Source organism: Cryptomeria japonica, unplaced genomic scaffold, assembly GCF_030272615.1.
Source record: "Cryptomeria japonica unplaced genomic scaffold, Sugi_1.0 HiC_scaffold_12, whole genome shotgun sequence".
Classification (NCBI taxonomy): Eukaryota; Viridiplantae; Streptophyta; class Pinopsida; order Cupressales; family Cupressaceae; genus Cryptomeria; species Cryptomeria japonica.
The window spans coordinates 1,691,057-1,763,145 of record NW_026728834.1 but is presented as its reverse complement, the minus strand read 5'-3'; the positions used below and the strand labels follow the sequence as shown (position 1 = coordinate 1,763,145).

The 72,089-nt window shown below is 34.2% G+C and overlaps 1 protein-coding gene across 1 annotated transcript; it reads left to right on the top strand.

Moving 5' to 3' along the window:
• Nucleotides 1–34,773: 34,773 nt before the first annotated feature.
• On the top strand, nt 34,774–60,070 carry LOC131860459 (BURP domain-containing protein 5-like). Its single transcript, XM_059214861.1, has 2 exons — nt 34,774–34,983; nt 59,108–60,070. The coding sequence occupies exons 1-2, from the start codon at nt 34,774–34,776 to the stop codon at nt 60,068–60,070; spliced, it is 1,173 nt and encodes a 390-aa protein (XP_059070844.1).
• The last annotated feature ends 12,019 nt before the right edge of the window (nt 60,071–72,089 follow it).

Genomic DNA, 72,089 nt, shown 5'->3' with positions numbered 1-72,089 from the left:
TACATCTGATGGATTGCTAGATCCTATGCATATTGACCTATGTGGACCTACAAATGTTAGAAGTGTGTAGGGTGATAGATACTTTATGCTACTAATTGATTATTATTCTAGAATGATGTGGGTTGTCTTTTTGAAGGAAAATCAAAAGAATTTGATAAATTTAAGATATTCAAAGATAAAGTGGAAAATGAGTCTAGATTGAAATTGAAGTGCCCGAGATCTGATAGAGGTGGAGAATTCTATTTCGGTGAATTCAATTAATTCTGTGAAATGCATGGAATTGAAAGATAGATATCTTCTCCTAGGACTCCATAGTAGAATGGGATTGTTGAGAGGAAGAATCATACTACTTTGGATGCTGCAAGAACCATGTTGATTAAAGCAAATGTTCTAAACATATACTCGAGAGAATATATTGGCACTGCAGTTTATATACTCAACAATGTTCATATCAAAGGTGATACTGGTAAGACCCCTTATGAGCTTTGGTTTGTCATATTCCTACTATGAAATATTTCAAAGTTTTTGGTAGAAAATGTTATATTAAGAAAGATGAGGATCTTGGAAAGTTTGATGCTAGAAATGAAGGTATCTTTTTGGGATATTCCACAAAGAGTAAAGCTTACCGGTGCTATAACAAGAGTTCGAGAAAGATAGTTGAGAGTGCAAATGTGATGGTGGATGGGAACCTTTGGAAGGATATCAAAGCTTATGATAATGGTCAAAATGTTGTTTAACTCCTATTCAGCTTGAAGATCCTAATAATAATGATCTAGTAGAAACTGTTAATCTAGATGTTGTTGCTATTGGTGATGATGTGTAGGAACCTGAGGATCATAACAAATAGAAGAATTTGAGGTATATTAGACTAAATCAATTTGAGAATTAGATTATTGGTGATAAGAATAAAGGTGTGATGACTAGAAGAAGGTTAGCTGCAGAAGAAGTATGCCTGATTTCTAAAGTTGAACCTAAAGATGTTGTTTAGCCTGTAAAGATGAAAAATGGATAAGATCCATGGAAGAAGAGTTGGATCAATTTGAAAAGAACAATGCTTGGCAACGTGTTCTTAGACTTAAGGATTGTTGGTATTATGGATGTGTTGCATTAGTTTTGTCATTGATGTCAACATTTATCCTTTCGGAGATCTTTGGTTATGTTGAACCAGCACATTTTGTTTACCAGCATGTTCAGTGACTTATGCATAGTCACTGGTATATTGTTCACCGACAGGTTATATGGTTCACCGACATGGTTGATGACATGTTATCATCTAGAGATCACTTGATTATGTCAAAGGCATGGTTTGGATACTTGGTTTTGGTATTTTGGTTATTGGTCTAATCGGGTTGACATATTTACTGTTACCAACAAATTGGTCTAGGTTATGGACCGGTATGCATTATCTATTCCAGATCAACATAACACATTATGGAGATGATTTTTTGATTGGATATTATTGTAAATATATTAAGTTGACATTATGTATTGCATCTTGACTTATTTGTAATTGATTTTATTGTAATATTATTAATGAGATGACCTACACATTTGGTCTTAGGTTTTGTATATATGTAAGATCTCAATTGATGAGATAAAGGATATATGGTATGTAAGGTTATGGTATTGTAACATGGTATGTGCGAATATTGAAGATCATATGAGCAGACCATAGAGAAGATTCAAGGAATGTTTGAAGGTGATTATCAAGGCTTAATCGGTACTGAATCTAGCATTGTAGATGCTATTTTGAGTAGTACATTATTCTAGGATTTAACCATCCTACTGTAGTCATTGCGACTCCCATTTGAGCAATGTTCTCTAGGCGGTTGGCCTTTCTACATGTGCAAACCCCATTTGTATACGGATTCTTTTAGGAGTAGTATCATATGATTCTAGGTAAGGTTCCCACTATGGGTTTTCCCCTTACAGGGTTTCCACATTAAAATATCTATGTTATGTGTTGTGGATGTTGTTTCTCTCTTTGTTTCATGCATTGTCACCGATATTGATATTAAATTTTAATCTATTAACCCACATTAAGTTTGGTTTACCAGTATTAAGTATCAAGTTTGATTAAGTTATATTTGGGTTGAAATTAATAGACAACTGATTCACCGCCCCTCTCAATTTCCTTCTGGGTCCTAACAATTGGTATCAGAGCTAAATCCTCTTTTTGTGGAAGCCTAATAGCTTGAGGAGATCCTATGGCAACAAACATTTTTAGGAAGGAAAGTCTGAAACTTGATGGAACTAACTATATTATATGGAAGATCAGAATGGAGACACATCTGAATTGCATTGGAAGAGACATACAGGAAGTTACAAAGAATGGTTATGTTGGTCCTACACTGAATCAACCTAATCCACCAACATTGGGTAAAGATCAAGAAAATGATTGCAAAGCAAGAGAAGCACTTTTGAGGGCATTATCAGATCAATAAATCATGGGATTATCAAACTGATCCACTGCTAAATCTATTTGGGATAAATTGGAGAGACTGAATGAAGGAGATATCACTGTCAAAATTGTAAAACTAAAATGTTTCCAGGCCAGGTATGAAAATTTGAAAATGGAAGAAGATGAAAGAATTTCTGCTTTTATGGAAAGAGATAATGAAATAGTTTTAGGAATATAATATTGTGGAGCATCCTTAAGTGAAGATGAAATTGTTTCTAAAGTTTTAAGAGTATTGCCATTGACATACAAAATGAAAGTAACTGCTATTAATGAGTTGAGAATAATGCCTAATACATCAATATCTAGAGATACCTTGGTTGGAAAACTTTTAGCATTTGAGCTTGAGGAATTTGGTCTTGTTGCTACAATTAAGATAGATTTAGCCTTCAAAGCATCATCATCTACAACATCATCATCATCATCAAAAAAATATGATTGGAAAGCACTTTATGCAAGAGATCTTGATGATATCAGAAGGGAAAATGAAGAACTGGAAGAACTTGAAGCACTATTTGCAAGGAAAATGCCTAAAGGTCCAGTTGGAAGTAAGTATGAAGGTAAAACACCATTTTAATGTTTCAATTGCAATAAAGTTGGTCATATGGCATCTAGATGTCCTGACAGACATGCAAGATTGAGGGAGGAAGCAAAAAGAACATATAATCCTAACCCTGAATATCATAGATATAGATTTAAGAAGAATACAGATAAATCTTGTTACTATGCTGATGAAGGAGTTATTGTTGATTCTGATGAAGAACTGATAGATAATGGATGGGATTTTGTTGCAATAAAAGAAGATCAACTAGCACCTACTATTCCACCAGTAGGGTAGGCCCTAACAACTAAAATTCAAGAAAAGGATGAATGGATCATAGATTCTCAATGTTCACATCATATGACTAGTGATAAAAGTAAATTCTTATCTTTTTAGGAATATAGTGGAGGTCTAGTAAGATTTGGCAATGATAAATTTTGTTTGATCAAAGGAAAAGGCACTATATCTTTGGATGGTAAGCACAATACTGACAATGTTTATTATGTTGAAGTTTTGAAGCATAATCTTTTGAGTGTTGGTCAATTAGTTAAAAAAGGATTTCAGTTACAGTTCAAGAATGGTAAATGCAAAATCATGAACAAAACTAGATTGGTTAAGTAGTATCTTTCATTTGAACAACAATGATAAGACATGCTTGATTGCACATATTGATGAAATTTGGTTATGGCATAAGAGACTTTGTCATGTAAATTTTGATTGCATTGTAAAGATCAGTTCAACTAAGGCAGTAAGGGATTTACCTAAGATTGTGAAACCTCATAATCCGGTATGTAAAGAATGTCAAATGAGAAAGCAAGTTAGAATAACTTTTAAGAGTATTTCTAAGAAATCCAATTATGTTCTTGATTTAATCCATACTAACTTGTGTGGTCCGAAAAGAACAAGAAGTCTATAGGGAGATAGATACTTTATGCTAATTATTGATGATTATTCTAGAATGTGTTGGGTTACTTTTCTCAGGGAGAAATCAAAAGCTTTTGGAAAATTCAAACTATTCAAGGCAATGGTAGAGAATGAAACCGGTAAGAAAATCAAATGTTTGAGATCAGATCAAGGAGGTGAATTTATATCTAAGGAATTTAATACATTTTGTGAAGTGAATGGAATCAAAAGACAACTATCAATGCCCTGGACACCTCAATAGAATGGAATTGTGGAAAGGAAAAACATAACTATTCTAGAAGCAGCTAGATGCATGATATTGGAAGCAAATCTACCTCATGTGTATTGGAGAGAAGCAGTGAATACAACAGTTTACACTTTTAACAGAGTTCACATCAACGGTGAAACCGATAAGATCCCTTATGAACTATGCTTTGGAAATAATCCTACTCTTAAATACTTCAAATTTTTTTGAAGCAAATGCTATAGTAGGAGAGATGAGTATATTGGTAAATTTTAACCTAGAAGTGATGAAGGATTATTTCTTGGTTATTCATCTAAGAGAAAAGCATATAGATGTTTTAACAAAAGATTGGAAAAAATCATTGAGAGTGCAAATGTGAAGATAGATGAACAATTTAGAAGAAATTCAAGGTCTATAGATTCTTAACCGACAGTTGAGCTGATCATAAATGAACCTATACATAGTGCACCAGTATAGAGTGTGGATCTAGTCACACCAGCATCATCAGAGAATTCCACAATGACTGAAGAACAACAACATGTGAATAGACAACTGATTCAAACTGCCCAAAGGTATGCTAGATTAGTTGAGGAAGAGCAACCCAAATCCACAATCCCTTGCTTCTCTACACTTAGCCCAAATTCCTAAAACCAAATCTATCTTTTTTTAAAAAAATTCTTGTCTCCAAAAATGGAGAGTGGGTGATTTCCTATAAAATCTCCCATTCTTGCCTAAAAAAACCTCAGTGAGAGTTCTCACAGGTTTCTAAAACTAAAAAAGGAAAAGTCAAAAAAAAGATCAAAAGGGATCTCTCATCAAAAAGGAAAGTTAACAACTTAGATGATGCTTCTAATTTTTTTTCAATTTTCGCTCAACTTAGGAAACCCACTTTTTAGGGTGTCTAAATGGTCACATGGGAGTTGAAACATGCCTAAAATTACTCCTAACCCTTAGGTATACCTTATGGGCTTTAGGAAACACTCTTAAATTACCCCTAGGTGTCCATTAAACCCCTTTTAAACCCCTCTGAAGTTAATTTTCGGGTCAAACTTAAGTTGACCACCCCAAATATTCTCTTCCCAAGGCAATTATGGAATCACATTAAATTAATTGAAAAAGCTATGGTTAAACAACTCCCTCCAAGAAACAATTAAAAAAAAAAAACCAAAACATAAATCAACGCATGTGTCAAGTGACACAATAAAAATACTTTTACAAAATTATGCATGAAATCTTGTCTCTTGTTGGATTTACACAAATAAATAAATTCAATCTAACACACATGCAACATCCACTTTTACAAATAAAATACTATACAAACGGGGTGTTGTCTCTCCAAATAGACAAACCTTGGTTTTACGTATGTACATAGGTCTAGGTTTGGTTCTCCATAATATTTCCATGGTCACATGGATAATTTTCCCTGCGCATGTCAATTACACATTAGTACTTCCAAATAACTTCATATAACATTTAAACACATGAATAAGAATACACGTCAAACACTCTGCATACCATATACATTTAAACAAAACAATACATCTTACATCCAAATAAATCTACATATGCAGTTATCATAATCCTCGTAATTTTAAATCCATACATAAAACATACATCCTATTTCTATCATCATAGTGAAGTCCTGCAAATCCAATAATGACATATATCACCTCAAAGTAATCCTATTATGGAATCATATACAGTTCTATATCATAATGCATATAAATGAAGCATCAACATACATCAATGTTATCCAAATCCTGGAATCTTATAAGTTCTAAATGCGTAATGCATAAAAATGTACACCTCAAGGTGAAATGATTCTGTAACTTGTTTCAATTACTTTTCTCACCAATCTATCTATCTAACATAGCCCATCCTATTGAATTATAGCATTTATTAGTAGGGTCAAACATGGTCAACTAAGTTAGTCAAAGCTTGGTTAGGGAGGGCCTTACAAAATAATACTAAAACTCATGCACTAAAGGGGGGAAATTAATTTTTGAATTTTGAAATCTAAGTTGAATAATGCAAAGTTCTAGAAAGAAATGATGCAATCTCCTAAGAGATTGAAAATGAAAATTATCCACAACAAATTGAATTTTAAAATTAGTGCCTAATGAATATAACCTCTTAATTTGAAAAGTGAAATTTGAAAGGAGGGAAAATTTAAATTTAAAAATAAGGGTTGTCAAAAACTAACCTCTTAATTTTGAAATTTTGGAATTAATTTTAAAATTAGGGTGTATGTAATTAACCACTTAATTTTAAAATTTAAATTGAAAATTGAAATGTTAAATTTAGATTTGATTTCGACCTTAGGGTGACCTAAAATCAATAAAATTTCACAAATATCTAGATTTGAACAATAAAATATAGTCAAAATAGGCTCCTGAAATTTTGAGAAAAAGTTCGGGACCAGGTAGCCCCCTCTTGATTTGACCAAATTTTTGCCAAATTTTCGGGGAAGCTAGATATTGTGATTTTAATGCGAATTCTAGAAGGATATGGAAATTGGAGTTGTCTAGATATGCAAAATCAAGCCTTGAAGGTCCAAATAGGACATACTTAGGATATGTAATGAGATGATTTGTTGAAGGAAGGAAGCAGAAAAGGGCACGCTTAAGGTTAAGGGCCAACTTTTATGAGCTTTATATTTAATAAAATTGATTAAATGCTTAAATTAAAATTGAAAATTGCACAAGATTAATTTAAATTAAAAAATGAGGGTTTGTTGCATAAACCGCTTAATTTTAAAAATTTAAATTTTGATAATTTGAATGTTGTAAGGTGGGAATGTGAATTTTGAATTTGAAGAAATAACCCAAATCTGAAAATTAATTCAACATCAACACAATCCACAAGTTCAATTTTAAAATTAAAAACTAGGGTTTTTTTATTTAACCACTTAATTTTTGAAATTTTGTTGAAAATTGAACATTTAAATAAAAAATTGAATTGTAAAAATTAGAGTTCTTAGATCTGAAACAATTAATCCAATTTAGACAAATCACAAGATCAAATTTGAATCTAAAAATTAGGGTTTTTTTTTGTGAATTTAACCTTTAAATTTTTTAAAATCGCAAGAAAATTAAACTTGTAATTGAAAATTTGAATTGTAAAATGCATAACACTCAGATTTTAATATGAAAATCAAAAGTAAGGATAATTCACGTCATGTTCACCAAAATGTAAAGTGGAAAATTTTGAGCTTAGCAAATTCACCACATGGAATGGAGAAATTGCTAAGTCAATTTTCACTTGGAGGACATTACATTAAAAAGAGGGGAAAATCCACTAGATTCGATCACTAATTTGAGAAGGACTAAATACTAAGTAGCTTGGTTGAATGTGGAATGTGTTTGATGCTCTTTTGTAAGTTGACTAGTTGAATTAAGATTGAATGCAAGGAATGAAGCCAAATATGAGGAAACAATGAGTTGTAAAGTCAAGATTTTTTTGTGCACCTAAATCTGAGAAGTATGAGATGATTCAAAGCTACTCTGTGAAAACTGTAAAAAGTAGCAAGGATTGTGTGCAGGGACCAGGGTGCCCCCTCTTGGTCCTCCAAGATTTTTGATCGCTGAAAAGGGTTTTTCCATCTCTATGTCTAAAGTTTATCTCAAGAGTTACAACTGTGTACCTATTTTTTTACACACAAAAGAAAAGGGAAATGCGTTGGGAATAGGGGCTTGCCTTTAGGTCAAACCCTAGTTTTGGAATTAACTAGGTGGTTGAAATAATGAAGTTGAAATGACTAAAAGTAGAAATCCTCCTCTTTGAAGGGATGTTGAATTGACTAAACATGAAATGATTATAGCTCCTTGTGAAGTTTTTCTTGTCTCCACATGAAATTAGGACTTCATGAATTATAATGATGATCTCCTCTTCAATGCTTGAAATATTGACTCTATTATTGCTCCAAAGATTGAAGGAAGACTGAAAATGCTTAATTTCTCTTGAATGCTTGAATGCTTGATCTCTTTGATGCTTCAAGACCTCTTGTGGATGCATGATATCTTGTTAGGATTCCCACAAATACTGAGAGGGGAGGGGGGGTGAATCAGTATCTAACCGGTAATAAGATTTTCTTAACTTAAAACATGTAGAGCATATTAATATTGTGTACCAGTAAACAGAAAGTAATGCAATAAATAGAAATAAAAACAACCACATGAAAAACAAACCATAACACAATATTTTAACAAGGAAACCCGGTGTGGGAAAAACCTCGGTGGGATTTGTGACCCACAATATTCACTTATTGGCCAATAAGAGAATATTACTGCTACAAGAGGGACCTGCACATGCAGGAAGGCCAAGTGCCTAGAGCTCATTGCTCAATTACAAAATGGGAAGTCTCGCTGACTTACAAAATGGATTATATAAATCCAATGTCTTGTACTGCTTCAAAATAGCATCTATAATGTCAGATCTAGTACCGGTTTCTGCTCTGCTTCTTACATAAACCCTTAACCTATAATTCACATAATAGGTTAGCCTTATTTCGCCTAATTACATTCCTCTATCTATTACCAAACGTTCTACAATGATCTCTTATATATATGAGTCATTTTACAATGTTGCCAAGTTAGCTTAAAATGATTTTACAATAATAAACAAAATATATTACAACAAAAATCCTGTCAGCTTCTGTGGCGGTATGCTTGCTTTTACTGTTGGTGCCGATGGTCTGTGTGTCGGTGTAGATTCTAACTTTGTTGGTGCCGATGGATTGCCTTGCTGATGACATAGTATTGTAAGGTTTCCATCAATGACAAAACCTTTAATCATCTACAATGTCTCATTGGAGTGTACATTTTCCAACAATCTCTCCCTTTGGCATTGATAGCAACACTCATGAGAAAATTCAAAAAAGTAAAGTCCAAAGATATGTTACCAAAAATGTGTGAACCAAAAAAGTGTGAACCCCCCTGAGCAGATGAGTCTTTAGCTGATTATTTTCTCATACCACTACTCCCCCTTTGGCATCAATGACAAAGGTTGTCAAAGTGTCAATAGAGTATGGTTTCTTGTCTCAAACTTGTAACCAGGTGGTTACAATTTGAAAAAGATCCGCCAAAACCAAATTTAGGCTTTCAAGAAACTTTTTACTGTCCTTTATTGTTGCCTTTGTTCTTTGAACTGTACCGGTGAGGTGTTGCATTTTCTCTGCCAGTGTTTTCTATACTTGAACTAATGCATCAGATATTTCTTTCCTTAAACATGTGAGGTAGTCCAACTTTGGACTTAATCTCCATTTCAGATCCTTAGCCTTACTTTTTAATTTCTCTTTTTCTCTTTCTAGATTTAGTAACTCTTCCTCAAAACCTGTTATCTTTTGCTCAAAAATTGATAATGAATCAGATGAATTAATAAAATTGTCACCTAGCTTATTAGTTTCCTCCTATATCTTAATCATTTTCTTGTCTATATCAACTATCAAAAAGTTTGTCTTACAAATGTCTCTGTACAAAGTTTTGAACTCCTTAAGTTTGCTACACAGTTCCGGTACAAGTGTGTCAAAATGCCTTGTACACTTCTTTATTTGTTCCTCAAGGAATTTTTGTTTTTGTTTTTCTAACCTCTCTTTGAATGCTTCTTCCTTTATTTGCTCAACTGTCACTGAGTTGTCAATAATATATTTAGACAAAGTGTTGAGTTGACTCAAATAATCCTTATTATCTACATTGCATTTTGGAGATATCATCTTCAAAATTAGAATTGTGTCATCTATAGCTTTATATGCCTATGAACTACAATCTGTTATTTTCTTTATAGAATCTAAAAGAACTTCAGTTACATTTGTTGATTTAAATCCTATAGTTGAAGGGTCAACATTCTAAATTCCGCCAGTGAGAGTAATATCCTTGCTTGTAGTGACCTCTAGTAGGTTAGTCTATGTTTCCATTTCTTTAAGAAAAGGTTTTTGTTGTTCTCCTATTGTTGGTGGCACTATTTCCACATGAACCTGTTGCTCTATGTTACCATCTGTTTGTTTTCCTTGTGTGTTATCTATTTCATTATTTACCAGTGGCTCACTAGCCATATCTGTCTTACTGGTTGTGTCCTTGTCCATCATAATGTTGACTTTCTAAGTATCAACATCAATTGTGTATAGTACCTTAGAATTAGGATTTGTATCCTCTTGTGATACATCCATACTCTCATTAGCCGGTTGATTTTCAGTTGTTGTTATCGGTGGAGTAACCAGAGGCGGTGGGGATAAGTTATCTCTTATTTTGATGATTGGAGGTCCACCAACCTTTCCTTTTCCCTTATCCTTGTCTTTCTGATATACCTTGATTGGTTTAGGGTTTCTATACTCTTCTTGTTTTTCCTTCTCAACAAGGAATATATCCCATGCATTTTCAGTTTCTTCTGCAACGTCATTTACTCTTCCAACCATTAGTGCAATATTCCTGTGTGTAGTAGAGAATACTAACCGGTTAGCCTCTGTAATTAGATCATCTATTTCTTTCAGAGAGTTAACTGGGTAGACAACAAGTAGTTTCTCAATCTTTATTTTCTTGTCAAGCTCTATAACAGCTTGCCTTCTAGCTTCAAGTCTCTTAAATAGTTCTACTGGTACTTCATCTATAATTTGCACCAAAAATTTCTTGTAGATATCCAAGTGTAGAATTACACTATTTTCAACTTTCTCCTTTTCATAAACTGATAATGTATCATATAGTTTGTTAATTTTCATAAGTTGTCCTTCCTCTATTATTTCATCCAAAAGTTTGTCAATTGGAACAATATTTTGTTGAGTCCTTTTCTTTGGTGTCAACTTTTTCTTCTTAGGAGTAGACTTCTTGACCGAGGGCCTCACTGCCTATTGTTTTTGCTTGGTTCTTCTAGGTGAAGGTTCCTTTTTCCTTACAACTCTTTTAAATGCTACAGGCATATCACTCTCTGAAGAAATAGCTACCGGTGAAAGGTGAGTTTCAGGCTGCGGTGCTTCTAACTCATCTTCAGTGATGTTGGTTTGTTTCAGTACATCTTCTTTTATAGCCTTAGCCTACCTTGAACCTCTCCTCACTATTGCTTCTACTTTCTTCACTCTCTTCTTGGATTGAATTTGTTTTTCAATTGTTTCAGCACTACTAAATACCTCTTCCTTAGGTTCATTGGGTGCTTCCAGAAGGGCTTTAGCATATGTTTCCATTAGGTGATCATCTGTCTCATAACCCATTTCAGTAACCCAAATTGTTCTTGGGGTAACTGCTTCCATCCACATCTCATCCTTCTTGATGACAAAACATATCTTATCCTTGTATTTATTTACAATTTCCTGTGACAGTCTGACTCTGTTTTTCATATGGGCCTTCAATGCTAGAAAATACTCATTGATATTCTTCTCTTTGTGTTCACCCATATTGTTCAATAAGTCAGATAACTATTTCCCTACCAGTATGTCAAATCCAAGGTTCTTATTACCTATACCGGGCACCTGTTTTGTTATATGTAGTATTAAACATACAAGTAAATTACCAAATCTGAATGTGCCTTTCTTATACTTCTTGATCTTTACCAGATTGTCAATAATTTCATCCTTTAACCATTCACATACATCAATTTTCACATTATCTTTAACCATATCATGAGCACTTTTTATGCATAAGCTAGAAACTGAGTTAAGTTTGTTTGCATGAGTTGTTTTGTAACCTAGAATCATGCTAATGAATCTCACATTTGTGTCAGTTACATCATTCACCCTTAGAGACCTTTTGTCAGATGTTGCACCTATTAGGTTCATTACTAGGTCATTTGAGACCTTTTTTGTCTTGTCTAGTCTGTTACCAATGGAAGGTAACCCTGTTACAACTTTCACAGCTTCCTTGGTAATTTTATGAACCAAATCTAGCCAAAAGAATGCGTCATGTACCCTGCTCAATACTATCCTAATAACTACCTTAGGGAAATCCAGAATGCTGAGGATTTCAGTGAATCCTAGGGTTTCAATAATTTTGTGTTCAGGTTTCACATTACCAGAATCATCACATATGATAGTCTTGTACATGTTCTTGATTTCCTCATCACCTAACTCTTCTATGTGGCAATGGATGTACATTCTAGGATCTTCTGCAAAAACAATTCCTTTGGGGATTTGGGAAAATGCACCAACATTATCATCCTTTTTAGCTATCTTGAGAACTAGCTGAAATATGGGCCTAGGGCATTTGATTACCTCGACTACAGTAGGGTTTACTATGAATTTAGGTATAGAAGAGGATGCCATGATTATAAATACCTTTTTCTATCTTTGGAAAGATTGATTGCTGAAATGCTTTGCCTCTTTGCTCGAAATGCCTTAGCTCTGGAAATTTTGCACTCTTCGAATGTTTGAATGCTCGGTGAAGTGAAATGGAGCCAAAAACACTAATTTATAATGTCAATCTGCCAACTACCACATTTAATGCTTGTCAGTTAAGTAATCACTTAACATATCTACTGGTATAGAAGTAATTTCAACTTCTTACCATCAACCAAGGGAATAATAGCATATTTCTCATTTGATTGCTAAACCCTCAAAAGAATTTTCTTCAATTAGATGAAGAGACTCCTGCCGGTGGAGTGCTACTCTGCTTTGCCGGTGGAGTGTTGCTTGGTTCTACCGGTGGAGGAGTATTCCCAACACCATTTAGGTCTGACTTTCTAATCCATTGTTTTGAGAATTCTTGCTTAACTTCTTCAACTTTTTCTTTTCCTTTCAAACTAGAACCTTTGTTGTCTGTCGATGGTGCCTTACTTCTGTAGAATTTTGTAATATGTCCAATCTTGTTAAAAGCATAACAAGTCACATTATTTTTTTGAATAGACTTCCCATAACCTATGTTGGTTTGTGTTCTACATTGATTAGATAAGTGTCCAAATCTTCCACAAACATAACATCTTACATTCATTTCAAAATTTTTAGAGTTATGACCAATTTTGTTGCATTTTGAACATTGATCGGTGGGTGCATTGGTATTCTGATTTGCTCTAGATCTACATTGATTTTGTCTATGACCATACTTGTTATAGTTAAAGTATTTGCCATTGAATTTATAAGCAGTAGGTTGTCTTACCGATTTGCCATGATCCTGTGTGTTTGCAGTACCGAAGCTTTCTCCAACTTCAAAGCCAATTCCACAAGTGTCACCTTTAGGTTTTTGATTCTTCAGCAAGTTACCAAGTTCTTCTGAGCTTTTCTTGAATTTCTCTTTATGTAGATTTGTAGTATCTAGTTCTCTTTCTAAGACTTCTTTTTGCCTAATCAGATCATTTGAGTCATTCTATGTGTGCATCAGATCTATCTTCAACATATCATTTTCATTACTAAGTCTTGCATTTTCATTTGTAGCATCATTTAGTCTTCTAGTCAAGTCTTCTTCATTCTTCTTTCTATCTTCAATTTCTTTACAAAATCTCATAGTCATATCCTACATCTCATTCTTTGTTGTCATGTTTTCTTGTTTCAACTTATTCATCAGATCACTAAGAGTTTCTTTTTCATCATTCTCATTTTGCATCTTTTCACAAAGTTCTCTTCTCTTGTTTCTTTAAATAGTAAGATTTTCTTGAAGTGCTTAAATAATATCCTGAGCTGCTTTTAGGTCATCTTCAAGTTTGATATTTTTCAATTTTTCTCCATCATAGTCTGAGAGAGCTGCTTCAAGTTGCTTCATCAAGTTTTCCATCTCTACCGGTGTCAAGATCTTCCTCAAGCTGTTAGTCTTCTAAAAATAGAGGACCAAGCTCTGATACCAATTGTTAGGATTCCCACAGATATTGAGAGGGGGGCTGAATCAGTATCTAACCAGTAATAAGATTTTCTTAACTTAAAACTGTCATGCTCTGTGTGGTGTACTTGTACCTGCAAACATAATGCACTCAATAAATCATTACAAGCAATGGTTAGTAAATTGAAACAATGAAAGACAAAACCATAGCTAATCGACTTATTGCCTCCTAGTAAATGCGAGTATGAAAAATGCTCTCAAATTTTGCTATGCAAATTCCAGTGACTTGACTACACTTAGATGGAGGATTTGAATGCTGAAAATGCATGATCTAGCAAGAATAGCATGATTAAGCTATATGAGTTCATGATTGATCTAGAAAATGAACTAGAATGAAGATGCAATTAAGCTAAAATGAGCATGATAACATTGCTAAAACTGATAAACTAGAAGCTAGATGCCTATAATAACAGTGCTTAAGCTACGAATGAGATGGGATCCATATTGCTCAAAATGAGGTCTATTTATAGGATTTTCCAAGGCTAGGGGTGAGTTGGCATGAATCAACGGTTGAGATTGATCTAAAGATATCAATGGTTAAATTGGAGGAGGTTGGCAAAGGGAGTTGGATTAAAGGGAACACTTAGTGACAAGTGTCACAAAGGTTCTAGAAGATGTTAGGATGAAAGGGGACATGGGGGTAGGTAGAATGGGTTAGGTTTAGGAATGGTTAGGTTTAGGAGTGGTAGAAGTTAGGAGAATTTGAATTAAAAAAATTCAAATAATATTAAAAAGGCTAATTAATCTCAACAACTCATGGATTTGATTTGTTTTAATTAATTAGGGGATTTAGAAGAAATGATTTTGGATGAGGGAATTAATTAATTAAAGAGGTGAAATGAACCTATTTAATAAATCCTTAGATTTATTAATAAGTAGATGAATGAGAGATTTAATCAAATTGCGTAGTGAATTCAATTAAATTGGTAAGGAGATATTAATTAAATAATTGCTTATTTAATTAATTATCTTCAGACCATTTTTAGGTGTATACATTTTTCCCCTCTTTGAAGCGAGGTGTGATGACATGTTGATTCAAAGAATAATCTCATTTTGATGATGATATTGATTTGATAAGATTCCTCAGCTCTTGATTACTAAATTCTGGTATGATGATGCCCCCTCGGGAGATCAATTGAGATAATTGATCTTTGGATTTTTTGAAAGATTGATATCCCAATAGATTTGATTTGATTTCTACAATTGTGTTTGATGAAAATGCGAGTTCTTCGATTAGCTTGATTGCTTAGATTGGTAAGATTGAAAAATCTTGATTGATTAGATTCAGTCTGGTTTCAGGAAGGATTCATCCTATATAAGACAACAATGATCAAAGCGTCTGGTTTCAGGAAGGATTCATCCTGTATAAGACATGATCAAAATGTCTGGTTTCAGGAAGGATACATCCTTTATAAGACATGAATTAGAATCAGATCGTCTGGTTTCAGGAAGGATACATCCTATATAAGTCGTGATAGAATCAATTAGGTTTGATTGATTGATTTGATTTGATAAGGTTGATAGATAAGGAACTAACAGTTTGTTGATAGCAAGTTGCTGAAATATTTGGATATGTTGATTGTTGATTCTGTTGAGAGAGATAGCATAAGATTTGAGTTGGGTCGATAATATCTGAGAGAAATATGAGTCATTATTCTGATTGCGTATACACTTGTGATGATACTTTGATGATTCTTGCAATAGATTTAACCTTGGATAAAAGGAGCTTGTAAGATCCCATGTAAGAATGAAATGCAAGCTAAAATGAAAATGAAAATGTAACAGAATGCAAACTATGACCGGACCAGTCACTGGATTATTTTGTGTTTTTTTATTCATCATTGAGCTTTTGAAATGTGGGAAGTGAGTGCAAACATCGATGGTATAATTAAACCATGATGACCTGAGCACTTCTTTCCTGGATTTTGATATAGCAAGTTAACACAAGCATCTAGGTATAATTGAATCTGAGATGACCTGAGTGTTGTTTGCGTAAAGCAGGCAGTATTAATCATTTCAATACGCAAATCAAAAATGTCTTCAATGATACTCCGATGATCATGTCTCAAGACAAATTTGCACATATTAATGATTAATTTTCAGACAACAGACAAGAAAAATATCATGTTCCTTCCTTGTTCCTCTAGTCAATGACATCCTAGAGTCACTCAAAAATCATGATAGCGAAAAGCAATATAGAAAAGTTGAACAATCATGTTACAATCATTATTCAAAAAGATATTATCCATTGAAAAGTGTGTGATGTGCTTAGATTGATTTCGTGATAGCATGATAGTTGATAGTTTGATCTTGTGTTCAATGTTGGATGTGTCTTAGTTTTCGCTTGATAAGATTTGTCTAACTGTTTGTTCTACTTGTTTGATTTAGCTCAAAATTAATCAAGAGTTTGCCCCCAACTAGGTGTAGGATTTTGTCCCAAGCCTAGAAACAAAGTTGTTATGATATATTCAGTGATCCAAACCATGGTAAGAAGCCACCTGGGATGTCTACGTATGTATAAAGGCTTTATAATGGTCATGTATAGCACTAATGGAAGAATGAATGCATGAAATAATAGATGGAAGAGCTACTGGACAAATAGCACCTGTTTGCCAAGTTTTCACCATCTGTTTTTATTGCACTTTTTCTAATATTTGATTTTTTTTCAATTTTTAGGATTTTTTTTCTTTTTTAGTGTTTTTGATTTTTTTGATTTTTCACTGTTTTTGATTTTTCTGATTTTTCACTGTTTTTTATTTTTTCTGATTTTTCACTGTTTTTGATTTTTCTGATTTTTCATTGTTTTCGATTTTTTTCTGCTTTTTCACTATTTTTGATTTTTTTCTTATTTTTCACTGTTTTTTATTTTTTTGATTTTTTAGACATAGAACTTCTTCAGGTGCATGCTATTGATAGGTTCTTCAAGCTGATCTTCATCTTGTGTTGATAACTAATATGCTCCTGACCCAAATACTGTTGTGACCACAAATGGACCTAACCAGTTTGGTTCAAATTTTTCTTTCTTTTCTTGATCTTCTTGGTTGCATGGATTTTTCTTTAGCACTAGTTCTCCAACTTGAAAGGTTCTTGGTTTAACCTTATGATTATAGCTCTGACACATTCTTTGCTGATATACCTTTAGATGATCAAAGGCATTATGTCTACATTCATAGATCAGTTCTAACTCTTGTAGTCTAGATACTCTTTGTTCTTCATCTGGGATGAGACCTTCTAGTGATACATGTAGAGAAGGTATCTCTACTTCAATTGGCAATATGGCTTCTGATCCATATACAAGATAGAAAGGTGTGGCACCTGTTGGTGTGCAGATACTAGTGCGGTAGGCCCATAGAGCAGGGTTTAGCTCGGTATGCCAATCTTTCCTAGCATCGTTCACTATCTTTTTAAGAATTTTAAGGATAGTTTTGTTAGATGCTTCTGCGTCCCCATTTCCCTATGGATAATATGGTGTAGAGAATCTATGCTAGATTTTGAACTTCTCACATAGCTCTTGTACATCTTGATTCTTGAATGGTCTCCCATTATCAGTGATAATGGTCATTGGTATTCCATAGCGACAGATGATATAGTTCAAGATAAATGCAGTAATTTGTTTTCCTGTGATATTGATGAGAGGTACCACTTCAATCCATTTTGTGAAATATTCAGTAGCTACCAAGATGAATTTGTGTCTGTTAGATGAAGAAGGATTTATCTTTCCTACTAGATCAAGACCCCATTGGCAGAAAGGCCAAGATGTTGCTAAAGCATGAAGTTCTTATGCTGGTACATGAATCAAATTTTCATGGATCTGAGAGTTTTTGCATGTTCTAGCTATCTGAAAAGATTCGTGTTCCATAGTCGGCCAATAATAGCCCAAGCGTATGAGTTTTTTTGAAAGGGTAAGACCACTTGAATGAGTGCCACAAATGTTGTTATGGACTTCATGTAAGGCCTTCTTAGATTCTTCTTGTTCGAGACATCTTAAGAGAGTACTGTCCAGACCTCGTTTATATAGGGTATCTATGATGAGAGTATAATGGGAAGATTGGTGAATAAAGTTTCTCTTTTGGTTCTTTGATAAGTCAGGAGGTAAGATGTTGTCTTTCAGGTATGTGTAGGTTTGGCCATAGCGGGAGGAATCGTGTCCAATAAGTTGATAGATGGTTTGGGAATCAGGACAATTAAAGGTGGGATGAAACAACTCTTCAACCAGGAATTCATAATGTTGTTGATTTTCCTATGTCTGCAATAGAGAAGCAAGTGTAGCCATGGCGTCTGCTTCTTTGTTATCATTTATTGGAATCTGTTCAAAAGTTATTTCTACAAAGTATTTCTTGATATCATCAACTATCTTTTTGTAAGGCATTAGTTTGTCATCTTTTGTTTGATAGTCATCATTGATTTGATTAATGACACGCTGAGAGTCTCCAGAGACTTGAAGTTGTTTAATATTCCATTCTACAGTAATTTTGATACCTATTACCAATGCTTCATACTCTGCTATATTGTTTGTACATGGAAAGCTTAATTTGTATGCTTTCAGGATTATATGCCCTTGTGGTGTGATGAAAAGAATGCCTGCTCCTGATCCGTGTTGTGTATATGAAGCATCGAAGTATAGTTGCCATGCTTTTGTTATAGTTGTTAAGATATCAGCATTAGGAAATTCAATCTGTAGAGGATGATTATCTTGAAGTGGTGTCTCTGCTAGTTGATCTGCGATGACTTGTCCCTTGATAGATTTTTTGTCAACATATTTGATATCAAACTCGCTTAGAATCATGATCCATTTTGCTAGTCGTCCTGTCAATGTGGCTTTGCTGAGTAAATACTTTAGAGGATCAATTTTAGCTATCAACTTGATGGAGTGAGATATTAGATAGTGTCATAGTTTTTGAGAAGCAAAAACTACTGCCAAGCATGCTTTTTCTATTGATGAATAGTTAACCTCATATCCCACTAGTGTTCTACTGATGTAGTACATGGCTTGTTCTTTTCCTTCATTATCCTCTTGTGTGAGCAAAACTCCCAATGATGCTTCAGTAGTTGATACATAGAGTAATAATGGTTTTCCTGGAATTGGTGACATTAGAATAGGTGGTTGCATGAGATATGCCTTGATCTTGTTGAATGCTTCTTCGCAATGATGGTCCCATTTGAAATTAACATGTTTGTGTAATAGGTAAGTGAATGGTTGACATTTATTTGCTAATTGAGCCACAAATCTTCTGATTGACTGGAGTCTTCCTTGTAGTGATCTTAGTTGACTGATATTCTTGGGAGATGTCATTTCCATGATTGCTTTTACCTTAGCTGGATCTACTTCAATTCCTCTTGCTGAAACAATGTATCCCAATAGCTTTCTTGAAGTAACACCAAAGGCACATTTCTTAGGGTTTAGCTTTAGCTTGTATTGTTCTAACCTGTCAAAGATCTTTTCCAGTATGTCTATATGTTCTTCTCTATTGTATGATTTAGCTAATATCTCATCCACATAGTCTTCCATGAATGTATGCATCATGTCATGAAATATAGTTGTCATGGCTCTTTGATATGTAGCACCTGCGTTCTTTAATCCAAAAGGCATGACGTTCCAGTAGAAAGTACCCCATGGGGCATGTAAAAGTTGTCTTTTCTTGATCTTTGGGTGCTATTTTGATCTGATTGTATCCAGAGAAACCATCCATTAGAGAAAACATGGAGTGTCCAGCAGTTAAATCTACAATGATGTCAATGTTAGGCTAAGGAAAGTCATCCTTTGGACATGCATTATTAAGATCTCTAAAGTCTGTACATATTCTGATGCTTTTATCTAGTTTTGAAATAGGAACAATGTTAGATACCCATTGAGGATATGCTATAGGTCTAATGAATCCTACATCCAATAATTTCTTTAGTTCTGCTTTGACTAGAAGAGCGATATGCGGATGCATTTTCCTTAACTTTTGTTTGACTGGTTTGGCTCTTGGACTAAAATTTAAGTGATGCATAATAAGTTTTGGATCTAACCTTGGCATGTCTACATATGACTAGGCAAAATTTATTTGCCATCGTTTGAAGAGTTCCACATATTGTTACATTTCTTGCTCAGACAAAGAAGTTGTTGGATGAAGAATCTTTGGTTGCTCTTTTGTGCCAATGTTAACTGCGTTTGTTGGTTTGCTCAAAATGGATGATCTTTCTTGATAGTGCTCAAGTAAAGTGTTAAATCTCCCATCTTTTGGTGCCTTGAGGAGGTTTTCACCATTAGATGCGTCCTTTATTTTTACTTTTTCCTGGTCTAATGTTGCCAATAAATGGTTTTTCAGCATTAGACCTGATATTTTTTTCTTTATTTTCACTTTTGCAACTAGGAGATTTGGCACCCACTTGACTGGAAAATGCATTGTTGAAATTCCTGGTGAGAGTTGTTACAGGTTCGATTGCATTAATACTATGTACCGATAAACAGAGATAAAAACAACCACATGGAAAACACACCATAACACAATATTTTAACGAGGAAACCCGGTGTAGGAAAAACCTTGGTGGGATTTGTGACCCACAATATTCACTTACTAGCCAATAAGAGAATATTACTGCTACAAGAGGGGCCTGCACATGCAGGAAGGCCAAGTGCCTAGAGCTCACTACTCAATTACAAAATGGGAAGTCTCACTGACTTACAAAATGGATTATATAAATCCAGTGTCTTGTACTACTTCAAAATAGCATCTATAATGCCCGATCCAGTACCGGTTTCTGCTCTGCTTCTTACATAAACCCTTAACCTATAATTCGCATAATAGGTCTACCTTATTTCACCTAATTACATTCCTCTATCTATTACCAAATGTTCTACAATGATCTCTTATATATATGAGTCATTTTACAATGTTGCCAAGTCAGCTTAAAATGATTTTACAATAATAAAAAAAATATATTACAACAAAAATCTTGTTGGCTTCTATGGCGGTATGCTTGCTTTTACTGCCGGTGTCGGTGGTCTATGTGCTAGTGTAGATTCTAACTTTGCTAGTGCCAGTGGATTGCCTTACCAGTGACATAGGATTGTAAGGTTGCCATCAATGACAAAACCTTCAATCATCTACAGTGTCTCATTGGAGTGTGCATTTGCCAACAAATTGCTCTTGAATGCTTGAATGCTTGATCTCTTTGATGCTTCAAGACCTCTTGTGGATGCATGATATCTATCAAATGAGAGTAGAAATCCTCTTATATACCTTCCTATCGAATTAATTAACTAATTTTCTAGCATGATGAGCTGACATTGAGGAATTTTTCCCACTCAAATTTGAGATGGGTGAGGGGGTCCAAAATGGGTCCCCGTTAAGGAGGACTAGGGCGCCATGAATTAGTCCTAGTGAGGACCAGGGCATCACACCCTAGTCCTTCCCTATTTTGGGACAAGATGAAGGTGTCATGTGAAGTGCACTTTGAGTTATATGATGTTTTTGACTTGTATGAGCATAATCAAGTCTCCGATTAGACCAAGGGGAACAACCACTAAGATGAAGACCCAAATGTAATAAAAAATTATAAGGGGTGCAATTTTAGTATTTTTCACTATCTTTCTCGTTGCCTTCAAAATCAAAATACTTTTCCATCTTCATGATTTAATCCAACAACTCATCTGAATCCAACTTGCCATCATAATCCGATGGGGTAAAATGTGGTCTAGTATTCACTCTTGAAAAATCTCTTATAAACCCTTCCTCATTCGGATCATTCACCAATGGATTGTCTCCTTGTTCTCCAGCCACTTCTTCTTCTTCATCGATCATCACTCACATCTTCAAAATGTCAACCTCTTCTCTGGGCCGTTTCAACAACTTCTAATTGGGCTGCAATTCCTCTCAACATTTCCATCATATCAGGGTCTTTGTTTCCATGCGCTCCACCACCTTTAGCATCCCTTTAGGCCATCTTTATGCTAGTCCTTTGAAGTTGTAGATCGGATCCTCAATCCGCCACCCTTTAATAAAAAACCTGTAGGAAAACACAATCTCTGAAATGAAACTTGCTCTGATACTACTTGGTGTAGCCACGATAGGAGATTCCTCAAAGAGATCAATTCAGACTATGCAACAAGAGTTACATAGAAAAAACAACACAATTGTGATAGAGGAAATGCAGAATAGACTTTATTATAACTTGAAAATCAATTATAATCTGTCGGAAACATACGGGCTCACAAGATTTGACACACTGGCTTGATTACATACATTCTCAAATACAATATCTGGGCTCAAGCAAGAATGCGAGCCAACTCCAAACCTCCTAACCTTCAGATTTATCTTCTATGTTCTGACGATTCATTCTTAATGCTCAATGATTTATATGATCAAGAATGATCTGTGTCAGCTCAAGATGGAACAATAACCATAGAACAAGATAAAACGTGTAAAACAACAAGGTCATCCTCCGCTAAAGATATCCTTCCATAAAATTCATAGAATGAAGTGCAGACCCAAAGGAAGGTCGGCCACAAGCCAAGAAACATTGGAAACAATGAATGGAAGATCCACAAGCTACAAAATCCAGCTCCACAAGATCCGATGAGAAATGCCAACACTACAAAATAGGAACAAACTAAAAAGAAAATATTTTTTTTTTGGTTGATGTAAGATTGTAAAGAAACAGGGATGCTCTTACATCAAATTCAGAATGATCTACACTAGTTTCCTTATGTTTTTCATTAGGAGTTATAATAGCCATGAACAATGTTTCTTCCCCTTATTCAATAGATTCATCAGAAAGATTGTTTGTAACATCTACATACAAAATCTTCTTTTTGAAGACATTCTTCTTCTTGAAATTAGTGAACTTTTTCTTTCCTGATTTTCTAGTGTTCTCATCATCACTATCAAGATCCTTATTTGGACATTGAGAAGCATAATGTCCAATCTTACCATAATTGAAATACTTAAAGGGTAATTTCCCTTTATATTTACCAGACCCTCTTCTTAGTTTGTTGACAAAATTCATGTCATGTTCATCTAGATTTTTAGATTCACACATACTATCACTATCCTTTTTGATAGACTTAAAAGAAAGTTCTCTACTAGTAGAACAATTATCATTGATCCTCATTTCATAAGTAGTAAAGACACCATGCAAAGCATCTAATGTGACTTTTCTGATATCCCTTTCCTCTAAGGTAGAGATTTTAGAATAAAATATACGTGTTAATGACCTTAACACGTTCTTGACAACAACTGGTTCTTTCAAATCTTCACCAAGACGTCGTATAGAGTTCACAACTTCTTGAATTCTCAAGAAATAATCTGCATTTTTTTCATTTTTAGTCATTTTAATTCTTTCAAACCTAGCTCTAAAGGTTTGTAATTTTTCTTCTTTAACATGTTCATCACTGTCATAGATATATGAGAGTTTATCCCAAACAACTTTAACATTTTTTTAATCCATGAATTTAACAAGAACATCATTAGTTAAGACACAACAAATAGCATCAAATGCTTTAGCATCACACTCATATTCCTTCTCCTCATCAGGAGTAGAAGGTGTTGTAGTGGCATTGTATGCATTTTAAATAACAGACCAAACTTTATAGCCTAGAGAGGTTAAATGCCTTTTCATTCTAAAATTCCAAAAGGAATAATTGAAATCATCAAATAGAGGTTCTCTAACAGAGGATTGACCCTCTTGACTAGCCATAAGTACTCCTACTAGGAAACCCCTAGTTTTCTTTTGAATAGGGGTTTGGCTCTGATACCACTTGTTGGAGTATAGTCAACACTGAGAGGGGGGATGAATTATTGTTAATTAATATTTTCTACCTTTTAAAAAACTTTTTCAATTTTGATAGATATAATCAACATGAAATGACAAGTATATGCATCATCATGAACAAATAATACAACACAAATTGATACAGTGATATGTCCTGAGTGGAAACCCTCCTAGGGAATAAAACAACTCCAATTGCCTCATTGAATTATTTGAAAAATAATCACTTTTACAATGTCTCACTAACTAATTTATGTATCTCACTAATAGAATTTTCAATGCCACATCATCTTATCAAAATTTTCCACATAAATAGTTTGAATTACATATAGAGTTTATGCTCTATTTCACTTCTTATCATCTTCTAATCTCATATGAGCATTAGAAGTAATTGTACAACATTTCTCAATGTTCAAATACAAGATACCATTGTACATTTACATATACAAACATAATAGTATCATGCAAAGAATAATTTATTCACATACACAACACTAATGTGCATATAGAAGAAATGCATAGTAGTATACTATATAGAACTATTCAAGAGATTAATTTGATGTTCAATAATTTTTCACAAATCTGATTCAATCTAAGTAATTCATCACAATGATATCTCTGTGAAAACAAAAGTCAATGTACAAAACAACAAGATGATAGATCTGGTTAAGACAACTTCATACACTATCTCTTGGAAACCCTTCCACAAAATGCATATATAATATCTTTTGTTGACACACAAAAAATCAGCCATTGTTCAAAAATTGCCTTTCAAATCAAAAGTTGCATCTGTAAAACTATCAACCAACCTAGAATTAGGTTAAACCAAAGTTGTCTCATAAATAGAAGGACCCATATTTTAATGTGCAAAGTAATGACAAGCCCTTGAATAGGGTTAGAACCCCCAAAAAACTTATACAAGTAGGCATAACCCTTATCCCAAAATACTTTGACTAGGGTTTGATAAATATTATAGTTACAGAAAAATAATCATAAGCCCTTTTCAAGAACTGAGATACACTCTAAACAGAAATATGGGTTTAACAAAATAAAATTCTTTACACCCTTTTACAAATGCATGACTCATAACCATTTGTAAACAAAATGATTAACCCATTTCACTGTCTCAAAACCTAAATTCTAACTGACAAGAATGCATATATATAAAGAAAAAATAATTTTCACAAAACTCACTAAACCCACATTTGTTTTGAAAAAAAATGAATATGCATATAACTTAGCCTATTCAAACAAGAACATGCAAACCTCAAAATGACAAGTAGCCTGGTATGATGATGATTGGTTGGAGATGTTTTTGCTCATTAATCCAGCAGCATGACGACGTGATGTAGATGATTGAATGATAAAACTTGACAGCATAAGGATAGAATATGAAGAGATGGTTAAAATGAGAGAAGTGGCCTCCATTTATAAATTTTCAAATTTGAAATGGAGGGTGGAGATCAAAAGATGATGAAGGGCTAGGATTGGTTTGAGGTAGTGGGCATTGATCAAGGATACCTTGAAGGAATAAAAAGGAATATAAAATTCCATGGAGAAGGTGGGGGAAAGGAGTTTGAAATTTCAAAATGAGGATACATAGGGGGATTCAAATAAATTTGAATTTCTTTGAGAGGCTCAATGTTGATGTGAGCCAAGTGGGGAATTTAAAATTGAAGAATAATAATAAGGGGGGGAATTAATTTGAAATTTCAAAATGAGGATGCATAGAGGGATTCAAAGAAATTTGAATTTCTTTGAGAGGCTCAATGTTGATATGACACAAGTGGGGAATTTAAAATTGAAGAATAATAATAAGTGGAATTATGAGAGATTCAAGAAGAATTAATTAGGCTGAGTGGGAATAGGAAAAAGTGATTTGTAAGAATCAGATGACTAGGTTAATTAATGAAAATTAATTAACAGAGTGGGTTTAGAGGAAATAATTATTGGAGGGAATTTAGAAGAATAGGGAAATAATTAATTTATTTGATAAATTAATTATTGGACTATAGTGATAATATTAATTAAATTAATTAAATTTAATTTAATTAATACCAAGAAAGAATAAGGATTGACACAATTAAATAAATTAATCATGTGGGAGAGAATTAAATTAATTAATTAAAATAATTAATTTAAGTGTCTACATTTTGCCCCTCTTTGATATAGCATCATGAAGTGATGTTATATCAAAGAAGAATAAAACATAGTGGATAGAAAAGGATAAGGACTAGTAGCATGATGCCCTAGTCATAGGTGGGTTAGGAAGGATGTCTAGGAGGTAGTGGTATGGTATGCCCCCTTGAGAGGACATGCGGGTTTCAAGAACATAGGTGTGCTCTCGAAATGGATAAGACTTTAGGATGAAAGGTGAAAGGGAATATGATGAGGATGATGAAGGAAATAATAAGAAGAAAAATGGAGGAGAATAATGCTACAGTAGTATGAGAAACCTAGATTTGATATTGCTCTAGGTAACCCACACCACTTATTATAGGAACCAGGATGCCATGAGAAACCCAAGGCGCAGACTGACTCATAGTCAAGTGGAAATTCCTTACAAACAGCTATGCAAGTGTTGAGAAATAATGATACAAAGTTGTGGGTATGTGCAAGGAAACCCTCAAACACAATGATATCCCTTGTACATGACAAGGTAAGTGTTGATGAAAACTAGTACCAGGTTGCCAGTTCATACAAGAGAGATCCAAAATATGTCATGCCATGAAAATATGCCCCAATATGCACCTATCATAGACATACCAAGATATGGAAGATCCAAGAAGTCGTTTATTGATGCAGTCATAGGACACAAGATATAAGTCAAAAAATGAAAATCCAAGAAATCAAACAACTCACCCATACATGACCAACTGATACCTCTTGCGAAGAGTAGTATTAGGATGGAAGATTAAACTGTCAGGCAAGGGAATGATTCATCCCAAGGGAAAACAATGGGGTGACTGCGATCGACTAGGGAATTGATCAAATGATCATGAGGACCAACCTACAAACGTAGGACTAACATCCAGACTTGACAAAGCTCACATACATGCACAAGCTCAGTATATAGGGTACACAAGCTTAGCTTTATGGGATAAAGTTTAGTTTAGTGGGGAAATCCTTATTCATGATTTTGGCATAGACTCATCATCATAGGAGTGATTATTTTGTGAGGAGTGTGATTGGAAGATTAGATATCGATGATTATGGATATGAAATGGGCTAGCAGTGAGGAAGTTTGACTTGATAGACAATGGATCCAAATTATTAACCTTGGTTCTTGCATGCAAGTTTTCACCAAGGTACTTGCCCATAGCACCACGAAGTGGTTTTCACTATTGGACAAATTGATTTTTCTTTACTTTTTCCTTTTTCTTTTTCTTTTTTTTTTGATTTTTAAGACAATTGGTGACCTTTTGAGGACTAGGCATAGAATTTATTTAGATGCATGATGTTCATCGGCTCATCTGAGGGATTTCCTTTAGGAGTAGCCAACTGATATGCCCCTAATCCATACTTTGTTGTGATCACATATGGTCCAATCCAATTAGGCTCAAACTTTCCTTTCTTCTCTTTTTCTTGGAGGTTTTTGGGATTTTCCATGAGGAAAAGATCACCAAATTCAAATTCCTAGGTTTTGACTTTCTTGTGGTAAATCAAGCATAGGCAATTTTGATATACTCAGAGATGATTTAAGGCCTTGAGGCGCCTTTCATCCAGCAGTTCTAGCTCTTGTAGTTTGGAAACTTTATACTCCTCATTTGGGAGGATATTCTACAGGGACACCCTTAGGGAGGGGATCTCAATCTCAAGAGGGAGGATTGCTCCAGAGCCAAAGACAAGGGAATATGGGGTGGTGCTTGTGGGTGTGCGGATGGAAGTGCGGTAAGCCCACATAGAATGATGTATTTGGAGGTGCCAATCATGACCAACTTCATTGACTGTCTTTTTGAATTAAGGTTTTATTAGAAGCCTCATCTTGATAGTTACCTTGTGGGTAATAGGGAGTGGAGAAGCGGGATTGGATATCAAACTTCTGACAGAGCTCTTTAACATCCTATTTTTTGAAGGGTCTACCATTATCTATAATGATGACCTTGGGGATTCCATATCACAGATTAAGTAGTTCAAAATAAATTTAGAGATTTTTTTACTAGTGGTAAAGGTAAGAGGGATGGCCTCTACCCACTTAGTGAAGTATTATGTGGTGGTAATGATAAATTTATGACCATTAGAGGATGCGGGGTGGGTTTTCCCAATGAGATCAAGCCCCATTGTGAGAAGGGCCATGGTGTAATGAAAGGCTACAGATCTTATGATGGAGTGTGAATTTTGTTGCCATGTTTCTAGCAGGGGATACATTTCTTCACATAATTGTATGCATCTACTCCCATTATAGGCCAATAGTATCCCATTCAAAATATTTTCTTAGCCAAAGTGAGACCACTTGATGTTCCCCATAGATACCTTTGTGCACTTCACGTAGTGCCCATTCAGTGTCTTGTTTGTCTAAACACATTAGGAGGTAACCATCAAAATGCCTTTTGAATAGGTGGTCTCCAAGGATAGTATAGTGGGCACATCAATGGATAAAGGTTTGTTGTTGAGTTTTGGTAAGGTGTGGGGGAAAGGTGTTGTCTCTTAGATAAGTGAAAGTCTCTTAATACTAAGGGATTGAGAATCAACAAGTACACACACTATTTTAGACTCTACAAGGTCATATGCCAGTATGAAGAGTTTCTTGACCAAAAAATCACACTTGTGACTATGTGTCGACATCTGAAGAAGAGAACCAATAGTGGCCATTGCATCTGCAACTCTGTTGTTTGTACATAGAATCTGATCAAACTTGATTAATGTAAAATGCTACTTGAGGTATTCAACCATACTACGGTAAGGAAGAAGCTTGTCATCTTTTGTTTGGTACTCATCATTGACTTATTTAATGACAAGTTAGAAATCACCATAGACATGTAATTCCAATATCTTTCATTGGATAGCTAGGCGTAGTCCAATAATTAGTGCTTCATATTCTGCAATGTTATTGGTGCATGCAAAGGCTATCTTGTATGATTTAGGGATGCAATCTCCTTGAGGTGTGATCAACAGTATTCCTACCCCCGATCCATTTTGGGTACAAGAACCATCAAAGTATAACTACCATATGGAGGATGTGGTCATGGTCATTATAAACTCATCTAGAAATTCTATGAGGATAGGATGGTCACCTGGAAGTGGAGCATCGACCAATTGATCTACTATTACTTGTCCTTTGATTGATTTTCTATCCACATATTAAATGTCAAATTCACTTAACAAAATGACCTATTTAGGAGTTCTACCAGTAAGAGCAACCTTTGATAAGAGGTATTTGAGGAGGTTGATCTTAACAATCAATTTTGTTTTTTGCTAAACATGTAGTGCTAAAGATTTTGTGTACTAAAGACAAGTGCTAAGCATGCTCTCTAAATAGGGGTATAATTGAGCTCATACCCTATCAATGTGTGACTGAGGTAGTATATAGCATGTTCTTTTCCCTAATCATCTATTTGTGCCAATAATGCCCCCAATGCCACGAGAGTAGCAAATATGTACAAAAGAAGTGGCTTTCATGGAATAGGAGGCATAAGAATCAGAGGCGATGCAAGATATTCTTTGAGTTTATCAAAAGCCTTTTGACATAGGCATTTCCATTTGAATCTGGTATCCTTGTGTAATAGGTGAGCAAATGGGTTGCATTTGTCGGCAAGCTATGAGATGAAGCATTTGATAGATTGGAGTTTTTTTAAAAGGTTGTGTAGCTATTTAAGGGTCTTTAGGGGAGGCATTTCCTTGATATATTTCACCTTTTTTGGATCAATCTCGATGCCTCTATGGGAAACAATGAATCCTACCGGTTTTCTTGATGTGACAAGACACATTTCTTAGGATTGAGCCATAGTTTGTATTTTTCCAACCTTTCAAAAAATTTCCTTAAGATAGGGATGTGCTCATGTCTTGTCTTGGATTTTCCTAGAAGATCATCCATATAATCCTCCATGATTTTGTGCAAGAGGTTATGGAAAATTCTTGTCATTGTATGTTGATATGTAGCTCCACCATTCTTGAGACCAAAAGACATGACTCATCAATAGAAGGTGCCCCATGGTGTTGTGAATATTGTTTTGTGTTGATCTTCTTCTACGATTTTGATCTAATTGTAGCTAGAAAATCCATCCATAAGTGATAGAATTTCATGTCCCACTATGAGGTCTAAAATAATGTCTATGTTGGGGAGTGGGAAATCATCCTTAGGGAAGGATTTTTTCAAATCTCAAAGATCAGTACAAATGCAGATTCTCCTAGTAGCTTTTCCAATAGGTACAATGTTGGATTTCCACTCAAGATAGTCTATTGGTTTTATGAATCCATCTAATAACTTTTGTGGTTCTGCTTTGATGAGGAGTGCAATGTGTGTATGCATTTTGCATAACTGCTTCTTTATTGGTTTTGTATTTAGACAGACAACAAGATTATGAACTACCAAGTCAGGATCTAGGCCTGGCATGTTAGCATATGACGAAGAAAAATTGATCTTCATTTGTGTAAGAAAATTGATAAAATTCAGTCTCTCTTGATCTTTCTAGGACTTGGCAATGAATACATTCTTTTGAGTGTCTTTAGTACCCACTTTAATAGTGTATGTTTCCTCTATTAGGAAAGTTTACCTATCCTATTAAGGAGGAACAATGGTAGGGAGGTCAAGTCCCTCATCCTCAAGTGCCTGATCCAAGTTTTCACTTTCGGATATGAACTTTGTTTTTAACTTTTTCTTCATCCAAAGGTGCCTCAGGGAGGTTTTCACCTAGGGAATTATGATTTTTCTTGTTATTATCTTTTTTACAACTAAGGGCATTGACCTGACTACCAAAGTATCCTTTTTCATGTAATTGAATGCCATGAACTCTATTGCAGTCTTCAAAATTGCATATAGTTAGGAGAGTCATGAGAGCATTATCATCGGCATAGATGTCTAAAGTCGATCTGTCTCATTGGTCCCAATCTATGAGCTTGGGGTGAACAAGCTATAGTTTATGTGGAGTGGGGGGATTATGGGGGTGATGGTGTTGAGGTGGGTATCAAATAAAACATCATCTTTGTATGCAAAATGCATTTCATGGAACTCCTCTTCATTAGAGTCTTTGACATCCAAGGAAGGGCATAAAGGGGCACCAATGATAGTGATATTAGGCATTGGAGTTTAACCCAAGCCCTTTATGTATTTGTATGAGATGGGATTTATTGGTGCTTTGATTCCTTTCTCTTCTCACCCTAGGTTGTGTCCTTTATAACCCATCTTCTCCAATATGGCTGATGCTTTTGGATGCATGTTCTTGGGTATGTTTGTTGGTTCTTCATCCTCTTCACGATATATCCAAGAGGAAAAATTTGTCTCTAAATTTTCTTCATCAAGTGGGCCCCACTACTTGAAGGTGGTGTCTTTACATTGTATAAGAAGTTTCTGATTTTTTTTTATTTCTTTGGGTCCACCAAACAACTTAGGTGACAAGGGGAGATTACCTATTAATAAAACATCTCCTAGTTTGTATTTTCCACAACCATTGTATAGGATCTTGACGTTGGGATTTTCTTGGGATGATGTGGAGGCAACGTTTGATGCATCAGATGGAGGAGTGGGGGTAGTTTTGTTTAATGGGCAATGATATGGATGCTTCCCTTCTAGGATCTTGTAGTACTGCAAGGGTTGGGGGTCACCTTTGATAGTGATCTCTCTACCATTAAAAGGGAATTTAATGCATTGGTGGTAGGTGGAAGGAACATCTTGAAGAGAATGAATCCATGGGCAGCCAAGGAGGATATTATAGTGGAGATGAAGATCCAAAACTTGGCAAGAGGTCCCAATTATAATAGAGCCCACTTGAAGAGGCAAAGTGATTGTTCCTTTAGAAACCCTTTTTGCATCATCATAAGCTTTTATTGTGATTCTTCTTGATGTATCTTTCAGGTCCTAAGAAATCCCCAATTGCTTTATTAATCTATATGTACAAAGATTGAGTCCAGATCCACCGTCTATCAAGATCCACTTAATCTTGTGTTTTTGGATAAGGGCTTCAATATGAAGTGGTTTTTTATGGTCTTCATCTATAGGAGCATCATTAGAGGTGAACACAAGGTGTTGGTGGGTAGCAAGGTTTCTAATGAGATCTTGGAACTGGGTAGCATTGATGTTGTCAGGGACACATGACTCAGGGAGGGCTTGCTCCAAAATCTCCTTGTGGATAGGGGAAGTCTTGAGAATCTCTAGGATGGAGATCTATGCAGAGGTCTTCCCAAGATGGTCAAGGAGGTCACATGTACAAGTTGAAGACATGGGGGAGGTTTTGGTGGGGGATTGACTCCTTGAACAATTACTCTCATGTGACGAGTAGTTACATTGCAGTCATTCTGAGAAGGGGACGGTGTCGCACCTTGAATGACTATCTTAGTGGGATTAGGTCGACTTGGTAGTTGGGGTGGGGGAGAACCACCTTGGATAGTAATTCTAGGTCTATTTTGGGGTGGGGGAGGTTTAGCTCCTTGGATAGTTATGACATTGACATGGGTATCTGCAGGCTCAATGCGACCTACTAAAGAGTCACAAATTGTTACATGGTTGGTATAATCATAGTTTGCCACATTAGATGATGATCCCTTGCCTTTTTCATGTTTTGGGAACAATTCTTGGTACATCTTTAGTTTGTCATTGTTGTTAATAGGTTTTATTGTTGCTACCTCAATATCACCCTTATCAATAAGATCTTGTATGAATATTTGTAGCTTCATACACTTTCGTGTATCATGCCCATTAATACGATGATATTCACAATACTCATTCTAATTGTACCACCTAGGTTTGAGTTTATTAGGATCAAATAGGTGAGTCATCAAGAAGACTACTGCACCTTCTTGGACAAGATTTTGGAACCCTTTTTGCATCATCATAAGCTTTTATTGTGATTCTTCTTGATGTATCTTTCAGGTCCTAAGAAATCCCCAATTGCTTTATTAATCTATATGTACAAAGATTGAGTCCAGATCCACCATCTATCAAGATCCACTTAATCTTGTGTTTTTGGATAAGGGCTTCAATATGAAGTGGTTTTTTATGGTCTTCATCTATAGGAGCATCATTAGAGGTGAACACAAGGTGTTGTTGGGTAGCAAGGTTTCTAATGAGATCTTGGAACTGGGTAGCATTGATGTTGTCAGGGACACATGACTTAGGGAGGGCTTGCTCCAAAATCTCCTTGTGGATAGGGGAAGTCTTAAGAATCTCTAGGATGGAGATCTATGCAGAGGTCTTCCCAAGATGGTCAAGGAGGTCACATGTACAAGTTGAAGACATGGGGGAGGTTTTGGTGGGGGATTGACTCCTTGAACAATTACTCTCATGTGACGAGTAGTTACATTGCAGTCATTCTGAGAAGGGGATGGTGTCACACCTTGAATGACTATCTTAGTGGGATTAGGTCGACTTGGTAGTTGGGGTGGGGGAGAACCACCTTGGATAGTAATTCTAGGTCTATTTTGGGGTGGGGGAGGTTTAGCTCCTTGGATAGTTATGACATTGACATGGGTATCTGTAGGCTCAATGCGACCTACTAAAGAGTCACAAATTGTTACATGGTTGGTATAATCATAGTTTGCCACATTAGATGATGATCCCTTGCCTTTTTCATGTTTTGGGAACAATTCTTGGTACATCTTTAGTTTGTCATTGTTGTTAATAGGTTTTATTGTTGCTACCTCAATATCACCCTTATCAATAAGATCTTGTATGAATATTTTTAGCTTCATACACTTTCGTGTATCATGCCCATTAATACGATGATATTCACAATACTCATTCTAATTGTACCACCTAGGTTTGAGTTTATTAGGATCAAATAGGTGAGTCATCAAGAAGACTACTGCACCTGCTTGGACAAGATTTTGGAACACAACCTCAAGGGGCTCAGCAAGAGGAGTAAAGTCTCTCGGAATCCTATTGTTAGATTGGGGTGGTTGCCCTTGAATTGAGACATTATTAAAAGATTTTTGGGATTGATTTTGATTGTTTTGATTGTTGAATTGGTGATTGATGGTAGTGGGTTTTGGAGGAGAGGCCACAGTCTGGACCCATTTTGCTTCACTCACACCATCATTGACTATGTTCTTGTTTTTGGACCAAAATTTTGGTTTGTTATTGTGATATGAGGAGAAATTTTGACTTTATTTTTGATAATGTTTTAGGGTACCTTCCTCTAACAAGACATGTTCAAGGGCTAAACCCTTGTCAGTCAACTTCTGGAAAAAAATTATACATTGAGATGTCAACGGTCTAGATAGTTCAGGTACTAGATTTTTTCTGAAATAACTCAATTTGATGTTGTTTTGGCATATCCCACTAGAATTTCCTAATAATGTGTCACCACCTTTGCAAGAAGTTAGCAAAAGTTTCTCTAGGCCTCTATTTCATGTTACAAAGGTCCATCATAGAAACATTGTTAACAATGTTATAAGCATAGTGGACCACAAACGTTTTTGCTAAGTTTGGGAAGGAGGTGATAGAACCTCAAGGCAAGGATGAGAACCATGAAAGAGCGTCTCCCGTGAGACTCTTAGGAAAGAGCCTAAGAAGATACAAGTCACTATAAGAGACTTCTTGGCATAAGATATTAAACTCACTGACATGGTTTCGAGGGTCCCCTTTGCCCTCGTACTTTGTGAATTTAGGCATTTTAAACCCTGATGGGTATGGTGCAACTGATATGGATGGGTCATAAAGATAGGGACAAAATTCCTGAAATGAGTAAGGTTTCCTCTTGTTATTCCCTTCCTTCATTTTTTGATGATGTTTGTCATGTCCTAGATTTCCTTGATGATATCTTGTTGTGGATTTTGAACATGATGGATTGTGCTCGCATCTAGTATTGGATGGGTTATGGAAGATGTTCTACCACCACTAATATATTGATATGATAAAGAATAGCGGACATGAGATGTGATGACTGATGTCACGAGGACTTAAGTGATAATCAGTTTTGACCCATTAATTGTTGTGATGGGGGGAAGTGAGGCCTGGATAAAATTAGCGACATTGTTGAGAGAAATGGAGGATTGTGAAATGGAGAAATATGGTTGGGTAGAAGAAGAGGGCATAGAAGCATGTTGGAGAATTTATGTTATCGGATTGGATATTGACATGGAAGCCAAGAAGGAAGAAGGTGGGATGGAGACTATGAGCACGGATGCCACGAGTGCTATTGATTGGGTTTGAATGGTAGATGGGGGTGCAATTGATTGGGGTTGAAGGATAGGTGTGACGATGTGGGTAGGAGCAAGACCTCCTTGTGTTTGTTGATCAAGAATGGATTTAACAAGATTGGGGGGAAGTCGAGTTCTATTTTCAATAAGAGTCTTTATAAGACCACTAGGATTCTATCGGATGTATTTCTCCATCATTTCTTGATTGTACTTTCAAAATGTTTGTACTTTTGGGGAGAGTTCATCTTGGTCAACCATGTCAGGGCCCCCTTCTTCTTATTGATCTTGGATGTCAGGCTACGCATTTTGGGCAGAACCTTATGTAGAGTCTTGATATAGGGCATTAATGTTCAGCATGTCATATTGTTGTTTGGCCATCTTTTTCTTTCAGGATTGAGTTGTGACCATACAAGAATAACCTTAGAAATATTGATTGGAAGAAAAATATTTGATGAAAGGACTTAGAAAACATCTTGGATTTTGGATTTGGTTTGGATTTGATGAAATTGGATTGATTGATTAATGGGGTCCTTAGATTAGGACACAAGTTTGATTAGGATTTCACCTTAGTCCTTGGATGAGGATTTTAGGTGGGGGATGTTGATGAAACCACAAGCAAGGTAACAACCAAGTTGGGTAATATTTGGCCCTTAGGATAATGATCGAAGCCTTTCTTCTACTAAGGATTGACTAATGATCCCAAGAAAAATAAAGACATAAGATAAGAGTCTTGATCGACCCAAAGGAGGTGGCAAAGATACTTGGGGAGAATTCTTTCCCAAGCATAAAGACTGGATGATTGATTGATTAAGGATGAGGTCTAAATAAAACTTCACAAGGCATAAAACCTTAGTGTGAGGTTAATTTGACGAATGATTGAGAATTGATTTGATTGAGGATTGATTGATTAAAGATGATTGATTGAAGATTGGTTGATGTGCTAAGTCCTTAGAAAATGTTGATGATGAAAGATCAAAGAGAAGTGATAGTGATGATTAGAATAAACTTGATAACTAGACTATTCTTGGTATAAACATGACTCAATAAGTGATTGGTTTGAATGGTAAGTTTTATGAGGGTATGCAAACACCCTGATTCTGGTGATTGTTGGTGTTGAAAGATAAGCTAGATCCTTAGTGTAAATCTCATACTCTTAGTTCATGACTAGCATCAAACTCATTTCTATGACCATGTATGTAATCATGATATTGGTGTAGAAAGGTCCTATGTTTAAGCAAGAGTTTGCGATTTGTATACCAAAAATTTCGGTGTCTAATGAGTTGTGCTTGTGTGAGCTTCTTTTTCTTGATTGGGTGGTGGATTGACTTCTTAGGATGTTTTTACAACTTCATCTTATTAAATATAAAGTGAGCGGAGTTTTGACGTAGTTGGAAGACTTGGATTTTGTTATGACTTGGACTTGATGAAGGTTGGTTCAATGTTTTTATATGACTAGGGTATGATTTGGGTATGAATTGAATAGGACATGGAAATGATTAGGGACTAAGATATAACTCAGATTATGATGATTAGGATGTTGACTTGGATAGACTAATTATACTCTTGGCAAGAAGACATAGCAAACACATTAGCCATTGATTCAAACAAATACATCAAGAACATCATGTTACCCTAGGAAGTTGGCTGAGGAGGAAAACCTTTTCTTGTTGACTCAGGTACACACCCAATAGCTAATCAGAATATGACCACTAAGTCTCACGCAATGGATTCTCAATATTGTATTAGCCAACTCCAAACACTAATGGGAGCACAAAATGGCAAGTCTCTTGGGGGAGTTACTATCCCCCTTGCAAAAAGATTATCCACCTTTTAAAGGTGAACTGGGTGGCTTCTAATCCTGAGGCTATTAGTAAGGATTTTTTGTTTGAAGACTACTCCTTGTAGTCACCCAAGTGTGATTAAGGCCTATAGCCTTACAAAGTACTGAGAAAAATGTAGTCATGTAAGCATGATCGAGGCCAAAAGGCCGTACAGAATGCACGATATGAGAGTGAACTCTAAAATAGCTCTATCCTCCAGAATTTTCATCCCAAGAGGCTTATTTATTGTAGTGAATTGGAATGCTTGGGTTTTAGTCATACTCACTTGGGTCATTCAACTCTCACCAATGCCTATGTGAATGTGTCAAACAAATTAGGAAGGTATGCACACAACAAACTTAAAAAGATTCTGGGGTCTATATTTCTGATTTTCTATATAGACAAGAGTATACTCTCCTACCTCTACACTTTCCCCAAACACAATCAAGCACTTGATCTTTTACCCCTAATTGAAAGTAAGTGCCTAGAAAAATGATTAAGAAAATACAACATTTGGTCAAATTTTCTTAGGCAACCTACAAAACAAACATGTTAGTAGCCTCAAAGTTGGATCAATGAAATCTTTGACGAGTGGAATCTTGGGCCGATGTCCTGTAGAAGATAGTTTAGTAGTCTCGGGTAATGCACTTTTTTTTTGGCTTTTGAAATGTTTTGATTTTTATGATTTTTTGATTTTTTGAATTTTTTTTTTTTTTCAATTTTATGTCTTTTTTAGGTTTTATGATTTCTTTTTGGATTTTTTGACTTAATATGAAAAAACACAATGAAATGATACAAAATAAAAAATGAAAACAAGATCACTTATTTCAAGTGTACTCAACTTCGACACTAGGATGCGAGAGGAGAGCATACATAAGTGGGTCTTGGGTTTAAACTACACTTGCTCTTTTTAATTCGAAATCCAAATGTGTAGAGTTCATTTTAATCCCATTTTGAAAATGTGATTAAAACACACCAAACTGATTATCTAAAAAAAACCATACTTTCAAAAGTGAACTCCTTATGACTTTTTGATAAATTTCAAAAAAAAAAATTCTCAAAAATTCTCAAAGGAAAGGTCAAATTTGGACGTGTTCAACTAATTTTTGAAGACAAATCTTGAAAAAATGGTTTAAACCATAGATTAGATCTCTGAATCATCTTTCCAACACTTTTAGAAAATAAAAAATCCGAGTTAATATGCAAAGGTTATGCCTTTTTTCATTTTTTACCCTATATTTTTGCTTGTTCCTAGAGCCTCATAATCAACTAAAAATTAGTTATTGTTAATGTTTTAATGCTGAAGTTTTTATGGCCAAACTCCATGTTGGCTGGGAGATTTTAATTGTTTTATTTTTTGGTTACCCATATACGCAAACAATTAAATCTCAAGTCTTATATGTCCTATGAAAAAATTATTTCTAGGTTATGCTGTACTAGGCCCATTTATTCTATAGTTAAAATTTCATAAGAAACAGAGCACTCAGTAAAAAGTTATGGAGGTTTTCCTATGGAAACCCAAAAGAACAATTGCCATTGAACTTGAACCTTGAACCTTTTCAAAAAGTTCAAAGTTCGGGTTCAAGTTCAAAGTTCAAATTCAACTGAAGCGGGTTTCATAATTTTTGTTCATTGAACTTGAACTTTGAACCTTTTTGGTTCAAGCCCATAGGTTCAAGCGCACAAGTAAAAAAGGTTCAAAGTTCAAATTTTGGGTTCATTGTAATTTTTGGTCTTTGAACTTGAACTTTGAACCTTCTTTTCTTCAAGGTTCAAAGGTTCAAGTGCGCAGGTTCAAGCGTGCAGGTTCAAGGTTCAAGGTTCAATTTTGGAGGTTCAAATTCAGAGTTCAAATTCATCAGATGCAGGTTCAGAGTGATTTCAGCGAGTTCAATAATCCAATAACATTGGCATGTCTAATGTTTATAATTTTCAATGTAATCTATAACCATGAATTTTCTGAGAGAGAAAAAATCAATCTCAGTGCGGGGGGCATAACTGTCAACTCAACTGCTGGATCGCGCTGTATTTTTAATATGTTTTAGAAAACCTAGTTTTCTAAATTCTCACTGGCGCGATCGGACAAATATTATCACGTTAAAAAGTTATTTATCTCTAAGTATGGGTCTATAAAAATTCTGAGATAAAAGATTTGAAGATTTTTTTTAAAAAAAGTTATTTGGAAGTGGATAAAAGATTAAAGAAAAGATTAATTAATAATATTTCTAGGAATTAGTTATTGATAACTGAAAGTCTCTTAAAAACAAGAGAGACTATATATATGGGGGAAAAAGAAAAGAAAGGGGCTAGAAAAACTATGATTTTTCGAGCAACAGACAATATCCATTTTGTTTTTCTCTGAATTGCTTTAAACTGGAATCGATGATTATCAATAAAATGTTATGGTGTGCAGTCTTTGAATTTGTGTGTTTAAAGATTAGCAATATTTCTTGAGAAATCTACTATGGGCATGATATCATTTTATGATCAATTATTTCTATGTTTTTTTTTGAATTCATGGTTACTATTAATTGTTAGCAGATTTATTGTGTATTGAGTTATGTTGATCCCCCTTGTCCTGTGAGGCATGAGAGAGTATTGATTAGACATCAATACTGCTGTGCATTTTCTATGCTCTAAATTTATAAAGTGAACGTGTGTTTGAATTAGAGTTAGTGAGCTCCTATTTAATCTTCAGAATATTATATTTGTTTCAGTTTGAAGGCATTGTTTTGTGTTGATGGATGAATGCTAAAGCCTTTCCATGCTTTCTGGTAAAAAGTGTCAACATTTAATTTTGTATTAAATTCATTGCAAATCATACGAAGAGCTTCCCTCTAATGCAGAGGTTGGATTTTAATTAATTCATCCAATTGTTGGTAATTTGTTTCCTTTCATAAAGGGGCATACAAGAGTTATAATTTTGTTCAAAGAAAACAAATAAATTTCAGGAAAGGGACAAATCTATTTACCAATAGATTTTTGGCAACTCTGTTGGGGACTCAGAATCAAAGATTAGTGCATTTGGTTTCCCTAGATTTTTAGATTTATCTCTGTGTGTGTAGGATTGGCGACTCTATTAAATCATCATGCAAAATCAAAAGGCTGCAAGATTGGGGAAAAGACCAAGTCCCACCAGCTTGTAAATTCTTGAGATGGATGATAAAGTGTTGCATGACTTTTGGGATCACTACAAAGAAATAATTTCTCATGTTGTAAAAACCAAACTAAGTATAACAGACGATCATGTATCTTCTCTTTTATGGAGAAGTCTTTTTGTTAGATTTCACAAGCTCAAAGAGCTAAAAGAAAAGACAAGGTTGTTGCAAGAATATAATAAAAGGTATCCCAATTGAAAGAAGAATTAAAATTTTATGATGATGAGGCTCCATTCATCTCAGTTTCATCTCTCTCCTACAACTACCTTGTCATGAATGAGCAAGAAGTTCAGCAAGAAACGGTTCAGTCTCATGCAAGTCAAACAATGGTAAGTGAGAATAATCAAGACAACATTAGAGAACCTACGAGATTGAATGAAAAAGGTTTTTTGAGGTCTTTCTATTACCTAGAAATAGAAACTTTTAGTTTTAATAGTATGGAAAGTTATCTTGTTCCAAAAAATACAAAGGATGAAAATTTTCAGATTTACATGCAACCAGAGTATGAAGCTTTCAATCTTATACATGAAGTTAATGAAAATGATTCTTTATGTTTAAAAGCTTGTGATGAGTCCTTCATAGAATCATTTCATTTTAACAGTAAAGCAATACAATGTCTTCCTAATGAAGATTGCTATATTTATGATTGAAAGATAAAAATTGACAGTATAAGGATAGAATATAAAGAGATGGTTAAAATGAGAGAAGTGGCCTCCATTTATAGATTTTCAAATTTTAAATGGAGGGTGGAGATCAAAAGATGATGAAGGGCTAGGATTGGTTTGAAGTAGTTGGCATCAATCAAGGATACCTTGAAGGAATAAAAAAGAATATAAAATTCCTTGGGGAAAAGGGGGGAAAGAAATTTGAAATTGCAAAATGAGGATGCATAGGGGGATTCAAATAAATTTGAATTTCTTTGAGAGGCTCAGTGTTGATGTGAAATGAGTGGGGAATTTAAAATTGAAGAATAATAATAAGGGGGGAAAAGAATTTGAAATTTAAAAATGAGGATGCATAGAGGGATTCAAATAAATTTGAATTTCTTTGAGAGGCTCAATGTTGATGTGACATGAGCAGGGAATTTAAAATAGAAGAATAATAATATGTGGGATTATGAAAGATTCTAGAAGAATTAATTAGGCTAAGTGGGATTAGGAAAAAGTGATTTGTAGGAATCACATGACTAGATTAATTAATTAAAATTAATTAACTGAGTGGGTTTAGAGGAAATAATTATTGGAGGGACTTTAGAAGAATAGGGAAATAATTAATTTATTTGATAAATTAATTATTGGACTATAGTGACAATATTAATTAAATTAAATTTATTCAATACTGAGAAATAATAAGGATTAACAAAATTAAATAAATTAATCATGTGAGAGAGAATTAAATTAATTAATGCAAATAATTAATTTAAGTGTCTACACAAATCAAACTCCCCTTAATCACTTTCATAACTCAAGCAACAGAAAATAACAATTTTCCTCAAACAGTTTGAATTCAAACAATAACATTACTAAATGCTGGAAAGAGATTAACAAACACAAAATATGGGTTTTGGAATGAAAACACCTAAAGACGTCTTCAAACTTCCTATCATTTCCATGTTTTTCCTAGTCAAACTATCATGCATTGCCCATGAAAAACTGTCATGCACACTTATTGCAACTTCCTTGGTTGAGAACAAAAACTTGAATTCCATGTGTGTGCCCTACTTCGATCTTAAAGGCTTTCAAAACAAAAATAAAGATTTTACAAAGCTAAGCTTTGAAACCATATAATATGCCTCTACAAAATGCCGATGATATGTCATGTCCTACTCACCAAGTATTTCAGTGGGAAATAATAAAACAAACCAATATGCCTGGTATGTCCTTGTCAGTGCGGTGAATAAACATTATAACATGTTTCAGGTAGTCACTTAGGTGGCTTAACCACTTAGCCATCACCTAGTGACTTAGTCACAACCATATATGCACAAGTTTTCAACGGCAAGCATAAAATGTCAATGCTTCAAATGTCAAGGAAATATCAACCATTTGACACTAATGCCAAAAATTCCTTAGGGGTTAACACATGCTCCAAGAGTTTAACACTAATCTATCTATATTGTCAACCAAAAATTTCTCTAACAAAACCACTCTAATAGACCGCCATGAACTTATAGAACAAATCCTTAAGTTTGGTATGATAAGCACAATATAAATTGAGAAAGAAATTATAGAAAAGATTTGAAAATCTTATCATATATCTATGAGAGTACTTGAAAATTTCTTAAAATATAGCTTCATTTAACTTTCATTGTTTCATAGTATGTAAAATAAAAGAAATAAACTTTGGATTGAATTTATCCATATTATAGTTTTCTTTATTGGCCAAGCTCACCCCGAGAAATTAAGAAATGAAGAGGTAAGGAAAACAAAAGAAAATAAAAAAATTATCAAATGGGTACCAAATAAGTTTAATACTTGGATGGTTTGGACACTAGAGTGATACTTGTCGCAATAATATCATGCCATATATATATGATAGCTGAATTAAGTCCATAAATATGAATATTAATAGAATTTGAGGGTGTCAATTTCTTGATTTCATTCTGTTAATTTTTTTTATATTTTTTATTATTTGCTATTATCTATCTTAATTCAATTATTTGAAATTATGACTAGATTGATGTAAATCAATGTTTAATTTGGGAGTGTTTTATTCTTTAAATAAATATTATACCCTACAAGAATTATTTAAATTATTTAAATTATTCGAGTTTTATCGAAAAAAAGTCATACATTTTAATCTTATATTTTGGAGCATTACATTTTGTAACATTTTAATCTAATATTTTGGGACATTAGACCTTTGAACTCAATGATGATAGTAGATTTACATTAACATTATCTAAAGTGAACCTATAGTACAAATTCACAAAGATCCCCATAGGATCTAGTATTATTATCAAGTTTTCTTAATTTTTCAAGACATCGCGTGATAAAAAGTGGAGATCTTATACTATCAAGAAGTAATCCCACAAGATTTAGTATCATGAATGAGTTTTTATGGAATGCTTTATACCATGCAAGATTTTGCTAAATATGTAACCATCCATGATTTAAGAGCTCCAATGAAAATATACAAGAGATCAAATGTGAGAGAATAAGAGTATCTATCACAAGACGCAAGTATACAATGATAATGAATTATAATGAAATAAAATTTCATTAAGAGCCAATGAGTTATATAGACCAAAATGAAACATAAGATTATCTAGTATTATGACATGTGTCGTAATCAGATTGTGACTTCAGACTTTAAGTGATAAGTATCTTATGTGTATCCTAAGTAAACTTACACAATTACTGTCAATAGAACCTAGGCGATGAGTTGATTACATAACACTCCATTCACACCAACATATTTAAAACTATTACTATTATTTTAGACTTAACTCCTAATATAATTTATATAAGATATTTCATTTAATTTGTATATTATCTAGTATATAATTTATAAATAAATATTCATACATCTAAATTCATTGATTTTAATATTTGATTAGAAGACTCAATAAGATTCCCTCATTAATTTAATTTCATATCTTAAATGTAGAATTTGAACTACAAATAGATACCTTTTCAAAAATATTAGGTATATTGAGAATCAGTTGTAGTTATTTCAAAAAATAGTGTTTCAGTTACATTAAGAGCCAATGTGTTATATAGACCAAAATGAAACATAATATTATCTAATATTATGACATGTGTCGTAATCAGATTATGACTTGAGACTTTAAGTGATAAGTATCTTGTGGGTATCCTAAGTAAACTTACACAATTAGTGTCAATAGAACCTAGGTGATGAGTTGATTAGATAACACTCCATTCACACCAACATATTAAAAAATAATGCTATTATTTTAGACTGAGCTTCTAATATAATTTATATAAGATATTTCATTTAATTTGTATATTATCTAGTATATAATTTATAAATAAATATCCATGCATCTAATTTCATTGATTTTAATATTTGATTAGAAGACTCAATAAGATTTCCTCATTAATTTAGTTTCATATCCTAAATGTAGAATTTGAATTACAAATAGATAGCTTTTCAAAAATATTAGTTATATTAAGAATCAGTTGTAGTTATTTCCAAAAATAGTGTTTCAGGGTCATTTAGTAAATAATTTATTAAATTAGTCGTCCTTCTCATCTCATTTGATTGAATTCATTAAAGTAATAATGTGTGTCTCTAGTATTATATTGTAGTTCTATATCAAGTTGGTCGATCCATATTGATTGTAAATATGATATTATAATGAGTAAACAATACAACTAGTCTTCCTCTGAGCCAAACTCTTCCTTGAAGATTGGTCACAAATTTAAGAGAGTCAAAGCATCCCTTGTGTCCACTTTTAATTCTGAATCACTTCCCTCCTACCATTCTATCCCGAATAAGTCCATTTTTGCACCCATTAGGAGTGATAGACCCCCTTCTCAAATGATCTAAATACAAATTTGTCTTTTCTTATCTTGGATAGAAAGAACCCAGATGATGTCTTGGCCATTACCCATGATTCAATTGTGGATAATTTTAGGATGTTTAAATGGGCTTTCCATGAGATCAAGGGCATCAATATCAAACTTCGGGCAGTCAATAGGAAACAAGAAAATCAAGGTGTAAAATAGTGGATGGTGGACTAGAGAAAATCAATTGTGGACTATGTGCAGAAAACGATGAGCACTGTAAGTGATATAAAGAGAGATTATGATAGAAAAATATCTTTTCTCAAAGATAAACTCAAGAAAGAATATGAAGGCAGACTGAGTCAGATGGAGAATAAATTTTAGAAAGTCAATGGGAACCTTATCTCTCTGGTTACATGTAGACACAAGGTGGTGAAGAGTTTTGTTGAAAGTGTAAATACCATGGTAGGGAAACTAGAAACTATCCATCAAGAAGCAGCTACCTTGGATGTGGATTCCATAGATAAAAAATAGGAGGAAATGGTTGGGCCATCCAAAAGAACCAAAGCCAACTTGAAGAAGAAATTTGCAAACCAAAAAATTTAGGAACTCAAGAAAATTGCTCTAAACATGACTCAACTGGAAACAAAGGTTGCGAAGGCCCTAAAAATTTTGTATTAGTTTCTTCCTCTTTGCTGTCTTTTTGCTAGGTTTTCACTTTTTGTTGACTTTGGGTTTCTATTTTAAAATGGGTATATCTTTATCCAGCTACTTGTTGTAGATCTTTGTTAAAGCGTTTTGAGTCCCTTCAAAACCTGTTTGTTCTGTAAGAAAAAATAATACAACTAGTCTTTTCTTTTTCATTTTAGCCATATGAATTATGGGAATTACAAAGAAAGTTTATCGAATTTTGCATTCAATATAAAACATTTTTTTTAAAATGCATGTATTAATATTAAATAATTTTATTTAAAAAATAAATAAATGATATATTTTAAAAATATATAAAATAACAGAAAACTATACAAAATAATCTTATGGAAGAAAATTATATTTTAAACATATAAAATTACACATCTTTTTAAAAGAATCAAGCTACTAAACTACACATATCTTTTTTAAAAATTAATAATTAAATAAATCTTAAATAAAATTAATAGAACACAAATATATCTTACTAATATACATTACTACATATCTAAAAAATATCAAAATGTTACACAGTAAAAATATGATGGAGAGATAGAAAATAATGTAATTTGAGATATTGACATTCACATGCATGTATGCTATGCATGCATCCATAGAAATATCTTTATAAAGTACATTAGTATGTGTGTTTTAAAAATATCAAATTCCCATGATTAAAATAAAATGAAGATAGAAAGAAAATAATGTGATAGTAGATATTGACCAAAAATATCAAAATATCCCACAATAAAAATAAGATAAAGACAAAAATAAAATAATGTAATTTGAAATATTAACATGCATGTGTTATGCCTACATCCATAGAAATATTTTAATAAACAATTATATGTCACTTATATCTTCCATTAGTCTCTACAAGGCAATGTTTTGTGGCTCAGAGCCACTTGAGATCCATATAACTATTCAACTACGCTTGCTATATATATTACTCTCATTGAACTTGAACTCTAACCCTAACCCTCATTGAACTTGAACCCTAACCCTAAGCCTAAAAGAATCCTAACCTAACCTAACCTCAATCCTAACTCTTATTGAACTTAAGAACTCATACCTTAATCTTAATTAAAAACTCAACCTAATCTCAAACTTGACCTTGCCCTATCCCTAACCCTAGTTCTAATATTGACCATAACCATAATTATAACTTGATATATAATCTTTATTCTAACATTAACCGCAATTCTAATGTTAACCCTAATTATAGCTATAACCCCAATTAAAACCCAACCCTAAACCTAATTTAATCTAAAATTGAATATTTCTCTTAATTAATTTGTAACCCTAATATAACCATTACCCTAACTTAATTCAATGTGGACACTAACTATAATGTAACCTTGACCCTAACCTTAAATCTACCTGAACACATTGCATTATCTACATTGAGTTGCAACAAAAAATTAAAGGATTTTTTTGTGAATTGAATACCCATATGGAGCTTTTAAATGGAAAATGACATAAATACACCAGGATAAATGTAAAATCTAGAGTTTAGAAAATTTGGTGTCCAAAAATAACTTGGAATGACTAAATGAAGAAATTGATAACTAGTCTTGGGAGAAAACTAAAGAAATGGCTGAAATATTCCAGAGATGGATGGTTATTACAAAGGGAATAAAAAAAATATGAATAAAGAGACTAAAAAACCCAGGTGGAAGTCTACATAAGTGACTAAACTAATACAAAACTAGGAGGTAATTATGAGTAACACCAAAGAGATGATTGATCTAGGAGGATTCCCATAATTGATCCAAATTGACAAAAATTGCTTATATTAATGCATGCATTATCCTATAGCATAGGTCTTTAGCTCATGAAAGTTATATCGAATAGTATGCTAGAGATGGAAATTTCAAGGATGTATATGAAACACTAATCCATGGTACACAAGTATAAGAATTCTAGATTACATGTTCATGACAAACTACTATATCATCTTGGTAAATTGTGTGGTCCAAGGGATGAAAGAGTACATGTAACTAGAGAAGCACATACTTCTCTTATTTCTGGTAATTTTGGTAAAAAAATAATAGGTTTGCCCATGCCACTTCTAGTACCTTCTCATTTATGGGAAAGCGTATTTATAGATCTTGTCAAGAGTATACCTATGTTTAAATAAGGGAATTTTAATAGATCGGTTGCACATTTGAAGCAAAAATAGAGACGTAGCACTCAAGGGGTGAACTTCATTAACAACTTGCAATGTATGGTCTATATTTTTTTATTGTTCTCTTTTTTCTTTTTTTTCTTTTTTTTTTTCAGCTTTAGTCTTTTAATTACTTACTGAATTTTATTAATTTAACAAAGTAGTTGACACATTGAATAATGGTATTTAAATTGTTTGGATTCAAATTAGGGTAAGAAGTAGTTATTTCCCACTAATTTGAGATCAATGATTGACTACTATAGGGTCTCTGTAAAGAGCACAACCCTCACCATACATTTTTTACAATAAGAAGTTTATTGGATTCCTTGCTAACCCCTCTACACAAGTTATGTGGAAAGAGGAGAAAACAAGAAAAAGTTGTATGAACTCATCTAATGAGAAGTGAGGGAAAAATAAGAAAAGGTTATATGGACTAATACTTCTAATTGGAAAGAGAAGAAAAGAAAAAAAATCATATGAATTCCTTGCTAACCTCTCTATACACATTGCAACCACAAACCCCATCAAAAAGAATATATCACATAATTTTGCTACTGTACTATAATTGTTTTTAAACATTATCCAGATTAAATTCAAACGATCAATAAAAATAAGATAAAATAATATGAAAATTACTATAAAACTATGATTATTTAAATAGAGTGTTGCCACAACCAGCCATTTACTATAAAACTGTTTGATGATTATTTAAATATCACATAAGAAATCTATATTCCCAATGACTATGGACACGTACGCCCTGACATTATATCGTCCTTTTATGACTCTCACGTTTACTTCTGTATCTCTAAATCACTACAACATGTTGTCGGTGGGACTGACTGTCTTTCACAAGATGGTCATGGGGATTAGAAATAAGTCCGAGTATTAAATATTTTAATTTTTAATTAATTTTTGTCTTCATATAAATGTAATAACCTTTCAATATTGGATTGTCTTTTCGACTTCCGATGAGGACAAAAATGTGGTGGTTGTTCAGCTTCTTTGAAAGCTTCTAAATAAGCCTAATTCGAATCCAATTGCAAGGAGTTGGAGAGTTATAGAGTTACAGAGTTATAGGCATACGCTCCTTCACAAGATTGCTTAAATTGTAGAGGCTCGGGCATACAACTCTCTTTTACAGAGTTTGCCCAAATTGGATAGATTCTAGGCATACAACTCTCTTTTATAGAGTTTGCCCAAATGGGATGGATTCAAGGGCACACAACTCTCTTTCACAGAGTTTGCCAAAAATTGTATGATTCTTATATATTTTCAATGAAATGAAATTTTATATGATTTGTTGTGTTTACAATACCACAAATTCTGCTTTGGGTATTGTCCTTTGAATTGACAAAATAATTCAAATCACGGAAAAAACAGAAAAAAGAATTCACGTAATTTATGATTAATCTGATAACTTTACTTTGATAGCGTTGCTTTTCAGTTTTGCAAGTGTGAGACAATAATGTTACTGAATTCTAGCCCGTGATTATCAATAAGGTGGCTCCCGCTTCATCAGCTGATATGGACGTTGATATTTTTAAAGTTGCCTAAAGTTGGTCGACACTATAAACCAATGTAGCATACGATCTGATCTGATATCTTCCAGATATGCCACCTCATGTCTATTTATAATTTCAAAAAATATACAACTAATAACTATTCAAAATAACATTATGGAAAAAATTAAATATTTTCTATCTTAAAGTTATAAATTATTTTTTCCATCTTAAAGTTATAAAATTATATATATCTTTTCAAAAGAGTCGTGCTGCTAAAACTATAAATATATTTTTTTTAATAAATAAAGCTCAAATAAAAGTAAGAGTGCATAGAAATATCTTAGTAAAACTAGATAATATCAAAATGTCCCACAATACAAATAGGATGAAATGATTTGAAATATGGGCATGCATATGCATGTATGGTATGCCTGCATCCACAATGGCGGCTTCCCTCGTCTTAAGCTCAGTATTTATATGGACAAAGTCCTCTCTCACTTGGTATCACAGCTGACTGAGATCCAGGCCACTGCTCAAGTGCGCTCGCTATATATAAATAAAGAATTTGCAGCATCAATCAAAATTTTTGCATAGGCATCAATGATTAATGCATCTACCTCATAGCCCGTTTCCTCTATCCAAATCTTTCAGGGCTTGATTGCCTCCATGAGAGTCACATCCTTCTTCATGATGAAACAAATGTCGGTAGATTATTTCTCTACTATTTTCTTAGGTATTCCTATTCTAGACCTCATAGATTTCTAAAAAGCCTTGAAGTAACCCCATACCTTATCAACTCTAAGACTTCCCAATGCAACAATTGATTGCTTTATTTTTCTTCCTATCAAGATGTCAAAAACCCATTACTTCCTTCCAGAAATGGGAGTATCATTCAAAAAGTATAACTTTAAGTAGACTAACAAATTTCCATACTAGAACGTGCCCTTCTTCTCACCTTTAATCTTCCCTAAATTGATCAATAACTCCTCAAGCATCCAGTCACAAAGATCTAACTTGATATTTTCTCTCATCAGCTTATAAGCAGCCAAAATGCATGAACTGGAAACTGAATTCAGTCGATTAGACTGAGTTACCTTGTAGTCTACAACCATATTGCCAAATTTGATGTCAATGTCGGTGATGGTGCTCACCTTCATCGATCTCTTGCTTGATGTGGCACCGATGATCTTCCTTACGAATTGATTTGATACTTTCTTATCCGGATGTTTCCCTATTGATGGCAAACTCGTAATTGCTCGGATGGCTTCCTTAGTAATTTTCTAGGGTCTGTCCAGCCATATAAATTCCCCATGTACTCTAATTATTACATATCTGACAATCTTATCCTCGAACTCTGGCATATCCAGAATATCTGTGAACCCTAGATCTTTGATGTGTTTATATGCTAGTTTGATTTTACCAAATTCTCCCATGAGTTCATTCATATACATCCCCTTGATCTTAGAAGTTCCTAAGTCTTCTATATGATAATGAATGTAGGCCCTAACATCTTCCACATATAGCACTCCTTCCATGACGTGAGAAAATGCTCCAACTGAATCTTCCTTGTTAGCCACATGTGGAAAGAATTTGAAAATTGGCCTGAGGAGGTCCTTAAATTCTCCTATAGTTGGATTTGCAATGAAAACAAGAGCAGAAGATGATCCCAATTCCATGATTCAAGAAAAATACCTTTTGTTCACTCTCAGTGAAAACCTCCAACAAATCCTTCCAGATGTCGATGTGATCGCTCAAGAATAAATCTAATCACCTCTGAATAGCTTCTGATTGCACTAAGTTGCTCTGAATTGCTCTAAAATTGCTTTGAATGCTAGGTGGTTGATAATAAAGTGTAATCGGCATTTTATACATCGAGAAAACCCTAATCTTCCATTAACATAAATGACTACTGGTGAAAGATACCGGATCTCACTCTAAACATATCAATGTTGGATAATCCTCTCCAATATCTAGAACATCTTCCATGAAATTTGCATACCCCTAAAGCATTTGCCTTAGTTACTGGATGAGCTCACTGTCGGTGCAGCAATAGCTTCTTCTATCAAATAGGTAACTGAGACAATCCCATCTGATGATTGCTCTTCTATCTTTCTAACCCATCTTTGAGTGTGATCTTGCCGGATTTCACTAACCTTCTCTTTTCCTTTATCATTTGATCCTACATTTCTAACCGATGGATTTTTGCTTCTATAAAACTTAGCAATATGTCCAATTTCATTGCATGCATAGCATGTAACCTTGTTCTTTTGAATTACCTTGCTAAAACCGGTGAAATTTGAACTGCACTTATTAGCCATATGTCCAAATTTTCCACAAGCATAGAATTTTACATTCATTCTGGAATCTTTTATCTTATGACCAATTTTATTTCATTTAGAACATTTATAGGGAGCAGAATCAGGGTTCTAATTTGCTCTGTTTCTACATTGCCTAGCCATGTGACCAAATCTATTGCAAACAAAAAATCTACCAGTGAATTTATAAGTATTGAACTTCCTTATCAGTGCCTTATGGTTTTGATCTTCATTAGTAGTACCGTAATTCTATCCTTGCTCAAATCCAAGTCCAGTGGAATCTCCAATCCGCCTCTATCTCTTCGATAACTCATCAAGCTATGCTGAGCTGATCTTGAATTTTTCTTTCTACTCAGTTGTAGTAGTTAAATAATCTCTTAGTATTGACATTTGTCTTTCAATTTCTTGCTCATTGCTATGGGATTGTACCAAATCAGACCTCAACATCTCATTTTGATGAGTCAACCTACCACACTCTTCAAATTTGTTCTTTAGGGATACAACAAGATCTTCTTCATTTTTCTTTCTATCCTCAGTCTCCTTAGACATCCTTATAGTCATAGCTTGCATTTAATTCTTCATAACCATGTTCTCCTGACTCAATTTCTGACATTGTTCCTTAAGTGCATTTTCATCATCTTGATTTTGCAAAAGTTCCTTTCTCCTAGCTTGAACAGATGATAGTCTCTCTTGTAGGACAAGAATAAATTCTTTAGCATAATTAAACTCATCTTGTTGCTTTAAGTTCTTCAATCTTTCAGCATCATAATCTTCAAGTGCCATCTTAAGCTACTTCTCCAAATCCATATCCAATGGTTCTGGTTTCAGGATCTTTATCAAGTTGTCAAACTTCCTTTGACGCACAAGGCTCTGATACCAATTGTTGGAAACCAATAACATTGAGAGGGTTGGGTGAATTAGTGTTATACCAGAATATAAGATTTTAGCCTTAACAAAAAATTCATTCACCAATTGGTATATCGATATAAACAAAATTGAAAAAAGCAATGCAACCATTAAGAGAAATACATAAATGAGAAACATAACACACATTATTATACATGGGAAACCTCAAAGAGGAAAAACCATGGTGGGGTTTGTGACCCACAATATCAGTTCATTGGCCATATGAAGAGATATTAAAATATATGATGGGCCTGCACTTGCAAGAAGGCTTACAACCTAGACCACACTGCTCATCACAATAGGAGCCTCACTGACTACATAACAATCCAGACAACAATCTAGAGAAATATGAACTGCTTAATATAGCATCTCCTATGCAAGAATACAATTATGTTTTAAGATCAATCTATTCCAGTTAAAACCCTAAACCTCAGTACCAGAATAACCCTTACAATGAGTTCCTCGCATACACAGTCTCTATGATATATTTCACATTACATTATATCCATGTATCACTTCCACATATCTATCCTTATTCAAAATGATCTAATCAATCTCCCCTATATACCCTATACAAATTTATGCCTTATGTCGGCTTACAAGGATATATACAATATCATATTAACATGTTGGCCATATAACATAAATGAATAAGCATTAAAACAAGTTGCTGATGCCGGATCCAAGATGTGTCGGCCTCTAATACCGATGACCTTTACCATACCATGTCGATCTGCATTGCTGGTGACCAAAGAAATCTTTTATCCTGTCGGTGTCGGTGCTAGTGCCGGTGTAGAGTCTATAAAGTGCTTGCCGGTACACCATATGAAGTCGGAACCCAAAATAATGTTTCCATCAATGACAACATAGTGAAACCTAACCAATAGTGTCAATTTCCAACAACCCTAACCTTAAATCTACCTAAACACATTGCATTATCTACATTGAGTTGCAACAAAAAACAGAGGGATTTTTTTGTGCCTTGAATACCTATATGGAGCTTTTTAAATGGAAAATGACATAAATACACTAGGATAAATTAAAAATCTAGAGTTTAGGAAATTTGGTGTCCAAAAATAGCTTGGAATGACTAAATGAAGAAATTGATAACTGGTCTTGGCAGAAAAATAAATAAATGGCTGAAATATTCCAGAGATGGATGGTTATTACAAAGGGAATAAAAAAGTATCAATAAAGAGACTAAAAAACCCTGCTGGAAGTCTACATATGTGACTTAACTAATACGAAACTAGGAGGTAATTATGAGTAACACCAAAGAGATGATTGATCTAGGAGGATTCCCTTAATTGATCCAAATTGATGATTTATAACATCGACAAAAAGTCCTTATATTAATCCATGTATTATCCTATAGCATAGTTCTTTAGCTCATGAAAGTTATATCGAATAGTATGCTAGAGATGGAAATTTCAAGGATGTATATGAAACACCAATCCATGGTACACAAGTATAAGAATTCTAGATTACACATTCATGACAAACTGCTATATGATCTTGGTAAATTGTGTGGTCCAAGGGATGAAAGAGTACATGTAACTAGAGAAGCACATACTTCTCTTATTTCTGGTCATTTTGGTGCACGTAAAGCAGTAGCTTAGTTGCAACATTATTGTTATTTTCCTCAAATGAATGAAACTATGTAAAAATATGTAAATGGGTGTGTCATTTGTGCTACAAGTGAACTCGGTAACAAAATAATAGGTTTACCCATGCCACTTCCAATACCTTCTCATTTATGGGAAAGTGTATTTATAGATTTTGTCAAGAGTATACCTATGTTTAAACAAGGGAATTTTAATAGATCGGTTGCACATTTGAAGCAAAAATAGAGACATAGCACTCAAGGGGTGAACTTCAATTAACAACTTGCAATGTATGGTCTATATTTTTTTATTGTTATCTTTTTTCTTTTTTCTTTTCTTTCTTTTTTTCAGTTTTAGTCTTTTAATTACTTATTGAATTTTATTAATTTAACAAAGTAGTTGACACATTGAATAATGGTATTTAAATTGTTTGGATTCAAATTAGGGTAATGAAGTAGTTATTTCCCACTAATTTTGGACCAATGATTGACTACTATAGGGTCTCAGTAAAGAGCACAACCCTCACCATACAATTTTTACAATAAGAATTTTATTGGATTTCTTGCTAACCCCTCTACACAAGTAATGTGGAAAGAGGAGAAAACAAGAAAAAGTTATATGAACTAATACTTCTAATTGGAAAGAGAAAATAAAAAAAATCATATGAATTCCTTGCTAACGTCTCTATACACATTGCAACCACAAACCCCATCAAAAATAATATCTCACATAATTTTGCTGTTGTACTATAATTGTTTTTAAACATTATCCAGATTAAATTCAAAAGATCAATAAAAACAAGAGCTGTGATATACAGCTAGAGTCCCTGCCTTATGCTAAATCTGGTGAGGGAAAGGTAGAGATTGTGGGCACTAGGAGAAAATGAAATATGGGAAATGAAGAAATATCAGTACTATGCTGTAAAATCATAGTCGAATTGAGATTGCTCAAACTGTCTCATGATTTAGAGCTTAACATCTTGATTATTCAACTCTGTATTTTTTGTGCTTAGGTGGATTAAGATTGATGGGTTAAACTGAAGGCATCAAAATAAGAAAAACCGTATGAATATGAGAAGAAAAGATTTTTAATTCTCTTGAAATAGCGTGTAGGTGAACATGGACTGAAATTTATCTTTATAGTCTTTGAGGCATAAATAAATAAATAAGCATAGCACAAAATGCTATTGACTTTAGTTGCAGTGATGTGTCACAGAAAGCTACAGACATGTATTAGTGGACAACAAAAGAAATCATATCCAAATATAAGTTGTCATGAGAACCGTCAAAGGTTAAGAACAATTTTCTAGTATAAAGTTACTTTGAGCATGTAAAAAATGTATAAAAATAAATAATACTACATATGAAAAGGTAACAACTTTTCTCACTTTACTGCTTGCAGGAATCTTTCTTTAAAAAAATACATATATAATATGATTTTAAAAACAATTTACAACTGATATTTGGTACAAAACTGATAACTGGTTGTGGTGTTCTAAGAACTAGTTTTCAAAACTAGTATAAAGTGGCAGTTTGGAAAGTGTAGTGTGTAATACCATGCGGGTTCTGAATGCAACTGAATAGTGCAAAAGATTTGGATTTACAAAAACTAAGCATAATATCAAAAGTTTGTTGTGAAAGACAATTAACTAGTTATTTACAAAACAAAAATAATCTAATTTGGGATACATGGTCTAACAACTATGTAATATCTTATCTTTTATTTGGAAAAGAACATTGAAATTATGCTAATGCTCTTGATTGAATGAAATCATTCAATTGGTGAAAATCCTAGCAAAAGGTAAAAGATAAATAAGAAAATGTTTCTTATCTAAACCAATTAACTTGGCAAAGAAAGCAACATGACATGAAATGAACTAGAGTACACTACAAGATGAGCTATCTGAAGCCTAAGTTGTCTTCAAGCATCTTTAAATGTTGAAGAGTTTCACATTAATATTAAACTATCTTTGAGAGAGCAAACCATTGTGTATTGTTATTGTTTTCAAACAACTTTAAATGTTGAAGAGCTTCACATTAATATTGAACTATCTTTGAGGGAGAAAACTATTGTGTACTGTTATTGATACCTCAGAAGTGTCACATCACCTATCAAATTAGCATGGAAAGCTACATCTCTCTAACTTATCAACACTGGTAGAAGCAAAGATATGACCTTAAGGTAATTTCAAAAGACATAGAGAAATTTACTATTATTCAGATATCACTTTAAAAACTGTATCTATTTCTTTATTAAAATTAAAAGAATTACACTACACTTGTTCAACAATCTCTCTCTCTTACAGAATACAAGAACTCTAGGATTTACAAATGAATAAACTCCATCTCAGTGAATTATTACCTAGGCTAGATGAAAAAAAAACAAAGCCTAATATTTTGGTCATATATGTTTGAAGAACAAATCAAAAGAAACAACTTTAAGAAATAGTTACTTACCTTGAGCAGTAAGCATGTGAAATTTGTAAGACTGTGTTGTGCAAAGGATACCCTGCCAGACAAAAACACATTTATATTGTCAATTCATATCACAATATTATCCTTTACAAAGAAGAAAAGCTAAGTTTGGGAATCCATTTTTCTCTATTGGGTGTTTCTTACCTAACCCACTTGTCTAATAATAAAGAAAAAAAAAAAACACAACTTCAAGGAAAGTGAACCCCAGTTTCCCTATATTCTGCTAAAATTTATATGCCCCCGAATCCATTCAAAAAGCGTTGCATAATAAAACTATTAAAATACTGAATATCCCTATCAAACTCCATGAATGGTAAAGCTAGATGTATGCTCACTCAAGTTTTAGCCAACTGGAAAAAGGAAAAAGGAAAAAGAGGAAGGTTCAGGAATCCACTTTACTCCATTGTGATTTTTTTATCATACCCACTTGCAAAATAATTACACAACTTCAATCTCAATGAGCCCTAGTGTCCTTGTATTCTGCTTAAATTTATAAATTTATAATCCTATGATTCCGTTCAACAAGGATAGCTATTATCACTATCAAATTCACACGGGTTTCATTTAAAGAATACTTCATTCAATATTCGATACAAGACCTCAAATTCAATTAGAAATGCAAAATGTCAGTACAAAATGAATTTGAAAAATAAACACGGAATGCATAGGATAGGCCTAGTGCACCAGTAGGCAATGTAAGAAGGCTACAGGCCATGCTGATACTGTAATACTATTATGCAAACGGAAAAAATGGAGCATGCCCAGGTTTTGTAACTGCCATGAAATGCAATGGTTGTAATATACACACAAATTTTGTCTTGAGTTATTTGTTGCAACTGCACAAACAACCTTGAAGGTGAAACCCCTACCAGTTGCAGGGAAATAAGAATGGAATTGGTATTATGCAGATTTCTATCTACATTTGCAAAAAAGAGTCCCGAGCTTTAACCTATAAGTGCACACCAATGGAAGGGTCAAATTGAATAGGATTATAGAATTTTCCCTACAAATATTTGATAGGCGAATGGCTGACTTGGTGGGAGGATGGTTTGCCCCTCGAAATTGTTTGTTGGGATCAAAGAGTAGTTAATGGGTAACGAGACCAGCCTGTAGTGGTGTGCAGACTAAAAAAATTCCTCTTAATCGCGGCTTTCAAAATTCATAAAGATCCCTAATGCAAGTGGACAACAAAAATGTCCAATCTGATATTGATTTGCTGGATAAAAAAATTCATATGCATTATAGAAACACCTCAAATTCCTGCCATTGTTGTGGCGAATTTTGTGGACAACGGAATATAAAAAAAAAAACATTTCCGCTCTTCTGCTTCGTTTCAAGCGAGAAATCTATGATTTTGTAAGGAGAATTTTTCTCAACACAAGAACGACATTGAGGACAAAGTGTCTGTGCAGAAGGATATCAGTAGCCTTAGCCTATGCATTGGCCATAGAGCCAAAAGTCTTGAAAATGAAAATGAAGCTAAATGAAAATTCTTCAAATTAAGTCACAGTAAACAAAGCTCCTGCAAAAAAGTCTGGATACTGTTCTCTAAAACCCCTGTCAGTGAACAAATAAATGAATGAAAGTCTCAGGCAATAATCAGCGATTTTGGAAAATACCCACATTAGTAATAACAATGAAGTTGAGCAATAAAAAAAATAGGGGTTTTAATTAAAAAACAAATAATGAAAATTTTTACTAACAAAAACAGAGAAACAATGGTAGCGTTCTGCAACTAAGAATTGCTGACAAATCATACCTGTATTTATGCAGTCTTCTTAGGAAACTTTTCGCAAACAAAATGGTCTGCTTCCTTAAATCTTTTCAACTTCTGATGAGGACAAAAATGTGGTGGTTGTTCAGCTTCTTTGAAAGCTTATAAATAAGCCCAATTCGAATCCAATTGCAAGGAGTTGGAGAGTTATAGAGTTACAGAGTTATAGGCATACGCTCCTTCACAAGATTGCCTAAATTGTACAGGCTCGGGCATACAACTCTCTTTTACAGAGTTTGCCCAAATTGGATAGATTCTAGGCATACAACTCTCTTTTATAGAGTTTGCCCAAATGGGATGGATTCAAGGGCACACAACTCTCTTTCACAGAATTTGCCAAAAATTGTATGGTTCTTATATATTTTCAATGAAATGAAATTTTATATGATTTGTTATGTGTTTACAATACCACAAATTCTGCTTTGGGTATTGTCCTTTGAATTGACAAAATAATTCAGATCACCGAAAAAACAGAAAAAAGAATTCACGTAATTTGTGATTAATCTGATAACTTTACTTTGATAGCGTTGCTTTTCAATTTTGCAAGTGAGAGAAAATAATGTTACTGAATTCTAGCCCGTGATTATCAATAAGGTGGCTCCCGCTTCATCAGCTGATATGGACGTTGATATTTTTAAAGTTGCCTAAAGTTGGTCGACACTGTAAACCAATGTAGCATACGATCTGATCTGATATCTTCCACATATGCCACCTCATGTCTATTTATAATTTGAAAAAATATACAACTAATAACTATTCAAAATAACATTATGGAAAAAATAAAATATTTTCTATCTTAAAGTTATAAAAATATATATATCTTTTCAAAAGAGTCGTGCTGCTAAAACTATAAATATATTTTTTTTAATAAATAAAGCTCAAATAAAAGTAAGAGTGCATAGAAATATCTTAGTAAAACTAGATAATATCAAAATGTCCCACAATACAAATAGGATGAAATGATTTGAGATATGGGCATGCATATGCATGTATGGTATGCCTGCATCCACAATGGCGGCTTCCCTCGTCTTAAGCTCAGTATTTATATGGACAAAGTCCTCTCTCACTTGGTATGTCTGAATCATTGAACTTGGTGTCTTTCACAAGATGGGAATTCTAACTAGTTTCATTCTTCTTATTGTATGCTTTCTCAAGAAAGTTCATATAGTTTGTAATTAATTTGACTCGAATCTAAACAATTTTTCTTTGCTAGCTTGCTTATGAGTTTTTTGTTGTTTGGAATTGACAGTCAGTAGCAGCTATCCGAGCGGCGCATTTGCAGGGTGAAAGGGTCTCTTGGACTCCGAGTATGGCGTACTGGCACGAGAAGCTGCCCACAACACCCATGCCAGAAGCTCTGAAGGAACTCATCTCAACCAACGATGAGAAAGTGGAGGTGAACGTGGGCAAGGGAGGAGTGAAGGTGAACGTGGGGATGCCTCCGAGAAAAGTTGGGACGCAAAAACAGGCAAAAGGAGTTGGGAGGTGCGTCGCGGGCATCAATTACGCTGCAATTACGCAAATGCCAAGGGACATATCGCTGTGCATGCTTCTGCTGGAGAAAGATTTGGTAGGCGGAACCAAAGTGCCTCTCACCTTTCTGCACGAAAGCATTCCCAATTCTCATCAGAAGTATTTTCTTCCACGCGCCGTTGCAGACGAAATCCCTTTCTCCTCCGACAAGCTTTCCGTAGCGTTGAAGGAGCTCAACATAGCGCCAGATTCCATCACGGCCCTGGCTATGAAGGAGACTTTACAAGATTGTGAAAGTCCTGCTATGAAGGGCGAAACCAAATTCTGCCCAACATCGTTGGAGGCCATGATTGATTTCACCACGTCGAAGCTGGGAAGCAATCGCTTGACTGTGCTGGCGACGAATTTTTCAAAGACGTCAAAATCTGTAAGGCAGGAGTATACCATTACGGGAGTGAAATACGAGAGCAAAGAAGACAAGGCAGTGTATTACTGCCACAGTTCACAATATCCATATGCGGTGTATCTCTGCCACGATCTGCAAGGTACGAGGACCGCAAGAGTTTGGGTGAAGGGCGAAGATGGCAGCACGGTGGAGGCGGCAGCCATCTGTCACACGAAAACCAGTTCCTGGAATCCTGACAACATGGTATTCCAGGTGTTGAACGTGAAGCCTGGTGCCGCTTCTATCTGTCATCTCGCTCGCCAAGGGGACGTTTTGTGGCTCACCGCTGACTGAGATCCAGGCCACTGCTCAAGTGCGCTCGCTATATATAAATAAAGAATTTGCAGCCTAAGGAGCAGCAGAACATGCTTTTCAAGTTTGTTGAGTGGAGCAATAGCTCTCTTTCTGTCATTTAGCACTATCGTTTGTAGTGAGAAGCAGTAGCTTTCTGTCAATTAGCACTGTCTCACATGTACACATATTGCATTTATAGACAATAAAACGTTATTATTAATGTCTGTTAGCATCTATAGTTGCAGCAAGTAAGATGTTAATTCAACGTTTCTATGTAAAATCATTCCTTTCTTTTTAATACACCTCATATATGAATCAATATCTAAAAGATAAAATAAATACACACATTCATTCAAACCAAGGAAGGAAAATGAGTTTCCAAAAGATTTTATAATGTGATGTTATTTTAATAATATGATTTTATTTTAATTACTTAATAATTATTTTGAAATATATTTTTAAGATATAAAACAATCACTCCATTTTATCTATTATTTTTCATATAGCTTATCCATTTTTTATGTTTTTGATTAGAGTAAAATGGGTTTTGAAAGGACTTGAAACTCTTGACACTAAGAGACAACCAACCCTAAAGAGCCAAAAGATAACCAACAACTAGCTCCAACTAAACAAAAGACAAAAAAAGGGTATGGCGCCCAACCCAATAGCCTATAGAATTTCAGCATTCTTGTTAATAATATTTTCATTGATATTTAGCACATCCTAGAAAACCTGGGCTTGAACAGTCTTACCTTTGTCCCAACTTTGAGTTCTAGATCAAGGGCCAAGAATAGGTCTATCTGCATCATGTTGAACAACTGCATCATTCTTCCTGGAAATAGAGGTGTCTAATGCCCACCAAAATACCCTAGAGAAAATAACTAAACTAACAGATTTTTTTTTTAAAACATCTACCAATACAACATATTCATCCCATTATTCATTAAGCAAACATCCAAACATACACATCTAATTCATAATCATAAACAAATGAATGTAGTATGCTAGTGGAATAACAATACATCTCACTAACAATCATTCCCTAGGGTATCTCAACACCATTACTTAACTATCGTTAACACATAAACAAATCCATATACCATGATACCATTAACCTCCAATTTATTCATACTATCCATATACACTCAGAAGATAACCAAATCACATTACTTAATTGTTTAATTCCTTTCCAATCTAGAATTACATACATAAATAATATCCATTTACAACATTCATAATCTATTACAACATATCATGATCTCAACCGACAACAAGTCCTATCATGTGTGACCACAGGATATTAGTTACACAATCTCCTAACCAACAATTATCCATGCATATCCAATCTTCAATTCTAAAAAGTAAACATTTCTCCTTTCTAATAGAAGATTGCACACAAGTCTAAAGAATGATTTTCATTTCAATCACATAAGATACACATATTCCCAATCCAATAACTTCATTCTTCATTCATGAACCTTAATCCCTAATAGCATAGATATTCATTAACCAGGATACAATATAGGGCAAACAAGGATTACTACACTATATTTTATTACAAGGGTAATGGTCACATCCTACCACATCCTAATCTAGTTCCAGCAGGTAAGATGTTAATTCAATGTTTCTATGTAAAATCATTCCTTTCTTTTTAATACACCTCATATATGAATCAATATCTAAAAGATAAAACAAATACACACATTCATTCAAACCAAGGAAGGAAAATGAGTTTCCAAAAGATCTTATAATGTGATGTTATTTTAATAATATGATTTTATTTTAATTACTTAATAATTATTTTGAAATATATTTTTAAGATATAAAACAATCACTCCATTTTATCTATTATTTTTCATATAGCTTATCCATTTTTTATGTTTTTGATTAGAGTAAAACAGGTTTTGAAAGGACTTGAAACTCTTGACAATAAGAGACAACCAACCTTAAAGAGCCAAAAGATAACCAACAACTAGCTTCAACTAAACAAAAGACAAAAAAAGGGTATGGCGACCCAACCCAATAGCCTATAGAATTTCAACATTCTTGTTAATAATATTTTCATTGATATTTAGCACATCCTAGAAAACCTGGGCTTGAACAGTCTTACCTTTGTCCCAACTTTGAGTTGTAGATGAAGGGCCAAGAATAGGTCTATTTGCATCATGTTGAACAACTACATCATTCTTCCTGGAAATAGAGGGGTCTAATGCCCACCAAAATACCCTAGAGAAAATAACTAAACTAACAGATTTTTTTTTTTTAAACATCTACCAATACAACATATTCATCCCATTATTCATTAAGCAAACATCCAAACATACACATCTAATTCATAATCATAAACAAATGAACGTAGTACGCTAGTGGAATAACAATACATCTCACTAACAATCATTCCCTAGGGTATCTCAACACCATTACTTAACTATCATTAACACATAAACAAATCCATATACCATGATACCATTAACCTCCAATTTATTCATACTATCCATATACACTCAGAAGATAACCAAATCGCATTACTTAATTGTTTAATTCCTTTCCAATCTAGAATTACATACATAAATAATATCCATTTACAACATTCATAATCTATTACAACATATCATGATCTCAACTGACAACAAGTCCTGTCATTTATGACCACAAGATATTAGTTACACAATCTCCTAACCATCAATTATCCATACATATCCAATCTTCAATTCTAAAAAGTAAACATTTCTCGTTTTTGATAAAAGATTGCACATAAGTCTAAAGAATGATTTTCAATTCAATCACATAAGATACACATATTCCCAATCCAATAACTTCATTCTCCATTCATGAACTTTAATCCCTAATAGCATAGATATTGATTAACCAGGATACAATATAGGGCCAACAAGGATTACTACACTATATTTTATTACAAGGGTAATGGTCACATCCTACCACATCCTAATCTAGTTCCAGCAAGTAAGATGTTAATTCAACGTTTCTATGTAAAACCATTCCTTTCTTTTTAATACACCTCATATATGAATCAATATCTAAAAGATAAAATAAATACACACATTCATTCAAACCAAGGAAGGAAAATGAGTTTCCAAAAGATTTTATAATGTGATGTTATTTTAATAATATGATTTTATTTTAATTACTTAATAATTATTTTGAAATATATTTTTAAGATATAAAACAATCACTCCATTTTATCTATTATTTTTCATATAGCTTATCCATTTTTTATGTTTTTGATTAGAGTAAAATAGGTTTTGAAAGGACTTGAAACTCTTGACAATAAGAGACAACTAGCCGTAAAGAGCCAAAAGATAACCAACAACTAGCTCCAACTAAATAAAAGACAAAAAAAGAGTACGGCGACCCAACCCAATAGCCTATAGAATTTCAGCATTCTTCTTAATAATATTTTCATTGATATTTAGCACATCCTAGAAAACCCGGGCTTGAACAGTCTTACCTTTGTCCCAACTTTGAGTTCTAGACTAAGGGCCAAGAATAGGTCTATTTGTATCATGTTGAACAACTGCATCATTCTTCCTAGAAATAGAGGGGTCTAATGCCCACCAAAATACCCTAGATAAAATAACTAAACTAACAGAATTTTTTTTTTTAAAGTATCTACCAATACAACATATTCATCCCATTATTCACTAAGCAAACATCCAAACATACACATCTAATTCATAATCATAAACAAATGAACATAGTACGCCGACGGAATAACAATACATCTCACTAGCAATCATTCTCTAGGGTATCTCAACACCATTACTTAACTATCATTAACACATAAACACATCCATATACCTTGATACCGTTAACGTCCAATTCATTCATACTATCGATACACACTCACAAGATAACCAAATCACATTTCCAATCTAGAACTACATACATAAAGAATATCCATTTATGACATTCATAATCTATTACAACATATCATGATCTCAACTGACAACAAGTCCTATCATGTGCAATCACTGGATATTAGTTACACAATCTCCTAATCATCGATTATCCATACATATCCAATCTTCAATTCTAAAAAGTAAACTTTTCTCATTTCTGATAGAAGATTGAACACAAGTCGAAAGAATGATTTTCAATTCAATCACATAAGATACACATATTCCCAATCCAATAACTTCATTATTCATTCATGAACCTTAATCCCTAATAGCATAGATATTGATTAACTAGGATACAATATAGGGGCAACAAGGATTACTACACTATATTTTATTACAAGGGTAATGGTCACATCCTACCACATCCTAATCTAGTTCCAACCACATTAGACATACATACAACACTAAATTCACATAAATAGATCCATTCACATCATTTCCATCAATGAATCAATATCCAAGATACAAAAAACACAATAATGTGTTCTCTTACTAGAGTAATAACTATATCCCAATATATCTGCTATCATTACATATATATCATAGGGTCATAGTTCTCATCTACATATGCAATTATCTTAGGAGATCCACAACACATATGCTATATGAATCATGTGCATCCATCTGTTACAATATCCATCCATAAGCTGTAGAGATAAGAATTCCACATCCATGCACAAGAGTATCCAACACGAACATCCCAATGGAAGAAGGCATCAAAATACCTGACCATGTGGAACCATAAGGAACCACCCCTCATGCTAGGAGATGACATAGGGTTCCAGCTCACACTCAAGAACTAGGTTGACACCTAACATCCAAGGAAATCAACATGACACCCACAAAATAATAACCAAGAGCTTGATAATCAACTCACATCTCAAGGCTAATCATAAATCAATAAACTCCCAGAGGTGTAATTGGTGTAGGAGAACCTACCTATGAAGGCATGAGCCAGGAAAAAGATGATTTTCTATTAGTTAGAAGAAATGTAATAAGACCCTATGGGTCCCTTTTGTAATTCAATTTCCTAGGAGTGTGACAAGTTTGTCCATGTTTGGGTCAAATTGTCATCTAGCATTTGGTAGAGCAAATTGAGTTAATAAGGGTCACAATGGTCTAAATTGGGGGATCAAGTGACCACAAGTCTATTTGAGTCCTTTTTGATGTTTTAGAATCAAATTTAATCATTTTGGTGGACTATGACACTCTACAGTCTAAGTTGGTCGAATTATGCAAAAGTTGTCATATTGTCAATTTTTTGTCTTGACAATTTTGCACTTTTTGTAAGTTGTGATTCTACAATGGTGAGTTCGGTTTGAAAAAAATTTGGAGTAGGTTGTTGTCATTTGGAAAACACATTTAAAGGCCCCAGAAATATAAGAATGTATGTTGGTTCTATTGGTTGATTTTGGAAAGAAATTGAAGCATCAAGAACTATTGGAAACTCGGAAAAACTGTCTAATTTCTATTGATTGCATACTGAAGGTGGATTGGTAAGAGTTCTCATAGCATAAATCCTATAATTAGATTGTTTTACCTTTTTTTTTCTATCAGTGTGAAGTCTTGAAGTGATCGCTTCCCCATTTTACAAGCAAATCTCTACCAGGTAGCCTAAACCCTTAAATCCCTAGGGTTTGACTGCAATAATGGGTTTTGGCCTATCAATCCTTAATTGAACACTTTGTCATTATAGGAGATGATAGGCCACTATATCATACGTCAGTAGCCAAATCCATTAAGAGGATACAATAGGTCGAAGAGGATGGAGAACTAACCCTAGGTCTAACATCTCTATGTGATAAATTGGTTTGATGAGTGCAGTGCATGAAAATTGAGTCGTAGAGCACTGGAAAAGGGTTTAAATGTGGTAGAAGAGTACTTTGGAGGTTTACATCACATTTCATGGTCAGTTATGGTCACTCATTAGGAGAAGAAAACTAGTTTGTGAAAGGCATTCAGTCAAATAAGTCTGAAAGCCCTATTAGGTATGTTAGTGCACCACCGGTTGGAATATTTGCAAGTTAATCCGGTACTGAAAACTGAGATATTGTTTAGAATAGTTCAAAAGGAGGCCTAATAGCAATTGGATCAAGTTTGTGGGCAAGTGAGTCAAATTGGATATTCCTGTGGAACTAAACCATGAAATCCTATTTCATTTGTGTTCAGGTGTTGTGAGAACACCCTTCCAAGGATTGGTGTTTTGAATTGGTTAAGTGGTCCATTCAAACCCTTAAGCCTAGTAGTAGCCCACTCATTGTATGCAAAGGTGTGTGTAGTCACATGAAAAATTGAGAAGTGCTAGTTGTCTGTAAGTGGACATAGTAGAGCCTTGGGGTTGTCCAAGGTGTTTTTTGGTGTCATTGAACTATTTCTTGAATTGATGTTCTGTAAGGATATTTGGAAACAGGGATTACCAGTTGAGTCTATGAGCCTTAGAGTTTGGCAGGTTCAAGGTTTACCTCCTTTTGGTCTGTTGCCTCCTCATCACATTGGTATCAGAGAAGGATTTTTGAAGATCACTTGGGTGGTGTGGTCTTAGTGTATGTCAGAGGAAGAGATTGAAATAGGGGTTGACTAAATGCCTCCTAAGAGTATGTCATAAGATGCGGTGAAGATGATTGAAGAGATGCTTCAGTCCAAGCTTGAAGAATTGAAAAAGACTAAGGATAAGGAAGACAAAAGTGACACTGATGAAGAAGGGGATAAAGAAGATGGGGAATCCTCTAAGCTGGTAGAGGATATACCTGCAGATCAGAGGGTATTTGTAGATGCCTTGAGGTTAGTCAATAGGGACACCATTGATGGGTTGCCTATATATAGTGGAAGTACGGAAGTAGAAGAGGTGATGGGATGGATTGAGGCATTGACCTATCATTTTGAGTACAAAGAAATCCCTAAAGATAAGAGAGTTAAGTTGGTAAAAATGAGGTTGAAGGAGTTTTCCCTTACATGGTCGAACTATGTACAAGGGGATAGAGTTAAGGAGGGAAAGAGTATGATAACCTCCTAGGAAAGGATGAAAGATAAAGTCAAGGCACAATTCATGCCCATTTTCTATGAAGTGCAGATGTATAGGAAATTGCAAAACCTCAAACAGGGAGACCTTGATGTGAATGCATATACAGAAGAGTTTCATAAACTTGGTCTCAGATCAAAGAGACGAGAAGAAAAGTCAGAGAAAGTGGCCAGGTACTTGAACAACCTAAGGATAAACATCCAAGATGAGATCATCCTACACTAGTTAGAGATATGTCCAAACATCCCACAAGCATAGCATCTCTTGTTTTGAAAATTATTCATTAATGCACTACACATATTTAACCTGTGACCAAAATTATTGCATATGAAACAGTGACCGGAAAAGGTAGGACCATTGTTCATATTATTCATTTCATTATTCATCCTACTTCTACATTGATTTGCCATATGACCAAATTTATTGCAAATAAAAAATCTACCATTGAATTTATGATCATTAGGCTATCTTACCAAAGGGTTCTTTCTCTTCTTCTGATTTGGCTTTGCATTGCTTTGTCCAGATTGGGAGGATTCTCCTTTCTAAAATCCAATTCCTCTCATTTCCTTTCCATGTCTTTGACTTTCCAGCATCTCATCAAGCCTTGCGAAGCTAGCATTGAATTTTTCTTTGTATTCATTTGCAGTAGAAAGTTCATCTCTTAGGGCAATAATTTGTCACTCAAGTTCTTGACCATTATTCTTTGATTGTGTCAACCCAAGCTCCAATTGATCATTCTCATAGGTAATCCTAAATCATTCGTCTTCTCTATCCTTCAATGATTGAGTCAAATTCTCTTCATTCTTCTTTCGGTCTTCAATATCCTTAGTTAGCTTCATCACAATGGATTGTATTTTATTCTTCAAAAAAATAGTCTCTCTCTCAAGCTTGTCACCTTTGTCCTCATTCTCCATGCATTGATCTTCTTTCTCCTATAGCTTGTTCATCAACAATTTCCTCTTGTCTCTTGAAGTGTTGACCTTATCTTTCAAATCATTAATGGAGTCTTCAGCTGCATTCAGGTTTGTCTTTAAGGAACTTATCTCATTTCTTGTTGTGTCAAGATCCTCAAGTGCCACACTAAGTTGTCTCTGAAAATTGAAATCCATTGACTCAATCTCTTGGACCTTCCTCAAGAAGTTAGGCTCTAATACCAATTGTTGGAATCAAGGAACACTGAGAGGGGGAGGGGTGAATTAGTGTTCTATCAGTTATTAAATTTTTGACTTAACCTTAAACCACTAGAAGCATAAGCATGAAATTGAAATGCAAAAACATAAAAAAATCAACCACAAAATCATAACACTAGGATTTTTATGTGGAAACCCAAATGGGAAAAACCATGGTGGGATTTGAACCCACAATATTATTCTACTATGGCCAATAGGAAAACAATATTACATGAAGGGGAATGCACAAGCATTCAAGCACATTGCCTAGAGCTTACAACTTAATTACAATAAGGGCTACAACCCCAGAAGGATCACTGCTTTACATATCAATTACAATGATGAATTAAAATGAAAGAACTCCAAAATAGAACCTAACAATGCCTGGATGAGTTCTGATTAAGTGCAAAACTCTGATTGTATCACCTATGCTACTCTACTCTATTTACTATCTCAGTCAGCTACCAGATCAAGAATGCGCATGTGTAACTATGCCAAAAGGGATTCTTGATCACTACTCACTCATATTACCTCATACCATACATCAAAAAAGATCTTCTCTATTGGTCTTATATATCCACAATCACAAAATAGATAATTATCAAGTCGACCCATAGTGTAAAGTGTAGAATTGAATTGGCTTGATTGGATAACCAAAAACAAAAGTGGATCATAAAAAAGATGATAAAATGATGTCTCTATGTTATCCCTATCATCCCATGCACGATTCATAACAACGCAATCACTAGAAAGCTTCCACACCAAAACTGCTTTGCTCAACTTGAAATATGGGTTAATTGGTTATCGATTCACATCCACTTCCGGTAATCAAGGTTTGTGATTACTAGATATGATTCTCATGAAGAGTTTCCATCAATGACAACCCAAAAACTATTATCCATGCAACAAAATTCATAGGATGAGTGTCAATTGCCAATAGTAAAACAAGAGGCCTTAGACATAATTCAGCCAATTAAATGCTTAAAGGAAAATAAGAAATTACGCAAGATTAATTTAATTTTAAAAATTATGATTTGTTGCATAAACCACTTAATTTTAAAAATTTAAATTTGAAAATTTGAATTTTGCAAGGAGGGAAAATGAATTTTTGAAATTGAAGCAAAGACCAAATTCAAGATCTACACAATCCACAAGGTCAATTTTAAAATTAAAAATTAGGGTTTTGTGATTTAACCACTTAATATTAAAATTTTGAAAATTGAAAGTGTAAATGAAAACTTTGAATTACAAAATTGAAGAGTTCTCAGATCTGAAACAATCAATCCAATTTAGACAAATGACAAGCTCAATTTTGAATCTTAAAATTAGGATTTTTGTGAATTCCACCTCTAAATTTTTAAAAATTGTAAGGAAATTAAACTTGTAAATGAAAATTTGAATTTTGAATTGCATACACTCAGATCTGAAAAATAAAATCAGAATTAAGGGTGTAAGGAGTTGGGCTCACCAAAATGTAAAGCAAAAAATTGGAGAGCTTAGCTAATTCTCCACATGGGAAATGCGGATTCAGTAAGCTCAATTTTCACTTGGGGAAACTTTACATTCAAAAGAGGGGTTGAATTTACTAGATCCAATCCTAAATGACATGCGAGGACTGAATACTATGTATATTGGTTGAAATTAGAATGCAATTGATCCTCTTTTATAACTTGATTAATTGAATTAAGATTAAGTGCTAGAAATAAAGACAAAGTATGAGAAAACAATGAGATACATATTCGGGATTTAGTCGTGCACATGGATCAAAGAAGTTTGAGATGATTCGGAGCTGCTCCATGAAATCAGTAAAAATTTGTAGAGACCGTGTGTTTGGACAGGGGCACCCTCCAATCAGTCCTCCAAATGTTTCGCATGTCGAAAAGGGTTTTTCATATTTGTGAATAAAGGTTAATTCCATAAGTACAGTTGTAGATCTATTTCCTGCACACATAAAGAAAGGGAAATATGTTGGGAATAGGGGTTTGCCTTCAGGTCAAACCCCAATTTTGGAATTAACCAAGTGGTTGAAATAATGTAAATGAAATGACTGAAAGTAGAAATCCTGCTCTTTGAGGGGATGTTGAATTGACTGAAAATGAAATGCTTATACTTCCTTGTGAATTTTTTGTTGCCTCCACATGGAATTATGATTTCATGTAATAGGATGATGATCTCCTCTTCAATGCTTGCATTCTTGACTCTATTATTGCTTCATATCTTGAAGGAAGATTGAAAATGTTCAATTGCTCTTGAATGCTCAAATTCTTGATAATGATTGCCGATGGATTTCATGTTATGTCAAATGAGAGGGGAAATCCCTCATATATACTTTCCAGTAGGATTAATTGACTGATTTTTTCACTTGAGCCAACATAGGGGGGATTTTCTCGCTATAAGTTTGAGTTAGGTCAAGGGGAGGGGATCAAGATAGGTCCCCATTAAGGGGAACCAGGGTGCCACGCCCTAGTCCTGCCCTATTTTGAGGCAGGATCAAGGTATCTTTTGAGTGCATTGTTTAGTTACAAGGTGTTTCTGATGTGAATGAGCATATTTAGGTCTTCGATGAGGCTGAGGGGTGCAAATACTAAGGCGAAGACCCAAATACAATCAAAAATTGAAAGGGGTGCAATTTTAGGATGTTACACTTGCCTGTCGGATTAATTGACTAATTTTATAACATGAGCCGACATGGAGGAGTTTTTTCCACTTAAATTTGAGATGGGTTAGGGGGTCCAAAATGGGTCCCCATTAAGGAGGACCAAGGTGCCACACCTTAGTCATGCCCTATTTTGGGGCGGGATCAAGGTGGCATGTGAAGTGCACTTTGAGTTAGATGACGTTTTTGAATTGTATGAGCATAATTAGGTATTTATTTAGGTCAAGGGGCACAAAACACTAAGGAAAAGACCCAAATGCGATCGAAAATTGCAAGGGGTGCAATTTTAGGATGCTACATTTAGCCCCCACTTTAGTGAGAGTATCAGCTTATGCAAATAATCATGGTAAAGTACAAGGATTTCAGATTGAAAGACTTTCACCATGTCAAAGAGGAAAGATACACCAAGCCCCTAGTTGATTTCAAGATCTTACAACTTCAATGATAAGGTAGAAGGGAAGATCATGAGAGGAAAATAAAGAACCATGACTAGAAATACTAAGGTTCTCTTACTATGAGTCATGAACAAGAGAAATACCAAAAATTACAAAGCAAAGACAAAGTTCGCTAAGTAACACTAAGCATGAAAAAGAGAGAGTCATGAGGAAAGTGTATGCCCCCACGTTAAAGAAATTGCACATGCCTTGCTAGGAGAAATGGCTTTAAGGTAGAATTCACCCAAAAGACAAGCATGTTATCACAATAATTTAGCTTCCAAGAGAGAGAAAATCAATAGATAATGAATGAAGAACACAAAGCACGAGGTGGTTTCACCTAATTTTGGATTCAGCATGCTTTTTATGATAGCTCATGTACATCATATATATGTGTGTACATAGAATTGTCATCATCCCCCAAAGAAAGGAAACCACCATGGAAGAAGGGAACACATGTGTCTTTTGAGACAACATGGGAGAGACCAAAAGATATCTCAATTCTTTGCATCATCCTCAAGTAGAAAACACTAGGGACAACAAATAGAAGAATAGGGAAACAAATAGAAGAAGGACCACAAAAAAGAAAGAGAGGAGAGAGAAAGAGAGTCCATGGTGCTAATGAAGCTAATCAAGCATGCCATTAGATGCAAAGGGTTTGATGATAATGAACAATCTCCTTGGCTTCTTCTATGGGTTAGTACTTAGCACCATCCAATGGTCCAATACCTTCAACCTTCCAAAGGTTCTTAAGATTTCACTTGACCCCTTCCAAGGATCAATCCACTTAGGACAACTTGGTTTCACAAGGAGACTCCTAC

Excerpts from the sequence above, each read along its gene's own strand:
- LOC131860459 (XM_059214861.1), top strand. The coding sequence starts at position 34,774 with ATGGGGGGAAGTGAGGCCTGGATAAAATTAGCGACATTGTTGAGAGAA. Across the intron at positions 34,984-59,107 it reads CCACGAGTGCTATTGATTGG|TCAGTAGCAGCTATCCGAGC; the intron begins GTTTGAATGGTA and ends TGGAATTGACAG.